The sequence below is a fragment of the Vigna angularis genome, chromosome 4, assembly GCF_016808095.1.
Source record: "Vigna angularis cultivar LongXiaoDou No.4 chromosome 4, ASM1680809v1, whole genome shotgun sequence".
In the NCBI taxonomy this organism is placed as follows: domain Eukaryota; kingdom Viridiplantae; phylum Streptophyta; class Magnoliopsida; order Fabales; family Fabaceae; genus Vigna; species Vigna angularis.
In genome coordinates this window covers 34,421,555-34,483,676 of record NC_068973.1, presented here as the reverse complement: position 1 = coordinate 34,483,676, position 62,122 = coordinate 34,421,555, and the positions used below count along the sequence as shown (strand labels likewise).

Genomic DNA, 62,122 nt, shown 5'->3' with positions numbered 1-62,122 from the left:
AAAACTAAAATATATTTTTTAACGTTAAATTTACTAAATGACTATATAATGAAATATCATAAAAAAATAGTAATATAGCAAAAGTAATTAATATTATAGAAATATCAAATGACAAAAAAATTAACAAACGTTTGTTAAGAGTAACTTTTCTAGTATCATCCTTTATTATATTATAATAATTAATAAATATTAGTTTAATTTTTACGTAATAAAATATAAATAATAAATAATTTATTAATAAAACAATTTTATAAGGCAACAAAATAAATATAAATAAAAAATTATTTTAAAATAAAATAAGTAGATAAAAAGATAAAATAAATTATACACACATATAAAACAAAAAAAATATAAATAAAAAATTAAAAAAAATAAATATAAAAGTAAAATAATATTCATTACAAAATAAATATAAATAAAAAATAAAAAATTAAATAAAATAAATAAATAAAAAATAGAATAATTTCCATACACATATAATAATAAAAGAAATATAAATAAAATAGAAAATAATAATATTAAATAATTAAAAAGTTAATTTGTAAGACACTTATGAATAAAATAAAATAAATATTAAAATAAATTTCAATTAAAAAGAACATGTATTGTTATATTATTCAGTTTAAAAACTAGTATAATTCACTTTAAAAATAGTACAATTCAGTTTAAAATTAGTATAGGTAGTAGTTCAGTTCTGTTTATATTGTAGTTTAGTACAATTTAGTATAATTCAGTTCAGTCCAGTTTGATAAAACAAAAAATAGTTCAGTTCAGTTTGTCTGAACTGTTTTACAGTTCAGTTTAGACAAATTAGTTTTTAGTTCAGTACAGATTTTAGTAATACACTGCAGTTCAGTTCTATTTGCCCACCCCTAATTCCTACCCAGTTTATGCCTTTTCATCAATCCTCAACCAAACAAACATGCAGTATTTCAACATCAACCAAATCATCAAACATAACATCATTACAGCAAGTAAACAATCATAAAACGAGAATCATAATTATATTACAAGCTTCCCTTACCTCGAAACCCCGAGAATACTAAGCTTTCACAGTATTGACTATACCCCAACTATGCTACGGCTTCCTACAAGATTCTGATCGGTGCAGAAGAACCAACCATGGAATCAAAGATAGAAAACAATTTCAGAGATGAGCTTGATGAGCGCATGCAAGACCAAATAGTACTTTGCATGTGACAGGAATGCATGGACCATAAAAGACGACGAGATTAGACTTACCACTTCAAAACTGCAACTTGATCGATCTAAATGAAAGTCCTTAACACCAGGAAAGCTCAGACGTTGCCTGAATGGTGATCGGAAGAAGAAAAGATGAGAATTCTTAGAGAGAAGATGGAGGAGAAAAGGTAGAAGCTTGTGTTTTAGAGAGATGCATATTTTGAGAATTGAAAAGATGGGTTGGGTTTTGAAAATTTTCTATAAAAATGTTAAATCCCTTTTTATTGAAACATCTGTCTTCCTTATTTTGAGACATCTGTCCACCCCTTTACACATGTTATTTTCGGGGTTTGACACGAAATATTACATTATTAATTTAATTATATTTAATTTTATTTAAATTAATACAAAATTTGAATTTTTTAATATTATTTAAATTTAATCAATAATTAATATAATCACACGCGTTTGATTTTTATTATTATGTGTATTTATTGTTAAGAAAAATAAGTAAGTATATAATTATTGAAGAAACATTAAAAATATTAAATTTATAAAGAAAAAAAAAGGTAAACAAAGTAATAATTAGGAACCCACATATCACCTCCCGAAGTTCTGCGTGGTCACAGGTCATCCACAGTTATTTTATTTAAAAAAGGTGAGAAATCAAATTTAAACACACCTAAATTTTGAACCAAGAACATGTATGAAGTGTGTAATACTTATGGGTATATATATATTTCAGCAGTTATTCATTATTTAAAATGATTATATAATTTTAATTTTACTTTAGCAATGTATTTTTACATTTGTTATTATATGTTTGGTTACCTGTTGTTTTGTATGTATAAGATAAAGTGTTTATTTATAAGAGCTTTCACCTTTCAATTACTTTTCTTATTTTTCGTGCTTGACTATGGATCAAGAATAAGTACATGATTAAAGATACTTTAATACTTAATTACTTTGATATTTTAACATTTTATCCTAACATTTTAGTAATTTTTATTGTATTGTAAAAGTTTTAAGAATCGTACTTTTAATTTATATTTATAGATATATTTATAAATTGTTTTCTATTTAATCATGATTTAATTTTGTTAAATTTAATTACTAACCTATTTAACTTGAAATTAATATTAAATAAATTTAATTGATATCAATCAATTTTATTTCAGTATAAATGATTGATTTGATATAATATGATCAATTTGTATCAATCAATACATACATATATAATACACATATTACTTATTCATTAATGTAGTAACTCTAATGATTTGATAAGACAAGTTAATTTTCATAACAAGAGTGATATATGTTGGTAACTCTATCTTAAAAAATTCTTTCACTTATCGTCTTTATATTTATGTTTTGGGTTAAAAATTTGATCATATAGTCACGTACTAACAATGAATCAAAATTATTAAATTTAAAAATGTGATAAATAAAATGTTGAAAAAAAGTTTCAAAACTGAAAGATATATTATGGAAGTAGGTTGCAATATAAGCTGATAATCCAAGTAGTTTTATAATAAAATTTAAGTAAATTTCGTACTTTAACTCAATGATTCACTTAGATGAATACAGGTTAGTTCATACTTTACATAAGTATTATTTTCTTAACGAAATTCGTGATCTTTATGTTATAGTTGTAAAAGAAAAAGAAAATCTTATTTATGAATGTTTACAATATAAGAAAGTGGCATTTTGACATTGTATTATGTCAAATGCAAGTTAAACATCAATTATGGTCTATGATAATGACATTGTAAAGATGTTTTTTTCAAATTTTTTCTTGTCCGAATTTTTAGACATCTTTTTCTTATTTGTTTAATTTTTCTAACATATGTGCGCGGACTTTTAAGTCGATATTTAGATCATGTGATCAGATAAAGTAACCTATAAATCTTATATACCTCATTCCGTTTTAATATACTTTTAATAAATATTAGACGGACCAAAACAGATTAGGTCAATACGCACCATTACCTAAATATATAGCTACACCACACAATAAAATTAATTTCTTTTAACAAAAGTGAAGAAGACAAGAAAGATCATGAATGCTTTATAAGTACATCGAGAGTTTTCTTTAATAAAGTAGTGTAATATTTTTTAAATGATTAAAATAAACGAAATTTTAAAAGTAAAAAAATGAGTAAAACATACAGTTTAAAAATTGTGCTGGTAGGCATAAGTTCTACAACATGATATTTAAATTATTTAGAATTCTCATTAATTTTTAAATCGTTTGTTTGTATTGAATTTCAATTTTCTTGTTTTGATAAGATAAATTAATTTACCTTAATGTAAAATTTTGTTTTAAAAATATTTAGCTCGACTTTTATACCAAATTGATTTGAATTGATCTATGGGTTTATTCTCTTGAGCTTCTACCTAAGTCAACTCGTCTAGACTTTTAGCTGTGGTCGACTTCGCTTATTTTTGTCTTGAGTCGAATTGGCTCGACCTTCAATGTTAAAGGTTGAGTTAAGTTGGTTCGAGTCAAAGGGTCGAGTCGATTTGATTAGGATGGAACATCAAGTCGAATCAACTAGGACAAAATGTGTAGTCAGTCAGCCTTAACTAAGCATTGAGACTAGTCAATCCTGACCAAAGGTTGATACTAATCAATCCTAGCTAGAGGTTGAGACTAGTCAACCCTAGTCAAAAAGAGTCAACCTTAATTGAAGGTCGAGACAAGTTGGTCTTGGTCGAATATCAAGATTAGTCGACCATCGAGATGAGTTGAACTGGGATGAAGGTTGAGAAAAGACAGCGTTGACTGAAGGTCAGGTTGAGTAGGCCTGATTTATAGGTTGAGCCTCAAACTAAGCAAAATTGACTCAAGTAGAAGGTCTATACAAGTCATCCCAATTGAAGTTTGAGATGAATGAACCCTGAATGAAGTTTGAGACGAGTCGATTCTGACTGAAGATTGAGACGAGTCGACTCGAGTTGAAGGTTGAGATGAGTGAACCCAAGTCGAAGGTCGAGGTGAGTCAATCTTAATCAAAGTTCAGAATGAGTTAGCACGGGTCGAAGGTCGAGTCGAGTATGTCAAAGCCAAAAGTCGAGACTAATTGGCCCATGTCGGAGATTGAGACAAGTTGGCCTTGGTCGAAAGTCAAGGTAAGTTGAGACAAGTCAACCTTTATTGAAGTTTAAGATAATTTGGCACAAGCCAAAGATCGATTCAAGTAAGTCAAAATTGAAGGTCGAGTGATAAGTGTTTAATATGACTTAATTTTGAGATGAATTTGCATTTATCTTCCTTTGATTTTGTTAAGTTTATTTTAAATTCATCCTTATTTAGTTTGATTTGCAGTTTCCAATACCAACATAAAGTCAAAGTGCAAAAATAAAGAAATTAGTTAAATTTCAATAAATTTTGGATGAAATTATGATTGGGCGGTTGAGCACATAGTTGTTGTTGAGCCATAGAAGCAAAATCTCTAGAAGAGGAAAACTCAAGCATTAAACCTGAGATTAAGCCACAAAGACTCATTTTCAAAGAAGTCATCTCAAGAGCTGAAACACAAAGCATAAGGGTAAGCCATAAAAGCAAACCTAACTAGAAAGGAAACCTTTGTCGTTGAAACCATAAATGCATTGTCGAGCATGGCTCTGGATAGTCTATAAAAATAGAGTTGTATCCATGTTTTGAGAGAACTTTTTGAGTGTTTTCTTAGAGACTTTTTAGAAGGCTTTTGTAAACACTTTTCTATGCACTTAGTGAATAATTTTGGAGAGCATAAGTGAACATGATTCTTCAAAGTATTGTATTTTTTGTATCCATTATAAGGAGATAAGTATCTCTTGTGTTGAAACAAAGATATAACCATTTGAACTCTCTTGTATTTGTACTGTTTTATTTATCAAAATATGCCTTTATTAAATGTTTGTGAATTAGTTTATGTTGGTTGTTGGATAAATTGATCACTCATCTTATTTCATTGGTTTGAGATTGAGTGGAAAATGGTTTCAAGTTGTGGTTCAACTGATTCTCTTCCTACTTTTAGATGCTAGGAATAAATCTAAAACTTTAGTTGGTCACAAAGTCTTGATCTTAATGTAAGTGATTACTGAGGAAATGGTTTCAAGTTGTGGTTCAACTAATTTTCTTCTTGCTTTTAGATGCTACGAATAGATCTAAAACTTTAGTTGGTCATAGAGTCTTGATCTTAATGTAAGTGATTATTGAGGAATCATACTAAAATTTGATGATCTTAGGCTCTAGGTGCTAAGAATGGATCAAGAGCTACATTTAAAGAGAACTCCCAAGTCATAAATAATTACATCTTTGTAATAATGATTGAATCAGTTCAAGAGATGGACAAAGTGGTGAAATTTAGCTTCAATACATCTTTGTCATATTGAAGTTATTTTTACTTAAAATTGTTTTAGTACATCTTTATTACCTTAAATCAACAAATTTTATACATCAAATCTATTTTCATACTTCTTTTACATTCCAAACACTGTTTCAAACAAGTTTGAACGTTTTGTATTATACCAAATTCTTGTGGATATGAAAATTGTTGTACTATAAACTACCCAATATATTTGCTAAAAAAATTGATTGCACTGAAGCATCAACATTAAGTTAAGTAGGTTTAGGCTGAAAATACAATCAAGTTACCTGAAACGAAGATCCAATTCAGTTGGCCCAAATCAAAGGATCGAGTTGAGTTGATCAAACAGAAGGTTGAGATGGATCCTTAAAAATAGATAAACGAGTCAATTTTAACCAAAGGTTGAGTATTAAGTCTGTATGTTCTCATAATTAAACCGAGTTGACTCGAAATTAGCTCGAACAAGATGTCAAGATAATTTAATCTTAGTTAAATGTTGATATGAGTATAAAGTTTTTGGACATGTATATTTTTTTCATCCTAATCAATAAAAAATTCCACAACTTTTAGAATTTTAACTTTTTTTAATAAATTTCAAATTATGTTGTTTTAGTTACGTGAAATACTTAAAATTTCTCAAATTCAATTTTTCTTTTATTTTCTCATTCAAATACTTTTACTTCAAAATTTTAAATTTTCTGAGTAAATAAATTACTTTCTTAAATTGTCTCATCCAAACATAATATTAGAAAAAAAAAGACTTTAGAAAAAACGCTTTTGTTGAATACTCATTCAAAGCTGTGTAATAAGGCAGCAAGCACTCTTTGAGGGGACAAAATATTGAAGGGTGAAATTGATTGGACAAAAATAAAGAGCAGAGGATCTAGACATAAAAGAGACAGCGAATAGTGATTGTTAGATTGAGTGTTTCTGACGAGAGGCATATAACCTTCACTGAAACAAAAATTCAAGCACAGTTTCTTCTTACAAATTTAGTTTTATTATTATGATAAATTTGAAATCGGATATGTAATGAAAAACTCACTTACAATGAGTTTTTCAAGGATTCTGATTGTTTTACAGCTATAAACTTCAAACAATTACTCTGGTGACATTTTTATTAATTTCATTTGTGTCAACTAAAATTTATTGAAAAGAAACTCTCATTGTCACACGGTTTAGCTCTCTTGTCGTTCATCTCCGCCACTCCAAGGACCACAAGCGCTTGCGGCGACGGCGTCAAAGGGAGCCACTAGCAAAACATGAGATTTTCTTTTCATAAGATTTTCTTTAAAACATAAATAATAAATGGAATTAAAATAAATAATAAAAAGGCACGTTATAGTATTTTTAGTGACATAAAATAATCATTATTCTTTTTCTCACACAAATTTCATCACCAAAAATCAATTAGGCCGACAATTGTGTTCGGTGTAGCAACATCAAACATTTGAGGGTAGAGTTTTTGGTTCTAATTCACCCGGATTCCTTTCTTGTTTTGCAATCCATTGGATAGTTCTTCGTGCAATTGGCAACCAAACACTTTCTCCGATCCTATTCTCCTTCCCCATTTCTGCAAACCTCGGAACATTGGTAATCTCAGACATGCACCTCTTCTCACCAGGATTCACTTCCGTAAACCACTTTTCTTCCTCCTTAAAACGCCAAGTTCCGTCAACCTTTCCGCTGTCTTCGGTGGATTCCAAAGAACTCGAACATAATCTCCTGCTGCTGACATCATTAAGCATCTCGCTGTTCAACGACAACAGGTCCGAAGAGTTAAGATCACTCCACCTGCTCCTCGTGAAAACGTCAGAGATAACTATTTTAAGGTTTGTCACACGAACATCTGTGTCCCACTTTGTGCCACCACCACCGCCACTGCCATCACCAATAAACAGTTCTTGTTTCGTGCAGTTCCCCGCGTCATTAAAGCCTCTTCTCGATGACCCTCTATGAGAAGGCTCTCTCTGAAGGAAGATTTCAAGGTTTAGATCCTCCGTGAGATTTGAAGGAACTCGGAGGAACCTTGAGCTTAGGGAGTAGTTGAGGTTCTTTATGTCCCCTGCTTCAACCCTTCGTCTACAGAGAGGGCATGTGGAGTGGCTTTCAAACCACTTGTCAATGCAATTCATGTGGAAAGCGTGCTTGCACTTCGGAAGCAGTCTTAAAGTCTCCGAGTCCTCGAATTTGGAGAGACAAACAGTGCATTCTAGGCCATCTTTGAACCCCTTCAGGGATGAAAACGTGAAGAAAGGGAGGGTTTTAACCACTTCTTTGTCAATACCAGAAACTCTTGAACTTGATCGAGATCGGCCCTGAAAGTTTTGGAGATTTGAGTTTCGGGTAAGATGTTGGCGACCGTTGACTCGACAGAACTTGACATATAAAAGTAAGATAGTTGTAATGGCAAACATGGTGGCGAGCACTGCTATCACGATCCCCTTGCTTGGATGAAGGGTTTGAGGGGGTTGTGGCAGGTTCTGTTCTTCCTCTTCTCTGTCTTGAGATTGAACATTGAAGGGGAGAGAAAGAATCATCGTGAAAATTATTAGCAAATGCTTCTTAAAGGGATTGAACTTGAGGTTGTTAGACATCTTCTGAAGTGGAGATGTTACCATTTTGGTTTTTTTGTTCCTAAATAAACATTTGTGAGATGAAATCAGAAATGGCTGCTTCAATTTTGTCTTATTTTACTATAACAGACCCTACCCTGCATGCTTTTTATTGTTTGTTGTTTTTTGCGGTGCTTGTCTTGGACAATTAATTAGAATATCTTCTGGATGATGAAGACAAAAGCATGCATCAGCTTGGAGCCCTCTCTGTGACTGAAAAAACGTGTTCATGATTGACATATTATTATACAATCGCTATATGCTATTTGCTTATATGCTTCATTTCTGTTAAGCATTACCTCAATTCATACTTGTTGAATCTCTATATTTATTTTTTATTATTGAAACTTTGTTTATCCGAGAAAATAAGCCATATGCAAACTCCACAAGTGCATATTAAAAGAGAGTTAGTTAGAGTGTTAAATTAAGGGATTTAAACTACCCCAATTTACAACAATTTTTTTTACACAAAATTTATGACAATTATTTAATCATTTACCCGAGCAATATCACAAGAAGTTTTAGAGCACCTTGTAATTGTAGGTTTTTTATTCAACAACTTTTTCCCCCAATTGAAATCTTTAATTCTTTAATGATTCCCTTTAAAGAAACACTATTTGAGATTCTTCATTTTGTCATCCAATTATCAATTCTTTTATTTTGTGGGTTATTCTCAATCATTATGATTTATTCTAAATCTAATCCTTTTTCTAATCGTCCAATTATTGGTAGAAATCCAATATTAATTCTTAGAGGCAGCTTTTAAAATTATTAAAGCTAGAGAAAAAGTAATTAATTTAAAAGAAATAAACTTTAATTATAACGAGAGTTTATATACAAGTGATGTTATGATTACTTTTCTCCTAACTAAAAATTTAGCTACACATGTTAAAAGAGATAAAAATTACTAGGGATAAGAAGATTGGAAGAGACCATGCAGACACATCGGTTGGAAACATGAGTGGCTCAAAATATTTGTATCTATAATGACTTGTGCTATGATTACATAAATAATTAATTACAATAACTTGTGTGATAATTATATAAATAAATTACCATAACTGTGTGATAATTATATAAATAAAATACTATTTCTAAATTATGAAGATCAAAACAACAAGATAACTAAATATGTATCAATTGCATGAATAATTAAAAATTGAACGAGTTAAATCATTGGAGTTTAACTAAACTCCCTAACATTCAATAATTATTTATTTTTATTCAATTAAAATTATGTTATTATACTGTTACGAAATTATTTAAATCTTAATCATCTAAATTAGTGTAACTAAGGAGTTTATATTAAAAAATTTAATGATGACCAATTCTTTTAATTGTCTTTTGTCGTATCTATAATTTAGAAGAATTTTTTAATTATAACATAACTAATAAAATCATATAATTAATCTAATTTTTATCTAGAACAACACAAATATATCAACCTTCAATCATAAAAAAAACAATAATATATTTATTAATTAAATAAAAAAATAATAGCGATAATTAATAAGGATGGAGACCAACGATCGTGTTTCCCATTACGAAAATTGTTTGCATTTGAGCAAAGAACTCTAATTTTTAATTTCTCCATATAGTGTTGGCACTATAATCAAAACTGTGGGTAGACCACATGACAGATACCATTCAGACTACCCATGGAAACTCATTTTATAAGCCTTGGATACTTTCTAAATTTTATTATTATACAAAATGGGTAAGAATTGACATGTAAGAAACATTATGAATTCTTTTTCTTTTAAGTTTGAATAAAATTTATATAATGTTGCTTATATATTTTTTTTTCTTAGATTATGTTATTTATCTCTTTTTTAGTCTGGATAGAATTGATATATATTTTGCTATTACATTTTTTGGAAAAAATTTAAATATAAGAAGTCTTGAATCTTATAATTATGAACATAACAAAACAGTCCCATTTGTAAAACACCTTTCAAAGATTTTAGAATTCTTAATGGTAGTGTTCTTGGGTTTGAAAAGTGACATAGCTAATTTGTTGAGTAGAATAACTTATATGAAGTCTCGTGTTGGTCAACCACTCATTGTATATATATAAAAAAAGGCAAAACAGGAAAAACTGCTAATTACGCTAGAGGAAAAAAAGAAAACAGTATAATCCTAATAATATTTTATTTTAAATAATGGTAGCCAAGTAGATAATAACACATAAATTAATCAAAAATTAGTGACTAGAGTTACTAATTATACCAAAATAAACACAACTCCACAGCTAAAATGAGATTGGCATGAAAGCTCCGTGAAATCCATATGGAACTCTGCAAGGTATTGTAATTTTGGCAACTGCCTCTCCTGAAAACTTCTTTGTGTCAACTATATGAACCTAGAGAAAATAAATAAATAAAATTAAGCAGCTAATTTGAGTTTAGTAGGATCATTGGATGAATTAATTAATTATCTTGCCACTATATATATAATTGACCTACTTGAGATATGCCAATATCTTCATTGTAAACAAAAGTGATCATCCAACCATCATCTTCTTCAACGCCACCTTCCTTAGGGACAAACGCAGATCCAGTGCAAAATACATCTTTTTCAAACCTATGATATTCCACCCTTATAAGCTCATCTTGTCGTGCCTCTCCCTGATCACACATTTGAATTTGAATAATTTTAAGAAAACAAACAGTATAATGAAAGATAATAATACTTCATTTGAAGCCATCTTTTACCACAGGGAATTCTGAACATGGTTCTTCAAAGTATAGCTTTGCTAAAGCTCCGTATTTGGGAATATCTAAACGGTCAAACATGAAACATATTATCAGTTATGAATAGGTTCATGGTAAGGGTTGTTGCAATGGTTAAATAGTTAAAGAAAAGTGAAGCTTTTTTGAATAATTATTACCTGCAGCAAAACTTGCAGTGGGATCAACCACTTGGGTGTATGCGTATCTGTTCTTAATTCCTGTAAAACTTGCATTGATCATTGGAAAATCCATATATTGTTCTGGTCCGGTTAGATATTTTTCCTTAACCTCTCCAGTTTTCATGTTTAATCTCCATTCATAACACCGAGAGAATAACTTAGATTCCTTCAAACCATCTTCAGGTCCTGGAATTATTGAATCTAGTGCTCTACAACCCCACAACACAACCTGCTATACAAGGTAGAAAAAGTCTCAGCATTGCAGCCAATTGCTAACTTCTTCGAGTATCTGAAGAAGTTCTTGGTAATAAGATTCAAATTTGTGGATAAGTTACGACCTCATGACCATCCTCAAAGGAATTGATGAGATGAAATGTGCAATTAGGTTCCACCTCAAACCACTTGATTGAGTTAGCATCACCATAGAGCGGCATTATCCCAATCCTCGCATATTTCTCCTTGTCGAATTTGATTAATCTACATGCAGTAACATGGAAATAATAAACCAACAAAGATTCTGTGTTGTCTTATCATCGTAGTCAATATATGAGCACTGGATACTCACTGGCCTCTTCTAAGTAGTCTGTTTGAATCAACTATCAGTGGAAAATCCAATATCGCTATATACCTGCTAACCAAAAACATGAATCAATGCATTAATGAATGTAATGAATGTTTGCAATGATTTCATTATTTGTTTGTAATGAATGTTATATACCTGCTTGTGATACCTATGTCATGGCATAAACTGCTTCTCTCTAGTTTTATATCTGCTTTGTGAACCAGCTCGTTTCCTTCAGCTGAAAATGGTTACTGATTGTATGTTATAGATATTACACTGGTATTATTAGGTTTTATTAAGAATTTAAAGATTACATACCCGATACTATTCCAATTTCAAGATAAGGTTTAGTTGCATCTACACCAAAAATAACTAGTTCTCCAGTACCCAGAACTTTCTGCATTGAACCAGGTTAACTTTTATCAAGCAGATAGAAATTTTCAACAGTTATTATGTAAACTAACTTTATGTATAGTTTACTCATACAAGCTGTGACCATATATTCTTAACACATAGAAGAAACCTTGGGGTGACTTGCAAAGGGACGATTCCATGCGCCATTGAGATCCCAGTATTTTAAAGTATTTAGTGTGAAGATGTCAAACTCTTGTGGGATGTGATTCTCCGAAACCGAGTAAAACTTGTTTGAATGCTCAATCACATTGGTGTTACTGTAATCTTTATTCAGTTTTCCGAATCTCAGCTGTGAAATCCACAAGGAGAAAATTCAAAACTCTTGTGAAATGACCTTCTTTCTGCTAATTAATTAACCATGAACTCTCACACCAGAACTTCAAGTATGTTATTATAGAAACTTCTAAAAACATATTTGAAAAATAAAGTAAATAATATTACATGCATGCATACCAAGTATAATCTAAGATTTAAACTGTTTTTGGTACATATGAATTACTAAAAAAATGTTTTTGATATCTTTGAAGCAAAGGTCACATTTTTGAAATATGGTAGAAAATGCTAACCCAGTTTAGAAGCATGGAACACATAACGGCCAATGAATCTCCTTTTACTGCAGGGAGAAACAAAGGGTTGGTACTTTGTTTCTCAAGGTTGTATGTTACAGTTTGAACGTATCTGTTGTTGTAGAATATGGTGTAGCAGCCGTCATTTTTCCTTTTGAAATACAAAGCATGAAGCATTCCTTCTCCTTCCACCCAAACACTCTTTGTCCTCCCCAACAGAGACTTGGATGATTTCAACCCTCCAAACAGTGGGTTTGGTCCTGCAAACCATGTGTTCTTATATATATACCGAGATATATACAAAGATGAACATAAATAAATAATCAAGTTTATATTTACTTTTCATCACATCTTTTGACTTTTATTTTCTTTCTTTTTTCTATTTCTCTTCGTTCTTTTCATTTCACACCCTATGACCAGATGTGCGATTGCAATAAAAAATAACTTTTAAATGAATAATATTAAAAGTACACTCTTTTTTTAGTGTACTTTTTAAATAAAAAAATGTAAATGTTATATTTTATTTAATGAAGTTTATTATTACTTACAATTTTAATTATCTTCAAAAACCTTGTGTTAACTAACATGATTCTTGTTATAGACTCTAATGTCAAATGGAATATATAAGAACACTCAAATAGTCATGGGGTACATAATTAAATTAGGAATGGAAAACAACTGTGTATAATATAGATGAATCATGTTTAAGTCGATGAGAAATTATATACTTGATGAGTACATGAAGATATTAAGTAGCACTATACCATGCAACACTATAACTGTAATGAACTGAAATATGAAGCTGCATACCAGTTAGCAGGCTAAGGGTAAAATACAAATGAATGAAGTACATATCTTGTGTTTTCCTTTTTCTTTTTTCTTTTTTCTTCTTTCTCTTTTTTATTTGGCAGTAGCAGATCAAAGGGAAAGGACAAGAGGAAATGAACAGAACATGAGGAAACAATTATCAGAAACTAGGATCAAGCACTTAGACCATTTGGGTAGAAGAAAACATGATGTCCAATACAATACAGAACTACAAAATGATTAAACAAATTGAAGCAAATTCAAATGATGCGGGTGTTCTCTTAGAAAATGCTTCTTGAATTATTATTTTGAAAAACTATGCACCATTATATTATAAATACGAAAGATTGATTTAACTACCATAACATAGATTTCAAAAAGAAAAGTATTAAACTTTATTATGAACTCTTCTATTATACATATATATATATATATATATATAATATTTGAAAGTTTGGTGGACCGAGTGACATGGATCCACTAAATAAGTACAAAGCTTTCAAATTAATTAATTTTTTTTCCTGTGTAAAAGCAATTTCTGATTGGATAGGTAGACACTTGTGCTCATGATTTACGAGAAATTGCATGCAAACATTATAATATTATTTAGGGAACAATGCTAGAATCAACCGTACAATGATTACAGTTTCATAATAGAAAATGATGATTCGATGATAATAATAATAATAATCTATCTCGAAATACTTCACATGCAAAGAAACTTTATTGTGACATATAAACTTTCTCTGATTTCATTACTTTACCGATCTTTGAAAGAGAAAAGTTAGTTTGACACTTAAGTTAAAAACACTCTCTTTAATAATATAATAATATATAAAATATAAATTTAAATTAAAAAAATATAAATATAATTAGGGATATGTGTTTTGTGTCAAACTATTACCACTCTTTTTGAAAAGAGATAAAAGAAGTAGGGATGACATAAAACCCGCGGGCCAGTCTCTCATGTTGGCTAAAAAAAAGGAAAATCGAAAGTGTATTTAATTTGAGAGCTTGAACCAATCCAATTAGTCAAGTTTGTCTGGTTTTATTAAAAAAAATTAAACCTGAGTGGTAATATTTTATATTAACTCAACCTGATTTTATTAATATATTTCAAGTAAGGTATGACATAGTTCGATCAATATAATTCTATGTAAAACAATTGAACGATAATTATTTTTAATCCAAAATTAGTTTGAAAATTCAATATCAGCACATTTTCATGTACAAGATTTTCAATGAAAAAAAAGAAGTGAATCAGCACTTAATCTAGCAAGACAAGTTGCAAAATTTAACTGATTTTCAATTGAGAAATCAATCGACTCAACTTATTTTTGACAAACCAATAATAAATGAAGGTTAAACACATCGAGTTAACCCAATTTGTCATTTTTGAAAAGAATGTGATGTAATTTGAATGAAACAATCAAACCTAGGACGATATATATTTTTTCCGTTTATAACAATAAAAAGATTTTAATACTGTAAAATCTAAAATTTCCTTCCCATTAATCATTCATAATTAATTATATTACATAATATTAGTAGATATAAGTGTTACTTACCGTTGTATCAATTTTGTTAAAAGGAAAAGTCATACATTTTATTTAAAGAACAAAATTGTAACAGTATTAAAGTCTTTATAATAAACTATAGCGAAATTTGTGTATGTTTTAAAATTTTAACATCGTTAATTTTATAAGAAACTGTGTTTAACAAGAAAAAAAAAAGGATAATTACTATTAAATTATTGAAAGCTGGAAGAATGATAAAAATTTGTGTACTCATAGAAGTATCTCTTAAAGAAAAATTTATAAAAATTTAATACAAGTTAATTAAAAAGATATGACGTAATATAGGTCTCATTTAAAGTAAAATAAAAAGACTAATGTGTTACTTATGAGAACAAGCATTTAAGAAAACATAATATTAAATAATAATTTTTCCTATTAGTATTATTATTTTCAAATTAAAAAAAAAAAAGATATAAATGTATTCATATGATTTATAAGAAATAATTTGGTTTTTAAATAATATAAATCCGATCTCAGAAAGATTCTTTATTTATAATCTATATAAGATCTTCAACCTACTTTTTTTAGAAGAGAATAGTAAAATTCGAGGAAGTTCTAATAATAGATAATGTAGATTTAAATTTGGGTTATGAAAAAAATATAACTATAATACTACATTAAAATAGTGTAATTTAAGACTTAGTTGAACTTTAAAAGATTAGCTTAATAAAGAAAAGTTTGTTTTTATATACTATATTATAAATTAATTTTATTTCTGTTTACCTTTAAGATCTCAACGATTTTCTAATTTGCTATATATTGGACACTCACAAGCAAAAAGTGTCATAAAAACAGTGAAAGAATTGTATGTTCACTTCCCCGTGATCCTAGCACGTGCATAGAGATAGAGTTAAAGAATTCATATAGTTCCGAAGTTACGAACCATTTCTAATGTAGACACCTTCCGGAAAATGATCTGGTATGTGGCCTTCAATGTCACTGATATCCATGGCTTCCCCTAATTCTTCCACTGGAGCAAAGTTTGTCTGCAAATAATTAATAAATTGATTTTAAGACAGTTTAAATATATTTTTTTTCTGAAACTAAGAATAAAATCTTAATGGAACACAGTTTTTAAAACAAACATCTTAGAAAATATATTTGTATTAAGAAGATTAAAACACTTTGATCACCTGAGATGGAAGCACAAGCTGGTCGACAAACTCAAAGGCTGAATCCACGACAGCGTTAAGAAATTTGGTTTTAATGTCTGTGATGGCTTGGGAAACATGATTTTGAAGCGAAATATGAGGTAGGGCTCTTAAGACGAGCTTCACATAAATCGAAGATGAACGTTTAATATGGAAATGACTTTAGGTTTTGAGAATTAAGAGGCAGAAATAATTACCTTAGTGTTTGAGGAAAGTCCCGAAGTAATGAGATGGTGTGGGAAGGTAAAGGGTCTCTTCTGAATGGAGCAATAAGGAGGGAGAGTGGCGAAGGAAGCTGCCATATGCGTTTCCATTAATTACCAACTGTGTTTGGATACAACACTTCCTCTCTACCACCTCAATGTATAAATATACTAAAACCTAAGTCAATATTCTCCATTAACTAAAGACAAATATAATTTTACCATCCATCTATATGTTCCAATTAAGTATATTAACTTTTAAAAGTGATTTCTAGCTTCCTCCAAGTCTATATATGTTTTTGAGTTAAAACATGATCATAAAATAATTATAATATCAAACAAAAAATAAGCTAATAATTTTATTAAATTATACAATAAAATATATAAGTAGTGTAAAAAATTACTTATCACAAGTCATATCAAATATTTACATAAAATAACAATATTAAAATTGTTATTTTGTAAAAAATGAGAATAATGGACAATATAAAGAAGATAGCTCGTAAATTTATTGTCTTTAAGGTTTTTTTTTTATTAAATGTGGTCTTAATTACTTTACTCATGTCTCATTGTTGGTCCAATAAATCTCTTTTTAAAAAATTTATCTATATTATCAAAATCCACGATTTATCTTGATAACCAATTTAGATAAATATAATATCTATTTATTGAAAGACGAAAATTCAAACAAATATGTTCCATTATGATAAATTATACAAATAAGAATCAATATTAAAATATTTCTGGTTATAAATGTTTTTATTCAAATAAATTTACCAAGGAATTCATATTTAAGAGGGAATTGTTAAAAATTTAAGTACAAATTTAAGTTTCATTTAGTAAAGAATGAAAATGTTAAAAAATTATAAGAAACAAAATACATAAATTCATTCTTTTAAAAGTTTTAGATTATCATAATAAATCATTATTAAATATTATATTTTTTCATTAGTATATATTGTACATTACAAGATATCTTCAAAATAAATGTCATTACAGGTATTTTAATTCTAAGGTTTAGTATTATAAGAAATCCATTGAATCATGGTGGTATGAACTTAAATTTTAAGATCCCAGGTCTCGAAAGTAAGAAAAACTAAGTTAGGATTTTTAAGATAATGTTTTTAGCGTAGCAATATTTTGAAGTGTAAACGAAGTATTATATAAATATACGTGTTTCCGTTGAATTGGTTCGAGGGTCGATCGTTCTTTCTTACTTTGCTCTCTTTTAATCTTCAATTCTCTCCGAGAATGCAATCCACTTTGATGAGTTGTTGACCTGCACAAAACACTCCGACGCTCAAGTCAGATATGTTTCATAAAGAGGTCTATATTTTATTAGGATAGAAAAGAATGTCTTTACTTGAGCCTTAACCTTATATTTATAGGGCTTATGACAATCAAGCTCATTAATTCATATTTGATATGGTAATAAGTCCAACAATACTTGTTAATATACCTGTTAATTGTCCATTAATACCATATTTTTGTGTAATATGGTCATTAAACATATTAATTGGTCATTAATGATATTTACCTTTCCTGATTAGTTTGTCTGCCGGTCGGTTATCAGATATAGTACAATACGAAACTCTACCATTCAAAGGTATATAGTACAATACGAAACTCTACCATTCAATTAAAACTAGTAATATAATATGAGGAACGGATATCGGGGTGTCAGTGGAGGTTCATTTACACTATTAGGTTGTATTTTTTGTACCTTTCCAAATGCATATGGAGCTTTCACTGGGATCGGAATATTCCTGTTCAAGTTGCATTTTTCAATTTTGATGAGTGAACACCCAAACCGGTGTCAACTACGAGTCTACAACTTTATCAAAACTCCATTTCCCGTTTCTGTCAATATCTGTTATAAAACGTAAAAGAATTATGAATTCTCAATGGTTAAATTTAGACCATTCTCTTGAATCCAGAGTGAATATAGTTAATGAATATTTTGAATCTTTTATTTTATTTTAAATTAAGTTTAATTAAATTTTAATGATAAATTTGATATTTTTAATTAATTTTTTATTAATCTGTTAAATATTAAAAAAATTACTTTTTTAATTAAGTAATAAAATATATCATAATTAAGGTAAAATATTAAATAGCTTTTGTTGTTTTAATTAAGTTTCTAGTTAATATAAATTAATGTAAAGAGATAAATAACTTTTGAATATTTGACAACACGGTCCTTTATATTACATTAATCATAAAATATTACAATCTCATATTTATTAACATTCATATAAATTAAGTAATAAGATAATAATTATGTTATCAATTAATTAAAAGTTAAACTACATAATCAATTAAAAATATATGAATTTAAGTAATTAATAAAGTGCAAAAAATTGTAATAAAAATAATTGAAAATATATAAATTTTAAGAAATTAATAAACTAGAAAAAAAATAATAAAAAATAAAATTAAAATAATTAAATTTATTGAAGTCTTAAAATTTAAATACAACTTTAAATTAATATTACTTGAAAAATAAGTATTTAACCTTCTACTTTATTTTAGATTAATAGATAAAATTAATAGCATGATGTTGACACGAGTGCACGTTATTTATAATAAAAATATTAAATCTAAATTGAGATAAACAAAGCCTAATATATATAAGTATTTAGTGTATGAATTTTCGAAAACTCACATATAATAAAATTTAATTTTTGAATTTATTTCCTTTTCCTCTTTATTTAACCCAATTTCTCTTTCTTCAAAACTTCTCCAAACAAGTCATTACATATGATATAACGGCCTTAGTTACAACATGCAGAAGTTAAATGTGTGTAAAGATAATAACATAGGAAAAAAAATCTTATCATAGTTAATAACTAACTTTTGTTGGGTATGATAGATATATTTTTACCTTTCGAAATGAACGACAATTATATGAAAAAGAAGTACTTATCAAGATGTCACCGAGGGACAGAGACTTGTCTGGTTATAAAATGATGAATTTTTTATATACTAATATACTTAATTTCGGGCTTTAGTTATCTTCAATCATGAAAAAAAAACAATATTGATTATATATATATATATATATAAATTAATGTCATTAACTGATTTTCTCGTAACGATTAAGAATCTTCTCAAAAATGTTTTATTTAGAAGTTTCTTCTATTCAACATTTTTAAAGATATCGTCAACTGTTGATCATACTAGAGTTCATATTTAATTGAAAAGATTTGAATCTAATAAGTCATAAATTGACCTATATAAAAGAATTTATACCAATTTTAATAAATTTTTTTAAATAATTAAGTTTATGGGTATTTTTTTTATATTTTTTGTTTTCTACTCAATCCAAACTTATTATTGGGCAGAGTAAAATGATTCATTGATGAGGAAAAATGCATGTGGTTCTTTCTCTCTTTCTCATGTGACAATGATGCATGTGCCTTTGGCTTATATATTTATCATATGTGTTTGTTCTCTCTATCTAGTTAATAGTGTGATGCTTCCCATGTGGGAAGGGAACTCTTGGAGTTTGTTGGCTTCTTTAGATATGAGCTGTGTTTTGTTTTATGTTATTTTACATCCAAAAAGACATGTCTTTTATTGCATTAGTTCGAAAGTATAATTCATTGTTTCTGATATGGAATCAAATTACAAAGTTAAAAACCAAGTTATTGAATGTAAATTATTGGGTTGTATATAGATTAGGTTAAAGTTTATTTGGTTCTTGTATAATAGTAATTAACAAAACTTCTTTGGCTTATAATGGTGATATATCCTAATAATATTAAGTTATATTAAAATTATATGCTATTCTCCAAGCATCATGTTGAAGAAGACAACTGCTAAAATTTTAAAACTCATTCAACTTATCTAAATTTAGAATTATTATACTACTTTATAGGACAATGTAAAGTAATTATTCTACAACAAGTAGTGGTTGTTCCAAAACAAAATTGCTTTTTTGTCATGGTGCTCTTGATTTTAGTTAGTTGATGATATTATTAAAGTATATCATGACAAAAATATCTTTACCCTTACAGATTTTCGTAGATAAAAGCTGTGACAGATAATTGGTATTCACAAATAATGAATAATGAGTATTTTAATGTTTATTTATAAACAGATTAAGTGTGGGTATCACATTGTTCCTACCTAGGAGTATTCAAATTAAAATAAAAATTTAATTTAAATTTTATTAAATTAAAATTAAAATTAATTTATATTTTATTAAGTTAAATTTAACTAAAATTAAATTTTAATTTATATTAAATTTTATATATTTTTTATAATTTAATTTTATAAATTTATAAAATATATTTTTTTAAATATTTGCATATATTTATTACTATTGATAAATAATAGATGAATTTTTTTAAAATCGAATATTGGATATTTAATACTGTTCAAAGGTAACAGATGAATTTTTTTTCTGAGCAGTAAATAGATACTATGTGTACCCTATTCTATCCTTTATTATTTGAAAATATGTTTTTGTCAGAAAGAAAAAAAAATGTTTGTCTTTTTCATATTATCTTTTGGCTTGTATTTCTTCTTTCAGTCCTACTTTTTCGACAACTTGAAGTTGGAGTGCCCGCTACATCTATAAAGAGGAAAAACAAACAAGCCATTGTTTGGCTCTGAAGTTGTTTTCCATCAACGTCAACGTAGTTGAGTTAACATACAATACAATGTCACCTTCTATATTTTACTACTCTTTCGTACAATCATATATTCCACTTGTTTTTGCCCTCAGTAAAGAATCTTGCTATAGATGCTAAAATAGCAATTAAATAAATAAATGTTAATAACACTTGGTTATCAAAGTGATATTATATTTTTTAAAATTAATTAAATGCGCTAAGTCCCTCTTATAATTAATATGGCATAATGCATTCATATTTTGATTTTTTTTTATGTAGTTGATTACTAGAATGAAATAGCTTTGATAAAAAAATTATTGAAACATTTTGTTTAAACATGTATATAAATTTATATGGCATGGGTTGAAATATAATAATTACCCTCGATTTAAATATAATTGAACGGTTAATTTAATATTCAGATATCTGTAATTCCAGAAAAAAAAAAGTTACACATAATGTTCTTTTATGTTTATAAGTTATTCTATTTTATGTTTTATTAAACAGTTAATATATAATTTTAAAATTCACCAACTTGACTTCACATGTGTAATTACATATGCAAGTATGTAGCCGCTATAAGAATATAGATTCATTTGGGAAGAATAGTAATTACATATATCATAACCATTACTCTCTAATAGTATTTAAACTTTTGATGTATATTCTGTCCTTAATTTTGGGTTGGGCAGTATTATATAATATTGCAGATTGAAAGCATATTTCCAAAAAGGCATTACATAAATAAGGTAGAATATATTTAGCCTATATAAATCAATAAGATCATGATACTGCAGCAAGATACAACTACTTTAAAAATCCCAGTAACATATATAAACTTTGGTAAATTTTAGTTTATTTTAGCGAATAATCTGACATTATGATTTTGAGAGTACATTAACCGGCACTCATTAATTACTTTTTGGATAATTTAAGTTATTTTGAAATTGGATGCTGTAAGTATAGCAAAGTGATTATTTGGAAGGTTCAAGAATCTGAGTCATTCAGATCCAAAAGAATCACTGATGCTTTAAAAAACATATCACAAATGAATCTGTGCAAAAGCATATCAGTGTTTAAAGGATAACTATACTGTAGCAATATATGTCGTTAAGGCATATCAACCTTAAATATCACTAAACTTAATGCTTTCAAATATCGGTTGGTGAAAGGCTTATAAAGTGGATGTAGCCTAGAAAGATTGTGATGGAAAAGAAAGATTGAAAGCTTCATAAAATTCGTTTTTTTTTTCAGGTTAAGAAACATCAACAGAAGGTAGTCATTCACCAAGAACATGATAAGGTTGTCACGGTCTACAAATGCTTCTTCGAAAAAGCAAAATTCATATTTTGACACCCTCTGTATTATAAACAATCATTCGATAATTTGATTTTAACAATTAATATGCACACATCATTTCTGCACAATAACCTGTATGTACCCAGCCATACAAGTTTTTTAAGGCGTTTGTTGGTGATAAACACTGTTGTGCTCCTGTGCCTGAAAAGAAATTTGCATGAAAGCTCCATGAAACCCATATGGTACTCTGCGAGGCATTGTAATTTTAGTAACCACTTCACCAGAAAACTTCTTTGCGTCGATTATATGAACCTGAAAGAAAAGTGGATAACAGGAGATTAGTGTATGTGTAATACTGAGCAAGATATCCATCATAGGCAAGTGAGTAATATCAACCCACTTCAGATATGTTAGTATCTTCATTGTGAACAAAAGCTATGATCCAACCGTCATCTTCTTCAAGACCCCCTTCTATGGGGACAAAGGCAGCCCCACTGCAAAATGTCTTCTTCTCAAACATATGGTACTCCACTCTTACAGCCTCTTCTGCTTTCTCTTTGTCTCCCTGATTCACAAAGTCCAAGCTATGAAATTGCTATCAGTAAAACTTACTGTGCAAGCATTCTCTTACCTTGCATGATTCTTCAAAGTAGAGCTTTGCTAAACCTCCATATTTTGGCGCTCCTAAATAACCCAATGACATAGTCATGTTGTAGAACGTTTATGTAAAAAATATGGAAGGTATTTAAAATTCTCGAGGGGAAAAAAAGAAAAGAAAATCTTCAGCAATGTTACCTTGATTAGAGCTTGCAATTGGATCGACTAATTGGGTATATGCATATCTATTCCTCATTCCTATGAAGTTTCCATTGATCACAGGAAAATCCATATAAACTACTTTGCCTCCACAGATATCTTTCTCCTTAACTTCTCCTGAGTGCATATTCAATCGCCACTCGTGACAGCGTGATAACCCCTCGTATTCCTTCAAACTTAGGTTAGGTCCAGGAATTAGCGAATCCAGAGATGAGCAACCCCTCACTACAACCTGTTCATTTATATTTTCAAAATTTTTTCATGCCCCTTTTGATAATTTGTTTTAGTCCATGTTTTGTTACACATTACGTTATTAGAAATCTTATATAGTACTATAACGTTATTGCTACTACGCAACTTGCCTCGTGTCCCTCCTCATAAGAGTTGATAATGTGGAAAGTGCAATTAGGTTCCACCTCAAACCATTTGATTGAGTTGGCATCACCATAGCGTGGCAGTATCCCAATCCTTGCGTATTCCTCCTTATTATACTTTATTAATCTACACGCAGATAAGAGATATGAGTTAAGGATTTTGTTTTTGTATAACTTTGTTGTAGATAAATTGAAGGTATGATCTCTCATACAAAGGATATGCACTCACTGGCCTCCTCTAAGAAGTCTGTTTAGATCAACGGTTAGAGGAAAATCCATGATCACAATGTACCTGATGAAAAACACAAACCCACAAAAATTCATATTTTATGATGCAGATTTTACATAAAAATTAGGTCCGAGTCAGCAAAATAGTCAGCAATACCTCTTTGTAACACCAATTTCATGACAAAGAGTGCACCTATTTAGTTGGAGGTCAACTTTTTGAACCAATTTCTCTCCATCAGCTGAGAAAGGAGAAGAAAAGAAACATGTACTTAAATCTCAGATACTATACTACTTACTCACTACTGCAAGCAAGTAATTAATACACTTTGTTTCTTTACTTTTACAGTTCAAAGCATACCAGAAATAATTCCAGCAACGGCAAAAGGTTTGGTTGGTGAAACCCCTAACGTTACTAGCTCACCCGTACCTGGAGCCTTCTGTGATAGAACATCAAAGAATTTGAGAGCGAGAATACAATTTAAAGTGCTAAAACTATACTGATTTGGTGATATGCATACAAAGAAAAACCTTTGGATGACTGGTAAAAGGACGATCCCAGGCTTCATTGACATTCCAATTTCTTACAGTTTTTAGTGTGAAGATATCAATCTCTTGTGGAATGTGATTTTCGGCAACCGAGTAAAACTTCCCAGAATGCTCAAACACATTGGTGTTGCTGATATACTTGTTTACTTTGCCAAATCGCAACTGTTAAATCCATACATGGAATGCCAATTCATAAATGGGTCCAAAATTTCATCAAATTATTGCTTGACTCTTCACAAATGAGTTTGATAATTAGCCATATAAATGCATGAATCTTGAGAAGATACTATAATTGGTTGATTCATCATACCCAGTTTAGCAGATAAGCAGACAAAATGGCGAGTGAATCGCCTTCAATGGCCGGTAGAAACGATGGTTTGCTGAGTTGCTTTTCTATCTTGTATGTATCGGTTTCAACGTGCTTGTTGTTGTAAAGAACCTTCCAGCTCCCTTGACTTGACCTTTTAAAGTAAATTGCGTGGAGCATCCCCTCTCCTTCCACCCAAATGTGACTTGACCTCCCAAAGATAGAATTTGTTGATTTTAATCCTCCAAAAACTGGATTTGGTCCTGCACTATGCACCCATTAACATAAGTTAAAATAATTAGGTTGAATGTATGATTTAGTTTTTACCTCTGTAGCAAATCTCATATAAGTTAAGAATGTAATGGGAACAGATCGATAATATTTATACGTGTAGATATCTTTTAAGGGGGTTTTACGTATAAAAGTTAAACTGTAATTCAGCAACAGAAGAAGTAAATTATAAGTTTAATGAATAAATTGCAAGCAGACTTATCCTAGATTAACAACTAATTAATCTAATCAAACAGCGACTTCCTACCTTACAGTGCACTATAATATGCCTTGACATTTTGAATATGTTGTACTGCAGCCTGCAACTTTAGCTTATGTCGTTTTCACTGTTTTCTCCGCAATATTATATTAAAAGTAGAATGCTAAGGACCGAAAGGAATGTAAAATTCGCATTTTTGTTAATGGAGTTTATAGAAGTTATTTACCTTATTAATAAAACTCGAAAGATGTTGAGTTAATAATAAAAAGTTGAAAGGAATCCCCACCATTTCTAATGTAAACACCCTCTGGAAAATCATCAGGAATTGATCCTTGGATGCTGGTAACAAGTATGGCTTCACCCAACTCCTCCACCGGAGCAAAGTTACTCTGCACAGTTAATGGAACAACGTTGATTAGAGGCTTAAAAGAACCTATATATGTATTACATGAATGCAGCAAGTCTGATTCTAGCAGAAACACTTCCTTATCGTGTATAGGTACCTGAGATGGAAGCAGTGGCTGATCAACAAATTCAAAGAATGAATCTACAAAAGCTTCAAGCAATTTAGCTGCAGCGTCTGTCATAGTCTTTTGAACATCAATTAGTAAAGGGAGTCCAGGCAGAATTTTCTTGAGTGGCTGCTCAATAAAATCACACATTCACTACTGTTAAAGTGGGAAAAGCAAACTAAAAGAAATATATCTGTCATTACCTTGAAGGCAGGGAAGGGTGGAAGGTTGAAGTGATGAGATTTTTGTGAGACATGGGAGGGTCTTCTCTGAATGAAGCAATTCGATATGAATGGTTTATAAGAAGTGGCCATGTATGTAGGTGTGGGTTAAAGTGGCTTGGTGCTTCTATGTTCAGAATTTGGGTTAACCAAAATGGCTTCAGATCAGCGGCATATATATCGTGTACATATAAATATGGTGTATTGAAATTGGAATGTAGCGGGAATTTATATTTCTCTACCTAACGTGGTTTATTTTAGTAATAATAATGGTAGTTATTATATTTGATGACTATATATATGTGTGTAACGAGTTGTATTTTAAGTGATGTGATCAAATGAATAAGTTGGACTACTAAAGCATATGTAATTTAGCAATGAGCCCAGGGCCTGCCTTCCCAGCTACTGAGGGAAGTGGCAAAGGATCCACTGGATTCATCACTTTATTCATATTAGATAGAGAGAGAATCCCACCCGGCCTAGCATCACAGTATGAACAGCTCTGTCCGAAGGGCAAGAGTCTCTTTTTTGCTCTGAATTGGCTCTTTGCCGGTGAGGTGAAGAACATGAATTCGGTAGAGCTATGAGTTATCTAGTCCAATTCATTATGGGATGGTTACTTATTGAGTTAATCAAACTTAAATGAGTCTAAAAATTCAAACACTACTTGATAGGTTAAATGAGTTTATTTCCTTAATTATAATTTTTTTAATCCCCAAAATATTATAATTTTTTCTAATTAAATTTTAAATAATTCAATCCAAATATAATTCACAATGATGTTAAACTCCAAATATAATATAAAATCTCAAAAATACAATACAATTTAAATACATTTAGAGACAGAAAAGAGTATTTAGGATTTTCCTTTTTTTAATATAATTTAATATTTATAATTTATAGATAGGTTGGTGAGTCAATCCAACTCATCACAGATTCAATACGAGAGAACCGAGTTCAACTAGGATGATCAGGGTTCTTAATGGGTCGGGTTCATTTTTGGGTTGTGCTGAAATTTATAAATTTTTTTAACTCAATCTCGACCAAACTCATGATGAGTCGCATTCGCAAATTTTAACCTATTTTGATAACTCTATCCATATGATAGTATTGTTGGTTCCCTTTGATACAATAGAAATTCTCCAAGACTCAATAAATTAGTAATAAATTTTGGAATGATATCTAAATAAAAACATGTTCAATGATACTTTTTTTTCTTCATGTAAAATGTAAGAGTACTTTTCCTACACCCCACCACTTTCTTCTTGCACCTCCAACTCTTTTTTATATTTACTAACATATTCCTCTCACAGTTTGCCCTAGGTAAAGGTTACTTGACCAAATATATTTTTTTTTTTACTTTTCTGCGTGCATTCAAATTTGCATTTAAATTTGAAACCCTGCACTCCATTCCTTTATTCCTTTTCCTCTCCTTGTGTGCTCTCTTTACCTTTCGTCTCTTCTGTTGTGACGTTGTTCTTGCCTCTCTCCTAGTTCGTGGTTGTGAAATCCCATATTACTTTTAACATCCAACTCTCTCCATTAGAATAAGGTTTGCTCCTCAACTTAAAGAGACATTCACACTTTTTTGTGTCGGATACAGTGAGCTCAACATCATGTTTGTACTTTTTGTACTTCTCACTCCTTTAATAATCACAACAAATCTAAAATTAAATGCAATTTTTCAAACCCATTTAATTAACTCATCAGGTGAAAAAATATTTTATCAATTGCAAAATTATTTATATAATCATCCTCAAATGAAAGAAAAAACTTCGGACACAAAGCTCAATTTTATTTGAGTCCATCAACTTACATCTTAAAATATTACACCTAAAAATAATAATTACCTACATGATAAACATGTTGGTTACTCCATAACTCACTAAATACTAATAATAATAATAAAATGCTACAATATTATAAAAATTAAATAAAAACAAAAAAACAAAATCAAAATAGAAAAAAAAATTTAATCGAACTTGTTTTCGAAATTCATTAGTTCATTAACTTGTTTTCGTTAAGGAATAGTTGACTTTTAAAATCCATTAAGCAATTTACGGTTTTCGAAATCCGCCAACTTTTAAAAATTGATGACATCTTAAACAGTTTTCGAAAATTATTGGAAAATTTTATTAGAAGTTTTACCTAAACCTCACACCTCATGCACAATGTCATATCTCACGCACAAACAACACTGCAACAGGGACCACCACGAGAATCACATCACGAAGGAGGAGCAAGACTATCGCCAAATTAATAACCGGGATCACAAATGCGAAGAAGAAGAATAAGAAGGCAAAGTGAAGGAAGAAGAAGAAGAATAATGAATGTTTGATATGAGGTCATTTAATTTTGTTGATGAAGATTGGTGAAAATTTATTGTGTAACATTTAATTAGCACTATCTTTTTTTTTTTATTTAATTCCAAAGACATAAAAGCCTTTTTGGAGGTGCAGGAAGAAAGTGGTGAGATAGAGGAAGAAGCACTTTAAAATAAAACATAATATTATATTAATAAATAATTGTCAAAATAAAATGTTATCAATTAAGTTGGTAGAAAATGGGATTTAAAAAAACAAAAACAAATAGAACTTGAACGATATTTTGGCTGTCATAAAAGAAGGAATTGTGATAATGTTCAAGTTTGAATGACTGCGACACCTCGGATAACGGTACCACACAGTAGTAATTGCTAATTGTCGTTTGTTTTGAAAGTGAAGTTAATGTTTTTACTTTTTACAGTTACGGATGAAGAAAGATAGAGAAGAAACAGAGGAACTATAAAATATGGCTGCTGCCGAAACGTCGAAGTTGGTGGCGTTAGGCATCTTAAAGGGATCACGGTCCATCAAGTTCAAGTCCGTCCCTGTTTTGCTTCGTGGCTTCTACTTCCAACATCAATGACCAGAGTTCAGAAAAGAATCTTCCAGCGTCCTCTTTAGATGCCGGGTACAGTCTTTAACATTATTTTACTTGCGTTCTTTTAGGTTCAACGTGGAATATGGAAGATTTATAACATGTACTTTTAATTTCTTACATCCCAATTACAAATAAAATATTTGATAATATGGAAGCAGGGACCTTGTTGTGTGTGTGTGGTTGATTTGAAATTTCCTGAAAAAGGGGAGAGGAATTAAAATAATCTGGGGATCGAATTTTACAACTGGGCCTTCTTCAAATCTACAAGTTAACTCAAACGTGAAGTAATTCCCAGGAATCTTTTCATCTCACGTCGTCTGTGTGACTGTACTAGAGCAACCTGAGGAGGAGTTGAGTGCTGTTTGTTCTGTTGTTAAAGTTATCTTGCTGTATTCTCAGTTCTCATTTTCTTTCATTTCTGTCTCAGTTATTTGATTTTCTTTATCATTTTATGCTTTCTGCAAAACGAATGAGAAGCAATTCATCTAATTTGGAACTCGACGTTTGCCATTTAGGTTCATTTTATCTCCAAAAATCTTTGTACCATTTTTGCTATTGCCAATTTTTTGGGACATCCTGCATTTAAATTGGGTGCATTTAAGAAGTTAAATAGTGTATTTAATTGCGCATGTACACTAACAACCATTTAGGTTCATTTTATCTCCAAAAATCTTTTCGTAAACTGGGTTTGAAGTTTGTAACAGTGAACCCTTCAAAATGTGATGGGAATTCCCTGTATCTGTTTTACACACTTGAAGGTTTATCAACAATGGTGGTTTACACTACAATAACTTAATTTTCTTATAGGGGAGAAAGGAAGCGACCTAGAGTACAGAAACTATTTAGTTTTTTGTGTAAATCTGTAAGCAGAGTAGACCTTTTCTAATTAACCCACTCTTAGCTTTTTACAAGATGATACAACCATCCAAAGAAACAAACTATTTCATGCAACCTTTTATTAATTTTGAAAATCCCTCATGAATAACCCAAAATTGTACCATTTTCCTTCTGCAGAGTTGCTATGGCGATTGGACAGCGACAGTTGTTCAGTAATTTTAGCAGAATGGGTCAAGAGTTATTTTCAATATTTCAGCTGGAAAGAAAGAGATTGTTAGGGTTTATCAGCGTTACAATTGCAATAATATTAGCATTCCAGTATTTAGAACTTCCATATGGTGCTGTTCAACCCACTGTATTCTCTGGCAACAAGATTCCAACGTCTGATAGCACCGGATTCCAAGCTGCAGACCTACCATCCAACTCTGAAACGTTTAAAAATATGACTTATTTGAATCAAGAAAATTCTACCGGTGAAAATGCCCTTGAGATTGTTGATATAACCAAGAGTTCTGAGGTAAAAGACACTGATTCAAGCACTGGTTTAATCTCGGAACCAGCGAGTGAATCAAACAGATCTTTAGAATTTGGTGTAACTGATGAAAGTTCCACTGAAGAAAGTATTGAGATATCAAATAATGGTTATGCAACAGGTCAGACAGGGAATCTAGGACTGAGTATTCACAACAATACTGTTTCTCATTCCCCTTCTCATTTGGCTCCTCCAAGTCCAACAAAAGTGAGCCAAAATATTACGCCTCCAATGTTGTCAAATGATTATGATGAAACTGAATTCACGGAGGATGAGAGGTTCAAGCCACCACAAGATGATGTTAAAATAGTAGAAAATAATTCTTCTGTCAGCAGTATGCCCAAGGAGACTAAACGTTCTCAAATACCTGTAGAAGCAACAACAATCTCTAAAATGAATGAGTTATTGCTTCAGAACCGTGCCTCATATCGTTCTATGGTAAATGATTTAATGCCTTGTTTTTCTCATTTTATGACTTATTCAGTTATTAATCATATTCTTGAGTTCTGTTCTAACATTGCCGACTGGTTTCTAGAGGCCAAGGTGGTCTGCGGCTGTTGATCAAGAGCTACTGCAGACCAGATCAGAGATTGAAAATGCACCAATTGTAAACGACGACATAAATCTTTATGCTCCCCTTTTTCGAAATGTTTCCAGGTTCAAGAGGTATCATTTGATCATTGTGGTTCTATATTTTGTTTCGGAACATGTTTCAGAAGCATCTCCGGGAAGAAAATTTCTTATGGATAACTTTGTGATGATAGTATGATGGACGGTGAGGGAGAGTTGTTATTTATCATTCTGTCAAGTCATAAAAGATAAATTCATCATACAAGATTTAGAATAATTCGTTGAAATTGCTCGATTTCTAGATGTTGAAACTTCTGCTGGGTATTCTGAGAAACGTAACTGTTCCAAAAAACATGTCAGATATGTGCAATTGTATGTTTGTGCAGAAAGAAACAATGATATATGAAGCAAGATTCTTATAGAGATACACTCAGTTTTGCTTAACACTGGTATTAATTATATCTTCATTGTATAATTGCCAGGAGCTATGAATTAATGGAGAGAACACTCAAAGTATATGTGTATAGAGAAGGAGCTAAGCCCATAATGCATTCACCGTATCTTCTGGGAATTTATGCTTCCGAGGGATGGTTCATGAAGCAGATGGAAGCTAGTAAACAATTTGTGACTACAGACCCAAAGAAGGCCCACTTATTTTACTTACCATTCAGTTCTCGGATGCTAGAAGAAACATTATACGTACAGAATTCACATAGTTCTAGGAACCTGGTTCAATATCTGAAAAATTATGTAGACATGATTGCGGGGAAACATAATTTCTGGAACAGAACAGGAGGTGGTGATCATTTCCTAGTTGCTTGCCATGACTGGGTATATGTGCTTTTCCAACTTCAATGAATGTGTCTTTTCTTCTTTATCGGTTTCTTATTTGACAATCATTGATACTACTACCACTTTCATGGCATTCATTGTTAAATATTGTATCACCATGCATTGCAGGCCCCTACAGAAACAAAGAGAAACATGGCTAGGTGCTTGAGGGCTCTATGCAATGCCGATGTGAAAGAAGGTTTTGTCTTGGGGAAGGACGTGTCTCTTCCTGAAACTTATGTCCGAAGTGCTCAGAGGCCCACTAGAAACCTTGGTGGAAACCGTGTTTCAAAGAGGAAAACTCTGGCGTTTTTTGCAGGGGGGATGCATGGTTATCTTAGACCAATATTGCTTCAGCACTGGGAAAATAAGGACCCTGACATGAAAATCTTTGGGATACTGCCAAAGTCTAAGGGCAATAGGAACTACATCCAGTACATGAAGAACAGCAAGTACTGCATTTGTGCAAAGGGCTATGAAGTCAATAGTCCAAGAGTTGTGGAGGCCATTTTCTTTGAATGTGTGCCAGTAATTATATCAGATAACTTTGTGCCTCCATTTTTTGAGATGTTGAATTGGGAATCCTTTGCTGTTTTTGTGTTGGAGAAGGATATTCCAAATCTGAAGAGTATACTCCTTTCCATCCCACAAAAGAGGTATCTTCAAATGCAGATGATGGTGAAAAAGGTGCAGCAGCATTTCCTATGGCACAAAAGCCCTGTCAAGTATGATATATTCCACATGATTCTCCATTCCATTTGGTACAACAGAGTCTTCACAGCAAAAGCTAGATAGATCATCTTGAACACTTGGTCAAAGTAGATTGAAACAAGTTTTTCTTTAGGCAGCAGAACATTCTTTGGAGGACACATACAGAATAAGATCTACGTTGGCAATTAATCATGTTTTTTATTTTTTTTATGTAATTAAACTTGTATATATTAGTACCACGTTTTCTTGAATTATTCATACGTATGTTTGGTAGTCTATGATAGCTTAAATTCAGATTTTATTTTTAGCTTAATTATCTTCTTAGTGTTATTATTTATTTATTTTGTCCAACTCATTTAATCTATTAATAAAATATCCAATCAAGTTTTAAAATTTTAAGAATGTAAGGGTGTTTTAACTCTCAATTAAGTTCCTCCTTTTTATAAAAATAAATCAATGTGATCTTTCATATACTGTGTTTGATTCACATGGTGGGACAAACAAGTACTGGTTTTTGTTGTATTTATCTTCTGTTAGTTATGCTGTTTTGTGTCCTGTTTGATAATGTAAGTATGCAAGCACGTGTGCTCAAAATAATAAGGCCAAATATACTATCACAAAACACCCTTTTTGTTCAACAATACCTATTTTACATTGTAAAAAAGGCTTAGTGAATGCTTTTCATACATTTTTATAATTGTCCTCGCAATTAATTAATTAATTAATTAATTAATTATATATATATATATATATATATATAATTTTTATGCTATATTATAAAGTGAATTATGTTTCCTTCTCTAAGATATGCAGGAATCATATAGTCCTTCTCTACTATATTTGTTAAAATGTATCATTTATTTCGTTAATTTAATATTAGACTTTTAAAAGAGTGATAAATAAACTTAACACCTCTAAAATAAATTACAGTTCCATTTCTTGATAATTGTATTATTATAGTTAATAATATTTTTATTATATATAATTTCATTAAAAAGGTTATATGTTTAATTCATATATTAGCATTTCATTTGTTAAAAGAAATAAATATATTATATTTGATGAGCATTATAAGATAAATATATATTTTTTTAATATTTATAAAAATATTATAATAATATCAATTAATTTAAATATTAAGGCACAAACCCACTAAACTCAGTCGAGTGGAATAACATTTTTAAAATACTAGTTACATATTTTGTTTTATTTAAAAATGATTGTTTTAATATTTTATTATTTTAGTTCAAAGTTAAGATAATTTCACGTCAGAAAGTTCGAGTCAGATTTGTTTTAATATATATTAGTCATATGGTTGTTGTATAAACAACACTTATGTCTGTTTGACTATGTTATACTAAGTATTAAAAAACTGATTTTATATTTTATTTGTTAGTAAATATTAGTTTTAACAATAAAATTAATTTTTTGAGTTTATATGGAATATGTTTATTTTATCTGTTATCATAAATATGTTTTAGATCGATTTTGAGAAGCCTAATACTCTATATTCTACTTCACCCAAATCTCGATAAAAGAGTTTTATCTTTAGTGTTTGGTTGTGATATGATAATATACTATATAGTTTTAAATCATCGTTATCAATAAATAAAATATTTTACAGGATTATTACGATATACAATTTTTCAATGTTATTTATGCATAAAGGTTGTGTTTCTCTTAGTTCGAAAATTAAGTGTTTTTTTTTTTCATTTTTCTGTCAGTATTCAATCTTCAAGTCTTGAATAGTTTTTGTGTCTTCTTTAAAATTCGTAACCAAGTGTCTTCCTTAATTATGATGATGATAGACAATCCTCTAACCTTGAATAGATTCAAGCGTAAAGGTTGAGCTAGATGTTCTAAAAACTTTCTTGAATTGTCATGTCATTTCAAAGGATATATATATATATATATATATATATATATATATATATATATATATATATGTGTGTGTGTGTGTATATATATATATATATATATATATATAAGAAAAAAAATCTAAATATTGAACTAGTTAATGATAAAAAATGTTTTAATGAAACAAGATTTTTTGAATAAAACAAAAATTAAGGATAAAGATAATAATAAAGTAGGTAAGTTTTCTTTTTGTTTTTATATTATCTAATAAATGAATGACTTTATTTGATTGAACATTTGAAATTAAGAATAAAACATTTTTATGTGAAAAACAAAAACAGAAAGTAAGAAAGTAAAAATATTAAGAAAGAGTATAAATAATCTTTAAAACTATTTGATTTACGAAAATTGACAGATTACTTAAACATAATCACACAAAAAAAATGTGTAATCAAGATCAAAAAATGTGTAATCAAGATTGTGATAAAAGAAAAACTATCTTTGAATATATGAGTGAATTATTTGAATATAAACCAAACCAAACAATTAAAAGAGATGAAAAACAATTTACTAAATGAGACTTTGAGTTTTAAATTTTTAAATTGTGAAATGAATTATGAAAAACCTGCCGAAAATATTGACATAAAGAATTGCATGTTTTGTATAAGTATTACTACTTCTAAAGAGAGGTGTAATACTTGTTAATTTAATGTTATGTTTTGATTAGAGATATAAATTTTTGTGAAGTCATCATAAATTCTACTAAACTCACAAATTACATCGAAGTTTAAGTGGTGAAAATTGAAGAAAATTTTTATGAAAAAACCCATTTTTTTAGTAAGTCCATAAGTGAGCTTACCTTATCATGATGGATCAAAACCTGTGAATTGATTTATCTTTTATGATCAGATAGAAGATACACGAGTTTTAGTATCCGAATTAATGTAAAGATCTGAAATTGAGTCTATGTGTGTAGTTAAAACTATTTTAATACATATAATTTGTATGAGATGAATTTATATATATTTTGAATGTTTATAAATTATATAATTGTATGGTATGATTTTGATTTAAGAATATTTATAATTATCATTGACTTATCTTTTATCTCTTATAGTTCTCTTTTATTCTAATTGATATTATAGTGTGAGGAGATGATGGAGTGAGATTAAATTAATTAAAATGTTTTTTTTATAAATAAAAAATATGTATTACAAACTATCAAAATGTAACCCCCTTAAATTTTATTTAACCAAAATAATTATAATAATTATAATGTAAAAAACATCCTTATGAGGAGAAGCATATAATAATAATAAACAAGGTAAAACTATCATAAAGAGAAGGTAAAGGAAAAATATATAATCTGTATTAAAAGTTTGGAAAATGAAAGTTACCTGTTATACCAGAGTTAAAATTTGGACGTAAGTGTCGGACTTATTCGCATCTTGGTACCTTAATTTACTCCGATCTTCCATTTCTCTGTTCCCTCCTTCCTTATAGATCTTTTTCCCTGTTTTTTTAACTTACTACAGAGATAGTAACAGACACAGATCCCATCACCAACCTATGACCTTTGTTACTCCGTTAGTCCAATCATCCTGTTACACCTTTCTCCTCTCTTTCTCTAACCTAATGAATCACCCAGTCTCTTCTCAGAAAAAGACTTTCTCTTTCACCTTCCCATTGAAAACCCTCGCAAAAGTTATTGACTTTCCTCGGTCAATCTCTATGGGTCTGCTTCATTTCTTCTTCTGATCTCTCTACAATGATGAATTAGCCAGTCTTGCTTCCTTTTCTGAGTTTTCTTTTCATGGATCGGGGGTTTAGATTTCTGTGTAAGGCTGAAACTACGAGATTAGTTTCATTTGTAGGAATGGCAGTGGCTATAGTTTTAATGTTTCAGTATTCTGAACTTCCAAGTGGTAAATTCTTATCTTCTGTTACTACCAAGATTGCTAGTTTTAGAATGGATACATCTTTGGTTGATTCTAAAGTGGAGGGTAACAACATGCACCTAAATGGTTCAAATTCAAACTCTAAAGATGCAGTGGAAGAGAATGCAGTTAGTCGTGCGGACTCCCTCTTTCACAATGGCAGAGATTCAATTACTGCCCCTGCACCAGAGAAAGCTAAAGGACTTACGGATAGTGTTGTTAATTTCTCAACCAGAAATGATGTTTCTCCAATTGGTAGTGCTCCGGAAAAGCAACTTAGTTTGACATCACAAGGGGCTGCATCACCACAACCTATGGTGCCATTGCCCAACAGAACATCCTTAGACTCGGAAACGGATTCAAGAAGTCCTGTGGTATCTGTCACTTCAACTGCAACTTCGGTGAAATCGAATGCAACTGGTTCGGTTTCCAAGGATGGAAAGTCAGGTTCTTTGCAAGGTAGTGGTAACATGACAGTCAATAATGGTAAGCCTGTGAGTGCAAAGAATTCCAAAAGGAGACCATCTAAAGTTGTTTCAATATCTGAGATGAACTTGTTATTGCAGATTAATCATGCTTATTCCCAGCAAGAGGTATGTTTAGGATGGTTGGCCATGTATGCAAGTGTAGATTGAATTATATAGTTAGATGAGTTTTTCTAATTTATTCAGTTGTTGTTTGTAGAAACCAGAAAGGTATTCAGGGGTTGATCTAGAAATATTCCGTGCAAAATCAGAGATTTTAAATGCACCCATCGATGTGAATGATTCAAGACTTTACCCACCATTGTACAGGGATGTCTCCATGTTCAGAAGGTATGATAAATAAATATCATTTCAGTGCACGGATTCTACTATTGAGCCAAACCACTGCAATATGATTGAATGGCCCAAATTCTAGTTGAATTATGTTATTGTCCTGATCTGACTTATCAAATAATTATTTCTGAAGAATGTACTGAATCTAATCTTAGTGAAAGACTGGCATTTAAAATCTATGAAGCGCATACAGGGCTCTCCAATGGCGTATCTTCGTGTCCTACAACACTTTTTAAACACTCCAATGAAGTGTTGAATTTAAAAAAAAAAAAATCTTTTTTGCTATGAATCTCCTCCAAATTATTGTTAATGAGGGTAGACACAGTGTTTGTGTCCGTGCTTCATAGTTGAATCTGGTTTAAGCGCACCTTCTCCTGTAGATTTTTCACCTGCATATACCTGAGTTTGATAATTGAACATTTAAAGATTTCACTTGCTAATTTGGTTTCAATGAAACGAGTCATTCGTTACCAAAGCTAGCTTTTTCCGTGTCATATACAACAAAATTAAATTAGCAGAATATATGACATACACAGAGAAATGTAACTAGGCTACATCAAGTTATAATGTGGAAAGAGCATGAAGATCAAAACTTAAGAGAGAAAGATTCGGTTTACATATTGTTTTATTAATTTCTATGCGTTCCTCTGCCTCGTGTAAGTTGAGTACCACGCTGTGCATGTCTTCATACAAGAACTTCAACCAACAATATCTGCATTCTGCAGGAGTTATGAACTAATGGAAAAGAAGCTCAAAGTTTTCATCTACCCGGATGGAGACAGACCAATCTTTCACGAGCCCTTACTAGATGGAATATACGCATCCGAAGGCTGGTTCATGAAATTAATGGAAGCAAACAAACAGTTTGTCACCGGGGACCCTGAGAAAGCTCACTTGTTTTACATTCCTTTCAGTTCTAGATTGTTGCAGCAAACTCTGTATGTACGTAACTCACACAGACGTTCCAACTTAATTGAGTACATGAAAAATTTTGTGAACATGATTGCTGGAAAATATCCTTTCTGGAATAGAACTTCTGGAGCAGATCACTTTGTCGTTGCTTGCCACGATTGGGTACGATTCTGTGTTTATGCAAATTATGATCAATGCATTTTCTGCTTTTTGCTTCCCCTCTCATCTGAACAACAATTTTCTTCATGCAATTTACAGTAATGAATTTGTTGTGTGCCTGTGTTCCCTTCTCCCTCTTAAATTGCAATCTGTAACATAGTCTCACTCATGTTGAGGAAAATTCTCCCCCAACTATAAGATTGTGACAAATAGCATATGTTACAGTTCATATTATTAGTTGTGAACTAGTATTTCCCACATTGGCATGCCTACACCATTATGATTAAATGATTTAACTTGTGTTGAAGCAGTATGAGGAGTAATTGAGTGGAAGAGTATTTAACAAGCACCATTTGTCAGGCTCCTGCAGAAACAAGAGGGCGCATGCTTAGTTGCATCAGAGCCCTCTGCAATGCTGACATTGAAGTAGGATTCAAGATAGGCAAGGATGTTTCTCTTCCAGAAACATACATAAGGTCAAGTGAGAATCCTGCAAAAAACATTGGGGGCAACCCTCCTTCTCAAAAGCCTATATTGGCTTTTTTTGCAGGAGGTTTGCACGGTTATGTTCGGCCTATACTGTTGGAGCACTGGGAGAACAAAGAACCAGACATGATTATATCTCGAACCTTGCCACATGTGAGGGGCAACAAAAACTACATAGAGTTCATGAAGAGTAGCAAATTCTGCATTTGTGCAAGAGGACACGAGGTTAATAGCCCGCGTGTGGTAGAGGCTATATTCCACGAGTGCATTCCAGTTATCATATCTGACAATTTTATTCCTCCTTTCTTTGAGATTTTGGACTGGGAATCTTTTGCTTTGTTTGTCACCGAGGAAGACATCCCGAATTTGAGGAACATTCTGCTATCGATTTCTGAAGAGAGATACTTAGAGATGCATAAGAGGGTGAAAAGGGTGCAAGAGCATTTTATCTGGCATGCTGAACCTGTAAAGTATGATTTATTTCATATGCTTCTTCATTCAATTTGGTACAATAGACTCTTTCAAATAAACCAGACATGATGATCATGCATCAATTTATTGTAGGATTGATAACTTATGTTTGGTAAAAGGCATGAGTTATACAAATGAAGCAAGAAGAAAATGATTTGAGAAAAAGTCCATTTTTTTTCTAGAGGGTCATATACAGAACAACACATGATAGAGTTTGTCCAGAACAATGTTAGTGTTTGAAGAGAAATGATGAAGATCTTTGTATTCTATACTTGGCCAAAGCATAAAATTGTTTATTATTGACATCAGAAGAGAAAACTCACTTACTATTGATGAACTGCTTGTAAATGGTGCCTCGTTACTTTGAATTTGATGTCATTGTTACGCAAATTTTTACCAAAATATGTTGTATACAAAAGTAGTGTCATGAGTTTTAATTTAATGAATGCAATTTTTTCACTTATTAGAAAGTACTTTCTGCATCATAATATATCAATTAATATGTTTATTGATTATATATATATATATATAGATTATATATATATATATATATATGATATATATTTGAAGTTTCAATTTCAAAAGTTAATGTAACTAAATAAAATGATTTGGTAATCATCCTGTAATTTTTAGAATTGATTAAAGAAATGCTGAATCATTGACTAGATATTAAACAATGTAAAAATCTATTAGATAAAAATTAATTAAAGAAAAACACTTATTTGGTTTGACACAAAAATTAGGAAAAGGCGTTAAAAGAATTAATATATTAGAAAGAGTAAATACAGGAAAAAAAATTCTATTTTCAATAATTTAGCACTAAAATTCATCATATGTTGATAAATTTTCAGAATGAAAGTTTGCTAAATTTATTAAAGCTTTGACTGGCATGACCTTCATCTTGATTGAAAAACTTGGTGAAAATATTAAAATAAAAATATATCAGATCTTCATTTTTACTTATAGAAAAAAAAATCTCATTTATATTTAATGTAACAGATTAGCTCTCTTGATCAAAATGCTGATTATAAATTTCTTTCCTTTAGTTTTCTTGGACATTGTTTTCCTTTTCATATAATAATATAAATAGTTGAAATAACACAATAAAATGACGGAGTTTAATATTAACAAATAATAATATACGTTTTTAAATTAAATAATTTTAATGAACTAACCTTTGTATTATTTATTCTTTTGATTAATTTCAATTAAATATCCTTATTTTCACTTTATTTTTTAATAGTTTTTCGGTTAAATAACTTTTATTTTCAATCTACCAAACAACCTTATTTTCAAACTTTTATTTTTATTTATTTAGATAAAATAAAATACAATAAATTATTAAAGATGAGAGATAAAAGATATGAAAAGAAATAAAATAAAGAGAAAAATATAGATACAAGAGATAAATAGGAAAAAGAAAAGATAAGGAGATAAAGATAAACTTTGAAGAGTAAGTATACAACAAAGATTCTGATAGATAGTGATATATAAATAAAACGTATAGATCAACTAATCAATTATGGTTGTTTATCTTAGTAAAATTTAATTATATCATAAATTAGATTATCATAATAAATCAGCCAACATTATAAATCAAGATTTTAAATAAATCTAATTATAACTATCTTATTTATACGGTTAATTAGTTAATTGTTCTTTTTAATATCATAGGTTTAAAATATTTTTTAATATGAATCAAATATCAATTGATTAAACAAAATGTGATCAAATTGATATATTACAAAAATTAGACGAATAAAAAGAAAGTATTTAAGGATTTAGTTATATTGAACTGTAATATAGATGAAAATCAAGTACTCACTATATTGTTTAACATAAAGTAATTTTTCATAAATGAAAACTCTGATTTTCTTTTTATTTTCTCCATGCTTAAATGATTGTAATAAATCAACCATTCAATAATCATTGTTAAAAGTACAATTATCAAGTATCTACCAACACAACTGAATTAATATATATATATATATATATATATATATATATATATATATATATATATATATATATAGAGAGAGAGAGAGAGAGAGAGAGAGAGAGAGAGGGGGGGGGGGGGGGGGGGGGGGTAATGGATAATCTTATGCAAGATTCTCGATTGAAATAATATCTAATATTTCTTATCTCTTTTAGCATTTATTCATTATCAGATTTTCATAAAAAATATTCTCAATATCTTGGCCTTTTAAAAGATAGATTTTCTCAACTATTTAAAGGGATACTTTACATTCACATTCACATTCACACTCTTTACCTACACATCTTCATAACTTCCGGTTAAAGTTCTCACTGCAACTTTTCCACCAGAAGAGAAACTAGTTACTTACATTTATTTTCTGGTAAGTAAAATTTTATTGTTAACTAAATAAGGAATCAACTTTTTAAATATGTAAATGTTTACGAGCAAATTCTGTGAAATTGAATTATTTTTAAAGTTTATTTTTTAATAGGCTTAATGTTTATTTTCTTAAAAAAAATTTAGTTTGAAAAAAAGTGTTAACTTGATCCTTAATTAATAAATATCATGTAAACGTTATTTTTTTCGTTAAATAGAATCAAACGAAGTTGACACAATAATAAAAGATGACATTGACACAATATTTACCAATTCAGAATTAAGTTGACACTTTTTTCAAATCAGAAATTTTTTGAAAAAAATAAACAAATCTAAAGACAAAATAATTATTAAGTCTTTTAATATAATACATAATCATACATTATGAATTATTTTAAAAAATTTCTTGTTTAGTTACTTCGTAATCCTTTATAAAAATATTTATTATATATTAAACATATTATTTCATCTACAAGTTATGTACAGTGTCTATTAATGTTTAGTATCAGTTTAAAGTTTTAATGTTTAGATTAGTTTATGCTTAAAGTTTATTTATTGACGTATACCAACCCAACGTAAACAAATATTTTTGTTTAACAATTTAAAATTTACATGATTATCTCAATAATTCTTCCAATAAATTACATTTTTAGTTTCTAAAATTTTAGGGAAACTCAAAATCTCAGGAAAATTATACCAGTCTCTCAAATTTAACATTTATATATATGTTTTTTTCAATTTTAGAAGACCAAAACACCTTAAATTGTCAAGATTAAAATCAAAGTTACCTTAAATTTGAAGAATTAAAAATATTATTATCTGTTTATGAAAGAAAGGGACATGGATGGAGGCGTATGTGTATTTAAGCTGTTACACGTGTTCTGACATCCATACGTTAAAATGAGTGAAAAAAACAATGTTTGAAAAAGTTAATAAAGAGTGGTCCCCACCTTGAAGTTCTCTCTGTTCGCTGAAAATCTTCACGGTCTTTCAAGATCCAACGCTGTTCTGAATCCACCTCTGTTTACTCTGTTTCTACTTCTTATCAAATCTCATTCGCACTCTTATGATCTGTTTTTACTTTTGAAGGTAACCCTCTTTTTTCTCTTTGTGTTGTGAATCTTCACAAAGCAGAGCTAATATATCACTGAGAAAGCCAAAGGCAAAGGTAATGATGGAATGAATAAGAACAAATCTGAGATGAACAGGCAATGAATTTTGTGAATTGGATCTAATCTATGGACTATTGTAGGTAATTGGCAAAGGTGTGTTATGGCTACAGAGATCAAAAGCACTATGATGAGGGTCAAATCAAGTACCCCAGATGTTTCTTCCAAGCCAAAGATTGATTCTTTAGCTCTCAAGAAGAAGGTCATCAGCTCAATCAAACACCCTCCTGTTTCTAAGACGAAATCTCTCACCACTGTCACAAAATCTGAGGTATCATCATTCTCAACAAAAATTAAAAACTATAAACACCCCAAAATTTTCAATTGTTGAATTGAATTTGCGTGGTTTGAAGTTAGGACTTTGAATTTATGGGTTCTGAATTCGGCGGCTGATCTTCGTTGACTGTTTGAAATTGCATTGACTGTTAATTTTAGATGTTGCTCTGCTTATTGCTTAGGGTTTAGAATTCATGGATGTTCCAATAAATACACAACATGATCTAGGAGAACTTGGATTTGATCTGTGTTGCATATGAATTTACTTATTTTTTTCCTTAAAAACGTGGTACCATAAAGCATTTATTGTTCTCATAGTTAATTTCAATTAAGAAGGGTTGTATTCTAACAAGTATTTTTTGTCCTGCATAAACTTGAAGGTTAAATCAAAACCGATAACACCATCATCGAAAACAATAACAACATCATCGAAAACAGTGACAACATCATCAGCATCATCGAAAAAAATAACAAAGACAAGTACTTCCAAAGTAAGAGAAAAGAAAGTCTACAGTCTGCCTGGCCAGAAACATGATCCTCCAGAACAGGTATTGAATCTACCTTTTTTTGGTTCGTAGAATTCACAAACCAAAGTCTACATATGAAATCGGCTCACACTCATTCTTGTGTTTTTTTTTTTCATGATTTATGTTGACAGAAAGAACCCCTGAGAATCTTTTATGAATCATTGTCAAAACAGATACCAACAAGTGAAATGGCGGAATTTTGGTGAGTTTTCTTTCAAACATAGAATTATTAGCCACCCATTTTCACTCGTGTTATTAGATGTGAGCTTTTTTTTTGTCAAGATATGTGCCTAGGCCAACTTATACCCAGGATAACCATTTGCTAGGTTGACCTCTGCAAATGTTCTGTTTTAGTAAATCAAATTAATGTTTCATCCATTGCATCAAATTTCCTTAATTGTTTGCAAAAATCCTGTACTGTCTACTGATAAGTGACTTTGGTTAAGAACATGCTACATTCTCCATTTGTATCACTAACATTATCTTTATCTAAACAACATTCTAAAGATTTGGAACTGAACATTTTAATTGTTTTCCCAACAACACCATGATGAAGTATGCTAGCCCATTTTCCTCTACTTTGTTTCTCTTCATTTCATAAAGAGTGGCATTTGTTGTAGAAAAACAACCAGAAGTATCAGTTCATCTGACAAACTCGTTTCCTCAAACGTGTATCTTGATCGGTATACAACTTCATTAGATACTTATTCGACGAGCTTTCTTTCAGAGAAGATAGCTTATTCATAAGTTTAAATGCTGAAATAAACTCCCTTCTTTAAGTTCGAGTACGATCTTCCAAATTCTTAATTATAGCTTAAGCTTCTGGGCTTTTCAGTTCATGATATCAGTTCATTCTTCTAATAAAATGTAAAATTTTGGCACACGTAACTTCTACATTATCCAGTGTCCTGGACCACCCTTCAAGCATATAGGACTCTTGCATAATGGAATTTGTTTGAGATGCATTATAGAATTATTCATAAATCTTTACCTCATAACTTAAGCTTTTAGGATTGATGGTTCATGACAGCAGTAAAACTCTTTGTTGGCCGATTCCAATTTGCCATATTGACAATGAAATACCCCTAAGAATTAGGAGTGTTACTTACTTATATGATTGAACTCGTCAGAGATTGTAAAAAAGTTACATTTTTCTTCTTCTTGTGACTTGTCCGTTATTATATATTTTGTTTATTCTTTTTTAGGAAAAAATACTTTATTTTGTTTGTTTGACCTAGTCTTATGAGTTTTTGCTTATTTCTGTAACTGGCATTCTCTTGTCATGTCTGTAAAGTCTGCAGACTGGTTCATCATCATTCTGTTTCTGTCATAATACATTCTCTAAATGAACTAGCAACTTGATTCTCAGATGGATATGTGGTGACTAGAAAGGTAGTCAGCATACAGAATAATTGACAAATAAAAAATTACTAGGAGCATGAAAGATCAGCAACCTTTGTTAGGAAGCTATCCTTACTTGGAGAAGCATTGTTTTAGCAAATAATATCCTTAAGAATATATGAACAAAAATCAAATGTATAATTTGTTAATATATTCATTCTTCTGAGAGCCAAATTTGGATTGAAATAATGACCTCATAAATTCAATGTTTCTTTCATTATATTAGCATATTATTGTGTATAGTAATGGTTCAATCAGTATGAATACTTCAGCATTACAGAGAATTTTTAAGCAGTAGAATCATTATACAAATCTTGAACGATGGTGTTTTGTGTTGTATAAGGAATCTTATAGCTTGATTTTCTGAATTTCTGGTGGATTAAATCTTGCTCAAGAATGACAAATATTAAGGTATATATCCCTCAATTTGCAGGTTAATGGAACACGGGTTGCTGTCTCCTGAAAAAGCCAAGAAAGCATTTGAGAGAAAACAGAGGAAGCAAAAGGAGCTCCGAACAGGAACTCCTGTGAAGATATCGAAGCCACCAACCAAGACTGCAACGTCACAAAAACAACAACAGATATCAAAGAACGGAGACATAAAAGCCAAGAAAAGAATTGTGAATGAGAGTGATGATGATGACGACGATTTCATTTTAAGTCATAAAAGAAGAAAATGGTAAGAGGAAGGGAAGACTCATAATGTTTATTCAAAAAAATAAAAATAAAGGAAGAACTTTTGTACCTTGTAAGACAACCTAAAAATTCTCAGATAAAAACATTCTTCATGTTTTTAACATACTCATACAATAATGTACATGCAATTTACATGTCTCTCAGAATCTGCGTTATGACAACGGAAATTGCTTCTCTATGTTACCTCTGTGCCTTGAGATTTCACCAACATCTACTTCCCGTTTTGACTACTTTCTCTTCTTTCTTCTTGTTTTGGTTTCATCCAATCGATATTATAATTCTTCATACGAATTAGTTACAACATGTTAACCAGAGAACATGCGTTTACATAAATAAACATCCTTTATACATAAACATAGACATCAATTGAAACTAACTATCTATTCCTAAAAGAGCAGAATTAGAATTAATGAATTATCTTTTCGTGTGAGGAAACAAGTGCAGTGTTTTAACTTCCCATAAAACACATCAAATTTAGTTAATATAACTCTTCTTGAATACATATGAAGTATTAACAATTTCTTTTCCACACGTAAGCTACGCTTCCTCCACAATATTTCAGTAAAAAAATTATCATTTGATAAACCCCATTATCATACTCACAGTTTTACATATGCAAGTGAATATCCACAGGTTTAAGACACACTCTTCTTATTTTTCTTCATTTACCCTTCACAGATCCTTTCCCATTAGCTTAAGTTTGCCGTCAATATAACTTCAAAATCAAATTTAAAATGAATACAAAATTTTAAACAAGAACTAAACAAAATATATAGAATGCAGACAATGGATATGATTTAAAGTGAAATTTTAGATTAAATCGTGATAGTGTTTAAAAATAATTTCATTCCACAGACGAGGATTCAAATTTATAAAAGAAGTAAATCTGAATTATTTTTTCAATATTACCTAATATACAATTTGAGAAGGAATCAAATTTGTAATGAGAATAATTTGGAGAGTTTTTCTTATCTTAACAATTTTTTCTCTTTTAATGCAATACTCATACATGAATTACCTTTGAAATCGTCGATTGAAAGAAAATAAAATACTACAGTGAAAAAAAAAATATATATATATATCTATATATATATATTCTTTTAAAGAGAGAAAAATTAAAGTTGACTCTTTCACTTGCTAAAATAAACTTCTATATAAGTTAATAATAAAAAGTTAGAGAAATTATATATAAAAACAAACTTTTACATATTAATTCATATATAAATTAATTTTAACTTATGGATAAATTAGTCTTAAATTTTTTTCTCGTAAAAAGACTTGTGCAAATATATCCTCAATTATTTTCTTGTACTTTACAAATAATGCTTAAAAATCACAGACAAAAATTAGGCATTTCCCCCCTAACCTTGCCTCACCATAAAGATGGAGGTCTCATGATTTTGTCATATGGTTAAGCAAAAGTTAAATCATTGTACTTAGTTAAGATGACATCTAATCCCTAAAAGTTGTTAGGTTAGGTCTTCAATCCATCCTCAACCTCATGGATTTATACCTTAGCCTGAAACCTTACTGTTTGAGTTCACTTGGTCAGAGATTTGAATAAACATCAATAAAGAACATTTTGGCGTTTAGTGACTTCATTCTCTGTACTCATATTTAACTCTAAATTTTTTAATTGAATTTATGGAACAGATCTCATAATTTGGATTCTTTCAAACAGTGATGGACTCACTATAAGTTAAACTGGAAGTTGAGGGAGAAAAACGTGTATGTATTACTACATTCAGAAAATAAAAAACACCTATATAATTTAAGTTAGCTCAGCATGTCTAAACCTTCTACACTGTAGTCACTTCTTACTTCATATCTGTGAGATAACAATCACGTAGATAATTGTTATTTTAGTTGTTATTAATTATCAATTATGATATACAAATTAAGATTATAGAATGATAAATACGTTAAGTTTAAACTCAAAACGACAAGCCATGTATCATTGAGTAGACATCTTTCCATGCCTCGATCAGTATATTTTGTTTGCACTTGTTTTGGTTCTGTTACCTTGTTTTACATATAATTTCAGTTAAATTTATAATTCCTGCAGTTTAGATAGGATTCCGATTTTGGTCAGCAGTCTTTATAATATTACAAGGGTTCAGTAGGTTTAGAATAAAAAACAAATATCACCATCATCAAACTTGGCTTTGAACTGTTATACATACTAGTCTGTTAATTAACCTTGGTTCGACCATGTTCACAGTAAAGGCAAGTCATGATCAAGTTCCTGGTGTTAAGCAGCACCCTAAGACTCACTCTCAGAAACTCTCCATCTTGGCCACGTGGTGATCGTGGCTTGAGTGATGGAGATTGAGTAAGAAATTATAGACTAATCAGAATCCTGAATCTTCTCAAAAACTTTGCCAATTATCACTCTTAAGTCAGATCACAGATTGAATACCTAGGTTTTGAATAAAATGTGTCCTCTGTTAATCAACCACATTAGTATAGTGAACTCAAAAGTCAAAACAATAATGTGTACACTATTCGTTTCAAAAACATAAAAATTATGAGTTCACTGTTGCTGTTCACCTCTCAACACAACCACAGGAATCCTGGAACAGAAGCCAAATGCATTCACCAACTCAAAGATCTTATCTGGGGTGACCTTTGTCGACCTTAGGCCATGCCTTAACGTGGCCCAGATGTCTGATTTAAGGTGCTGTGATAGTTTTTCTTATTTGATGAGAAAGAAAAAAAAAAGTCATGTGTGGCAGCGGTTTGGTTCCAAGAGCTCTTGTTTGTACTTGTGCACTGTCCAGGAAAAAGTTTTATGCGTTACCACCAAAAGAACTATGTAACAAATAAATAAATAAATAAAAAATCATGTCATGGGTCCAAGTCCAAACAAGTTAACAGGTACACCACAAAAGGTAACAGCTCATTTTGGAGGTACAATATCATCGTCTGGTACTGGAAAATTGGAAAAATATGGAAACCCACGTATAAAACAATAACACCATGGACGGATTATTTTCGTCGTTAGCAAAGCATAAAATGTAGAGAGGCCCTAGCAGTGGCAGAAGCTATAAAGGTAAGTTATTTATCAGCTTGGGCGTAGATAGATAGATAGAGTGACTTTGAGGGTTATTTCACTTTACCAATAATACAATTGTGGTGCTGTAAATTGCAAGGATTTGTTACGTGTCTAATCCGAGTGATAGGAAAATGGGCCTTTAACATGTTTGACAAAGCGATGTCACTTTGAAGTGTGGGGTTGGTCCATTTATTAGAGTTAAATCACTGTTGACGAACTGCACGTGGCAAGATGGAAACACCTATAACGCACCACCACTGCACAGGGACGCACACGGAACAAAACAGTCCATAGGACAATATCAGTACAATGAAATTTAGTTTTCTTTCTTATTATCTTTTCAAACCATAGCCTAGGTACCACTGCTTAGTATTTTCACTACTTTTTCTAATGAATGAGAAAAAAAAGTACCACAAGATTACCCTCTCTGGTGTCTGAAATGTGAGTGATGATGAGATGGAGACAATTACAGACCATGAATTGGACAACGTCACCCAAAGAATACTGGCAGGGCCCATCAATTTAAGAGGGACTAATCGCAGAGTAATAATAAACCGAAAAGAAGTAGGAATAATAAGGGGAAGAAATAATTGCATCTTCTTCTACGAGGAGAGGCAAATAAATATATTGTAAATGAAGGGGAAGAAATATTGAAAGAAGGGTCCAAAAACCTAAATCATTGCTGGCCCTGACTATATAGTTTTAAAAGCACTCACATGCAATGGTTGGAACCCCATATCTGTGGTGATATTCATGGGAGTTATACAGATACCCAATTACATCTACAAATACACCATTCCCTCTAATCAGCTAATGATTAAACTGTTAATCGCCAACCAAACTTGAATTAATGAATTGTAAACGGAACAACTGATTCATCGGCTTCAAGTTGAGAGTTGGAGGTACATCAAGAATGGAGGAAGTTGTCCGTACAATGAAAATTGTTGTTTTGACATCTCCCTTGGCCGGGACACCATATGCTTTCTGCACTGTTTTTGGCTTTAGAAATGATATGGAGAGAGAAATATAAATATTGAATGCGTGACAAAATATAAAAATACGGTATGAACTGACATTGAACAAGTTGTTCAAATAATAAAAAAAAACTGGTCGTATCGGATACCTACGTCTACATGCAAAGACAAAGCAACAAAATTTAACCCATCCCAAAAGAAGAGTGAAAATCAGCAGGGATACTCATCATAGAAATACCCCAACTAGATTGAGAAAATAAAAAGTACACAAGTGGTGGTGGAGCCTTGGCAGCTCTCGTGTCAACCTTATTAAATTTGACTAACCAAACCTGTTGCACCCAGCAGTACTTTTTACAGTGGAAAATACAAAATAGCAAATTATTGGCGATAGCGAGTTTAGGGAAAAGATGATAAAGAACAACAGAAGAGCCTTGATATGCATTGCATTGATGAAACTTTCTAAGAAAAAGATAAGGGTAGATGAACAGCGAGAGTGAAAAAAAAAAGAAGAAAAAACAGAAGGGTGGTTAAAAAAGGTAAGCATGAGTAAATACAAAGACAATAGATATATAAAAGGAAGGAGCAAAGTTAACAGGAGGTTGCGTGGCAATGGCGAGTGAAGAAGGTATTAGCATTAACTATGCGATTGCAGGGTGAGTGTCGCGTTTTTCTCTCATGTGGGTCCATTCTTTTCTCCTCTATGAACCTTTATAAGTGTTATATGAGTCACTGAGAAGAAGTGACAAAGAAAACAAAAGAGGAAAAAGTCGTAGCTAATGAATTTCACTTGCATGCCAAATGAAAATAGTCTCCTCTTCCACCTCCTTCTCCTCCAAAAATAAGCAACTAAACTCCATCATCTCCGTAGAAAGAACCACATCCACATAGTGATAATTTAGTTCTCTTTAACAATAAAGAATGAGAGTTTCAGCCGAGAAGACGATGTCGTTGGAGACCGAGGCGGGGCGAGAGAGCAAGAAGATAAAGCGCATTCGCGACTCGAGCAAGCATCCAGTGTACCGTGGCGTGCGGATGCGGAACTGGGGGAAGTGGGTGTCGGAAATCCGCGAGCCGCGGAAGAAGTCGCGGATATGGCTAGGCACATTCCCGACGCCGGAGATGGCGGCGAGAGCGCACGACGTGGCCGCCCTCAGCATCAAGGGCTCCGCCGCCATTCTGAACTTCCCCCACCTGGCGAACTCCCTCCCACGCCCGGCCTCCCTGGCTGCGCGCGACGTCCAGGCAGCGGCGGCGAAGGCGGCCCACATGGAGCCATCCTCCCTCTCGTCCTTGGTGTCGGCAATGGACCTGTCCTCTGCCTCAGACGAGTTGACTCAGATAGTTGAACTCCCGTCCCTGGAAAGCACCGATGATGGGTGCGTGGAGTTGGAAAAGGAGTTCGTTTTCGTGGACTCGGTGGACACGTGGATGTATCAGCCACCACCCTTTGATTTTGACGCGGAACGAGACATTGCCTTGGAGGGTCTGGTGTGGAATTACTAGGTTCTTCTTCTCTGTCTCCTGGTGTTGTAAAAATATTCAAAATCATCTCTTTTCTATGTTTTGGTTGGTTGGTGTGTGTTGTCTTAGCGGTGAGAGCAGCACTTGTGGTTTTTCTTTCAGGGGCTGTTATTCTTCATCGTCTGTGTGTCTTTCCTTAACTCCTCTCATTTTAATTGTAAATGGCTAGAACAAATAAAGTAAGAGGACAACATTAATTTGTGTTTCTATCCGGCGTCTGGTTTGGTTTACTCTTGTTAAGATTGCGCAATCCATTGAATTGTTAGTGATATACGATATGCGATGCGAGTGTTTCGGTGGAATGAGGCGTACGGAAATAGATAGAAAGGGGAAATGGGAATATTGACCACGAAGACGACGACGATGATTATGTTATTTGGCCACACGTTTTACTTTGTGTATCTTTCTTTGCTTGTTTCGATGATCTTGGTTTGGGTGGTGGTTGGCAGAGATTTTTGCCTTTAATACTAAAGGATGTGAGTGTGCAGCTTGGTTTGGTTTTGCTATGCCAAATTAGAGAGGGTGGTGGGTGTGACCCATAAAGATTTGTGATTACCTTTGGGTAGATGGAAGAGTGTGATTGGCGCAAGAGATGGATGTGACAGTGACAAATTCATTTTCATGTTCATTAAAAAGGACACCCACTCTTTGTAATCTACACACTAACTATTTCCTTCTGAACTAGAAGGGGTTTTTTGCTAACTCATTTATATAATTTTTGAGCATTCAATGGGATAGAAGATAGTAACAAAATCAAATGAAATAGGTTAAGAGAAGATTCCCCGGGAATTGCGTAACTGAAACAGAAAATGGTACAAAAATAAGATAGTTTTGTTGAAAGGGTGTTGTCGAATGCAATGTGTAGTGAGCTATCAAGAAGATTCAGAAATCTATTATGTTTAGACTTAACATGCCTTTGAGACCACAGACAGCACGTCCAAAATGTCTATGGTTTGAAAGGAAAGATTTTGCTGTTAAAAGGTTTCGACGACTGTAATGATTAACCATTTCTCTTAACCAAATAGAAAGTCAGAACACCAACGTCACTTCTTTTTTCACCACCAAATTATATATAGTTCGCTGCTTTCAGAAAAATCTTTATACATATGGTTTTTTATTTTTTAAATAAATTATGCATGACTTTTCTTTCACCATCATAATTAGAACTGCTACATTCTTCAGTCCGTCCCTCTAAATATGTACTCATAATTATGCACATTAAATTAAAGTTCGTTTGCATGTTCGAGGATTGCAACTTTTTAGAATTCAAATACGAGAAAAAGAAAAAAAAAACAATTGTGTTTTAAAGTTTTGTATGCAAGGATATGTGATTCGATTTGGTTTTTTTAAATGGGAGATTAATTTAAGAAACACAATAAATGAGATAATAATTAAATTTTAAATTTTAAATTCAAAATCTTAATATAATGAGTTTGTGAGTTATATTTATTGTATGTTATTTAATTTTTTTAATTTTCATGGAACCTATTATAGTTATGACATATCGCCTTAGAATGCAGACAAAACTTGTAACTCATTGAAAGAAATCTTCTTAAACATACTTTCGGTATACATAAATTATAAACCATAAATCTTGATTATCAATTAAATGGTTATCACTCATATCTATCAAACTCACTTAAATTCAAGTTTTCACAACATAATTATCACAATGGTGGCCGAGTTTTATAAAAATATTATAATCATATACTTCAATCCCTATGATACTATGAATCAAATCATATAATAAAAGTAACTACATAATATTTAAAACATATTCATTAAATTACTAAAATCAATTAGCACCATATATAACATATTCATCTAATTAATTGAGCAAGTACATATAATTAGCACCATATATTACTAATAATATTCATTATGTGCTTTGCAAATAATTAAAATTTTATTAAATAATTTTGAAATAAAGTATTTTGTTTTTATTTGTAGATAAGTGAAAATCTCAAAAGATCAAAGAAGATTTTCAAGATTATATAATTTAATTGTAATTCGTTAAAGTATATTTTCTATGTTGCTGAGACATAACATCAATAAAACTTGAAATTAACCAAATAATGGATTGACATCACTCTCAATCCAACCACATAAAGGATTGAAATCACTCTCAACCCAAAACTTTAAGACAATGGATTAATGTATATGATGTTTCACTTTCTCATTTTTATTCAATTTGGGACTTAGACTCACACTTGAATTCTCAATATCAATGACTAAAGATGTATCTTTTTGGAGATAAGAAACTAATCCTAAAAGAGAGACACCAAAGACACGTTATGAAGACTACATACACTCGTCATCTTTATTACATTTATCATCTTTCCCATTTATAGTGCTCAGAGTACCTAGGATTAACTAAATCTCTTATTTATTCAAATTTGATATAATATGTCATCATTCTTTGTGGATTATGTTGTGTCATATATTTTTTTTCCCAATACTCTTGTGTTATGTTCTCGTTCTTAATTGTATGATTATTGATGACTTATTTGATGGTATTTAATTATTGGAAAATAATTTAGAACCTTAATTATGATAGAACAATTAATAGATTTTGCTTATAGTGTTGTATCAATTAATTAGTTTAAACATCTTAATTCATTGCAAACTTTTAATGAAAACATTTAAAGAATTAGAGTTTTTATTAGTAATGTTTAGACTTGGTTTTAAGGAAATTGTGTTTGTTAGCATGCAGTATAAATGTTAAAATAAGAATTGGAAGGATATTTGTTTAGTATTTTCAGGTTGAATGAGACATGAAATTCAACCACAGTGAAATATTTACCCCACCGTTAATTTCATAAATTTTAGTTTTTTAGAATATATATAATTATTTTATTAAAATTTATTATTTCAAAGTGTTTAATCTAAAAAAAACCTGAGTCTATTAAAAAAATGATATTTATTATTTGTACCATTTGATATACTTGACAATATCTTAATAATAATAAAGTATTGTTGATTACTTAATGAGTTTAATTTTATAGTTTTTTAAGTGAAATACTATTATATTTTTTGTTAGCACAAAAAGTATAATTAAATATAAAATTTGAGAATTGGTAAAATTAATTGAGTGATTGAGCATGACTAAATCAATTAATTTAGTAAACAAGTAATTTTTTAAATATAATTTAATAAAAATATGATTTATTACTAAAACAATATACTTGAAGAACAAACAGATAAGGTGGATGGTTCCTATTGGATAGAAAAAATAAAATATTAAAATATTTTAAAATTATATACCCCCTTTTATATATATATATCTTGTTAAGTTAAAATTAAATTCGGGGTTCTATGGGTCAAACGTTGACACAACAGGATCATTCTCTCAAATTTCACAAAACTTAAAAACGAACTTGCGTGCGTGAATTTCTTAAGAAGGGAAAAAAAAGAGAGCACACATCCACTCTTTTTTAATCACATTTCTACTCTCTCTCTTTTCCTGTAGTTTTACTATTTTTCAGTTTTTAATTTCAACAACTCAAAACCCATTTTTACCACTCATAAAATAAAACTGCACTTACAAATAATAGAAAATTCTAAGCCGTTGCAAATGTTGAAGTTCATTACTTACTAATTGTGCTAATTCAGATGGTACAATAATAAACATGGCAAGTTCAAACAGAAAATATGTATCTTTTTATTAACTAGTTTATAGGTTTTTTAAAGAGGAAAAAAAATTCTGTAACGTAAAATTAGTTTATATATACACATTAATTTATAAAAGTTCTCTTGTATCAAATCTTAAAATGATATGCTTTTAATTTATATAAATTAGTTGAAATTTACATAAAAAATTGTGATATTTATTTCCTTCTAATCTTCTTATAAGTGTTAAAGGAAACACTTTAAAAATAAATCCAACATTATTATCATTTTGTTTAGTAAAGTAAAAAATAAATAAATTGAATGGAAATACAATTAAAGAATAAAAATAAGTAAAAAAATACAATAAAACTTAAAGAATAATTAGATAAAGATATATGAACATAATAACTGAAAGTAAGAAAGTAGATGGCACAACTTTAAAACAAAACATCTCTAATCCTTTTTCATTAAATAACTACGTTAATTTCATTTTCTCTCATCGTTGATTTTTTCTTCGAAAATTAAACACACTATAAGCAGTCTATTGTCAAAAGTTGAGTCTTAAACGTAAGAAAGAATAACTTTATTAGCCATACTGATTATAATAAAATTATATATAAGACTAAAACCTAAAACTGTAAGAATTACAAATGAAACATTTGAATATGGGGGAAATAAGAATTAAACTAATTTTACGGGTAAACTTAAATAGTATAGCTAAAATATTTTAAAATGATAAATTGAGTAAATGCAAATTTAATTGCCTCTTAATAAGAAAATGCATTTCATATTAATTTTGTCTGTGATTCTTATGAAAGGAGAAATAAAAAATAGAGTTTTAGTGCATAATAATTAGGAGAAAAAGATAAAAAGAATATTATAAATATTTGTGTTAATATGAGGAGTAGGGTAAGAGTGGTAGATGCAGTATGTGGACTTCAGATATGCATCGTCGTTATCGGACACTATTAATTAATATTTTTGGTTAAAAGATAACAAGCCAAGGCAGTGCTTTAGTTTTTGAGTGACAATGAATATGGTGGGAACCATCATCTCTACAAATGGAAACAAAAATCACAGCTCATTGTGATAAAGATCGATCATTTTTAGGAAAAATTATTTACCATCTATCCATTTGACTAGTTTTTTTCTTGTTTTCTCAACTACATTCTTTTTATTTATCACATATATAAAATTATTCACAAACTTTCATAAATTTTCTTTTCAAAAACTCTTTATTTTCACCTTTTCATCCTTTAAATCCATCTATTCATCGTCTTTCAATTCATCTTTATATCTTATAGGTAAGATATAAATTTATGTATACGTTGAGTAAACGTCAAACGTAAATTTACATTTGAATTATAAGAGTTATACGTAAAACCCTTATTTATGTCTGTCCTTTACAGTCTAGCATAATTTGTTTAAAAAAAACTTTCACTTTTCCTTTCTATCAGTACCGATAATGTTGCTTTATTAAGGCTTACATTGATGATAAAAAATAATGTTTTTTGTCATTCTCATGCTTGGTTCATTGAAAAATATATTTTTCTCTAATTATTTTTTGTATTAAGATTAATTTTCTATTCTTCTATGCATTAATGTTAACCCAAATAGAATCTTTATATTAAAGATAATTGATATTGTAAAAAAAAGTGTAAATTCTAAACTTTTAAAATGTAAATTCTAAATTAGGAAGACACTTTTTGCTTGTCTATTAAACACTCTAACAACATCATCATACTTTGCAATAAAAATAACAAAATCCCTTGATCGACTAATGGATGCTCAAGCATGGTATGCAAGGCTATAAATAGGAGGCTTAATAATATATATATATATATATATATATATATATATATATATATATATATATATATATATATATATATATATATATTATCTTATATATATTATCTTATATATATTATCTTATATATATTATCTTTTATCTCCTTCCATTTGTAAAAGTAGTATTTAGGATTGTTCGTGACTACCAAGGAAATCAGAGCAATCAACAGACAACTTGAGAAGTAACTTTGTTATTATACAATAATAATTTTATCTGTATATATGTTACCACGTGTTAGAGTTTTGGAATTGAATGGTTTTACTTTTCTCGGTTATAAATGAGTATAAGATGTTCTTATCTTTTGTTTGATATTGGTGATTTAATATATTCTTGATGAATGTATAATTAATTGTTGATATACTATAGAGAGAAATTTGGGAAGTGATCTATAATTTGTTTTGTATATAATAATTTCAATATTTTAAGTTCTTAAAAATAAATCTCATCATATTCATTGTTAAGTTCTTAAAGCTTGAATTGTGAAATAGTCTATAGAATATTTTTTTAGTATCTTAAGAAAATTTGTGAAAAGTTGTTAAAATTACTTAATATGTTAATATTAATTATATAGGAAAAATATTTTTTTAGTTCATTATATAAATCTTGATATACTAATTTCTTAAAATATAATTATAAATATGGAAATTTTTGCTAATTAATATATAAGTAGTATTTAGTAATATTCATTGACAAATTATAAAGTAATATTAAAATTAACTTGCAAAAATGTTTAATATGTGTTTTAAATAAAATCATGAATAATTAAGATTAAAATATTTATAATTTCATTTATTTATATTGTTTAATTTATTTAAGTTATTACATCATTGCTTCATATATTTTTTTACAATAAAAAAAATATATCAAACCTTAACTAGAAATATTAAATTCGAAAAAATTCGTCAATAGTTCTATTTTGAATATGATATAGTTTTATTTACTCTGTTTGAAAACTACAACAAAATCTTAATATAGTTATAAATAAAAGTACTATTAATATCAAAATATCCTAACTAAATTTTTGTCCTTATAGTAATAAGCATGACTATCTCTAGTTTGATCTATTGTTTACTAGTATTCTTTTATCGATCAGCATCACATTTTATCAAATAGAATATAAAACATACCCATGAATTGGAATACAAACAAAAAAAACTTTACTCATTGACAAACTTAATATAAATATAGATAATATAATTATAAATCTGGTAGGAGAAATTAATGATAAACAGTTATATAAAAAAGTATTTAATGAAAAAAAGAATATGATGATATGAAGAATGCAGTAAGATGAGTATAAGAAGTTGTGTGTGGTGCATATGTTACATTTTATGCAGTTTGGTGTTTGTTTATTTAATCCAGGTGGTTAGTTATTAATATTAATTGTCAGGTATGCCAACCATCATTGTTTTCCACCTTTATTATATTAAACATTATGAACAACACCATACTTATTTCTTTTCTTTCTTTAATCAAAAGCCTAAAAAATTTATTGACCAAATTGCTATCAATGAATCAATAATAATATATGTTTATACTATAAAGGGCAATAATTTCAGTCGCCCTACCTATGCTATCATGTGCTTTCCCTTCTTTCTTTAACTACCTATTTAAATTAATTCTCAGCTATACGTACCAATAATAATAAACATTATGAACAAATCATGTACATTTCTTTTATTGTCTTCATTGCCCAGAGAAATTAATAAGGAATCATAACACTATCATCCATAATCAATCAATCGATCAATTGCTACACCATTATTGTCTTTTCATCCACCACCCGTTTACACTCTTCCGTATATACGCTTTACGTACGTTATACGTAACGTACACTGTCCTTCGTAATCATACCCCATATACAGACTGGGTTCTGTTTGTTTCTGTGTCTTTCATCGGCCATTTAAAGGATTTTTAGGGTTTAGTTGTTCACATCAAAGCTTTTAAATTATAGTTAAGGAAAGAAAACATCCTTTAGATTATTTTATTTTTTTCTCAAAACTATGAGATTTAAAAAAAATAAATTAAATAAAATACAAACCATGTGACTCAAAGTGTAAATAGTTTTATAACGTTAAATACTAATAATTTTATTACTTATGATAAAAATTTATCATGTTTTTTGTTAATCTATATATAGTGCAACCTTTTACAATAATCATATAAAAGATTACACACATAAATACTTATTTGTGTAGCTGGCTTGTCCTGTTTTATCTGTCTGCCTGTTAACAGATGTTTATATATTATAAGATTTTAATGTTTTGTACTTTGTCTAGTTAAAAATATTATTCAACTTTGTACGGGATAAGGTTTCAGAAAAAAGAAGCCACAATTCTATAATTTTTTAATTGTTCAATTTAAATTATTTCAAAATAATATACCTTCTTTATACATTTGTTTTTTTAATTGTTTTATTAATAGGGTGGAATCACAATTATTAGAAATTGCAACAAAAATCAAAATAAAAGTAGAACAAATAGTGTATAATTAAAAAAAAAAAGAGTCTCAAAGGGTATAGATGAATTTTAACTTACTATTAACATAATTAAAATCACAACTTATATTTATGACCTTGAAATTAAAATTAATTATTGTAATTATATAAAGGGTGGAAGTTATGTCTAAATTTTATTATGACATAATTTAAGCATGACACTTTGTGAATCTTGTATTTTAATTTGGAATATAGAAGGTTTTCTTTTTCTTTTTTGGCCAACAAATCTTGCAGTTTAATTTGGAACATATATATATATATATATATATATATATATATATATATATATATATATATATATATATATATATATATATATATATATATATATATATATATATATATATATAAGTTATTACATCTTGGTAATCCTGAAGCTTTTCTCTAAAAAATACTATTATCGATATATTTTAAAACATACCGGATTAATTATGACGTGAGACCTAATTTTTAATTTGCAACATTTGAATTGGGACATTAATATTCCTAAATTTCTTTAACAAATCATTATTATCATATTTGAAAAGTATACAGGTAAGATGTATTATAAATCACATGCTTTAACTAGGAGACTTTTAAATTGTGATAGATAGGTGATGTCAACTTTAGTTAAAACCCACCAACACACAAATAAGTTTTTAAAATAGAATTGCGTATTTCTTTTCTTTAGTTTCTCAGTCTACTATATACAATACATAAAAGTGAGAATCAGCTTGGCAAATTGATTTTAACAATTTTCGTAATTCAAATATATTTCACGTTCCTATAAATTTATTTAAATAGAATCTTGCATAAATTAAAAGTATTCGTTAAAAACAATTCTTGTACAAAAAATAAGAATGAATTATTCACAATAATCAATAATAAAAACAAAATTAAAAAAAAGGTTTTAGTTAAAGTATAAATAACATGTTATTAAACTTTTTTTTGTATAATCCTTAAAGAAAAATTAGGCACAAGATCTTAAATATGGGATAACATAAAAGAATTAACAAAAAGTAAACCAAGAACTTATACTATAAACACATTAACGGAGATGATCTTATATTGAAACTTAATTGAAACTTGAGACTCGAAGGAGTGGTTAGCTGTAACCCTAGTGGATACATACTTCATCTTTGATGATTGGTTTCAAGTTTTGGTTACTCTCTTAGATTTTTCTTTTCTTCTAACATAACACATGCATAAAACCCTTTTCCTCTCTTCTTTTTCTTCTTCAAAACACCATATTTTAAGCTTGCCATGAAGAATTAATTTGTTTGTAAAAAGATTTAACAGAGAGAAAATATTATTGACAAATTTTTGTGTGAGAAATTTTTACATTTTACCCATCCCGTGGTAGAAAAAATTTCTGGCAAAGTTATACCTGTGACAAGTAGTATCAGTCTTTCAGAGTTGGTTCGCTGAGCTTCCAACCGCGGTGCAGAGAGGTCAAAATATATCACAATCAGTGTCTGCCACATATTTGTCATTCAATTTTATCATTGAATATATAAAGGTCTTGTATACGGTCCCCCAACATTAATAAATTTATTGAAGGGTACCCTACCCCCTTTCATATATACTATTATTTAAACATATATGTTGATTTTCCCTATGCATGTTGTTCTTCGTTTACGTTCACCGGTCAACATTTTTCACTTGTTGTCTCGACAAACTTGCACAAGCACACACTAAACCATGTCAGAAACAATACTATATATTATATAAGGGCTTAAGAAAGAAGAGGCAGAAGCTCAATAATTGAAAGCGAAATCGCTTTGTGAGATGAGCCATTCCATTTTTGTTTGCTTTGTGGACATCACTGTTCGTTCAACAGGAATGGTTGTTCCTCCTATTCACGTTGACATATCTGCTACATGCATGACCGACCAACGACAAACAAAACATGAATAATGATGTTATACGTAACGTAGTCTATGATCATTGAACGTATGTTCCAGAGTGCAACACTTGTGTTCTTCTTCTTCTGCCTTCCATCTAATTGCACGCTGTCTACCAATATCCTCAAATAGACACCCATTCCCCCCATCACATACGCAAAATTACAAAATTCAGTTTTTGAATGTTATTATAATTAACAAACTAAACCTGGTTGTCCCAGTGATTAAGAAAGTTTGCTTTTAGAAGATGCATAAAGCATTTGATTATTTCATTTTCCTGTTCTCCTTCCTTGTCTTCTTTTCTGTCCCCCACTTCATAACTTGGATAACCAGGTTCACGTCACTTCCTAATTTAAACTTGTACGGTCTGAATAACTATTTTCCATTAATACAGATCCTGAATATTCAGCACAACAATCCCCCTTTCAGCAATGCAGCAGAAAAAGGAGATATCAAAATGGATTTAAATCTGCAGAATCTCAATTAATTTGAAATGACAGAAACAAAAAAATAAACTTCATGATGATCATGCTAAGAGCACTTGGTAGTGGTTTTGAAAAAAATATTGAAAGAAATCATTACAATGATCCAGCTTTTAGATTGCGACAGGATGAGGGATCCTATTGTTTAAGAACTGGTGGATCTTTGTCCTTATTATAAATATCAATTACTGTGAACACGATGACGTATTCACTGCATTATACCTGCGTAATTTTTATAACCACGACTTTAACCCTTTAATTAATCAGAGATAATCTTGTAGGTTCATCCTTATTTTATCTGTGACATATGTTAATTAAGTCATTGGTGAAGATATTTCTTCAATTTTATTTTCTTCTTAGTTTATTGTTTTATTGTACTCTTTATACAAATTGAAATATTAAAACTTCATAAATATTTTTAATCTATTTCATTTGTTTATGATAGTAAACTTAATTATAATAATATTTCTGATAATAATAAAAACTTATTAATTAATTAATATATCAAAAATAAAATCATACCCATAAGTAAAATTCTAATCAAACTAATGCTATGTTTATTGATGCAAATTTAGTTAATTCTAAAAATAATTCTGTCTGCAACATGATTTTTACAAAATGAAATTTTCTTTCCAAAATTTATATTTTTTAAAATTAATTATTTTGATAAGGAGACCTATATATATATATATATATATATATATATATATATATATATATATATATATATATATATATATATATCTAATATATCACGCAATACGGTCCAATAAGAATTTATTACTAAAATTTTACCAATTTTATTATATTATTTAAATAACCATTAAATTTTTTTAATGATATGTCTTTAATAATTATATTTTCTATTTAAAAATGACTTAAAATTAGGAAAGACATATTAAAAATTATACTTGTTCTTTTACCTATTCTCTTACTTATTTTACTTACTTGAGCATTAAAAACTATTTTTCTGATAGATATTTCTCACTTTTCAACCTTTAGCAGTATATATTAAGATTCTTCAAT

The 62,122-nt window shown here is 29.9% G+C and overlaps 7 protein-coding genes across 13 annotated transcripts; 4 read left to right on the top strand and 3 right to left on the bottom strand.

Moving 5' to 3' along the window:
- Window positions 1-6,982: 6,982 nt before the first annotated feature.
- Window positions 6,983-8,161, bottom strand: LOC108321826 (putative RING-H2 finger protein ATL12). Its single transcript, XM_017553695.2, has one exon. The coding sequence runs from the start codon at window positions 8,159-8,161 to the stop codon at window positions 6,983-6,985; it is 1,179 nt and encodes a 392-aa protein (XP_017409184.2).
- A 2,170-nt stretch (window positions 8,162-10,331) lies between these two features.
- LOC108321790 (carotenoid 9,10(9',10')-cleavage dioxygenase 1) lies at window positions 10,332-16,450 on the bottom strand. Its single transcript, XM_052876823.1, has 13 exons — window positions 16,341-16,450; window positions 16,126-16,263; window positions 15,876-15,978; window positions 12,609-12,868; window positions 12,152-12,331; window positions 11,947-12,025; window positions 11,785-11,866; window positions 11,632-11,694; window positions 11,405-11,543; window positions 11,046-11,295; window positions 10,870-10,934; window positions 10,621-10,782; window positions 10,332-10,517 (listed from the first exon to the last, which is right to left on the bottom strand). Exons 1-13 carry the CDS (start codon window positions 16,443-16,445, stop codon window positions 10,407-10,409), a joined length of 1,737 nt encoding a protein of 578 aa, XP_052732783.1. The 5' UTR covers window positions 16,446-16,450; the 3' UTR covers window positions 10,332-10,406.
- Window positions 16,451-22,348: 5,898 nt separating this feature from the next.
- Window positions 22,349-25,860, bottom strand: LOC108321789 (carotenoid 9,10(9',10')-cleavage dioxygenase 1). The gene is made up of 13 exons (XM_017553647.2): window positions 25,741-25,860; window positions 25,529-25,666; window positions 25,312-25,414; window positions 24,539-24,798; window positions 24,211-24,390; window positions 24,041-24,119; window positions 23,840-23,921; window positions 23,684-23,746; window positions 23,443-23,581; window positions 23,060-23,312; window positions 22,896-22,948; window positions 22,665-22,829; window positions 22,349-22,576 (listed from the first exon to the last, which is right to left on the bottom strand). Exons 1-13 carry the CDS (start codon window positions 25,849-25,851, stop codon window positions 22,424-22,426), a joined length of 1,779 nt encoding a protein of 592 aa, XP_017409136.1. The 5' UTR covers window positions 25,852-25,860; the 3' UTR covers window positions 22,349-22,423.
- Window positions 25,861-28,522: 2,662 nt separating this feature from the next.
- On the top strand, window positions 28,523-32,471 carry LOC108321854 (probable glycosyltransferase At5g03795). Of its 2 annotated transcripts, XM_017553738.2 has the most exons (6): window positions 28,523-28,710; window positions 28,839-29,030; window positions 29,695-30,487; window positions 30,585-30,715; window positions 31,102-31,450; window positions 31,580-32,471. In XM_017553738.2, the coding sequence occupies exons 3-6, from the start codon at window positions 29,702-29,704 to the stop codon at window positions 32,243-32,245; spliced, it is 1,932 nt and encodes a 643-aa protein (XP_017409227.2). In that variant the 5' UTR covers window positions 28,523-28,710; window positions 28,839-29,030; window positions 29,695-29,701; the 3' UTR covers window positions 32,246-32,471. The 2 variants fall into 2 exon arrangements, with proteins under 2 accessions (XP_017409227.2, XP_017409226.2); XM_017553737.2 differs by lacking the exon at window positions 28,839-29,030 and having other exon boundaries at window positions 28,524-28,710.
- A 3,013-nt stretch (window positions 32,472-35,484) lies between these two features.
- On the top strand, window positions 35,485-39,203 carry LOC108321786 (probable glycosyltransferase At5g03795). 2 transcript variants are annotated; one of them, XM_052877145.1, is made up of 5 exons: window positions 35,485-36,548; window positions 36,640-36,770; window positions 37,499-37,847; window positions 38,205-38,800; window positions 38,895-39,203. In XM_052877145.1, the coding sequence occupies exons 1-5, from the start codon at window positions 35,832-35,834 to the stop codon at window positions 38,953-38,955; spliced, it is 1,854 nt and encodes a 617-aa protein (XP_052733105.1). In that variant the 5' UTR covers window positions 35,485-35,831; the 3' UTR covers window positions 38,956-39,203. The 2 variants fall into 2 exon arrangements, with proteins under 2 accessions (XP_052733105.1, XP_017409131.1); XM_017553642.2 differs by having other exon boundaries at window positions 38,205-39,203.
- Window positions 39,204-42,046: 2,843 nt separating this feature from the next.
- On the top strand, window positions 42,047-45,427 carry LOC108321787 (uncharacterized). Of its 5 annotated transcripts, none has more exons than XM_052876866.1 (6): window positions 42,068-42,159; window positions 42,244-42,322; window positions 42,407-42,525; window positions 42,980-43,147; window positions 43,258-43,328; window positions 44,961-45,427. In XM_052876866.1, exons 3-6 carry the CDS (start codon window positions 42,427-42,429, stop codon window positions 45,208-45,210), a joined length of 588 nt encoding a protein of 195 aa, XP_052732826.1. In that variant the 5' UTR covers window positions 42,068-42,159; window positions 42,244-42,322; window positions 42,407-42,426; the 3' UTR covers window positions 45,211-45,427. The 5 variants fall into 5 exon arrangements, with proteins under 5 accessions (XP_052732827.1, XP_052732825.1, XP_017409134.1 ...); XM_017553644.2 differs by having other exon boundaries at window positions 42,073-42,159; window positions 42,407-42,594; XM_052876867.1 differs by lacking the exon at window positions 42,244-42,322 and having other exon boundaries at window positions 42,047-42,243.
- Window positions 45,428-49,781: 4,354 nt separating this feature from the next.
- Window positions 49,782-50,980, top strand: LOC108321818 (dehydration-responsive element-binding protein 3). The gene has a single exon (XM_017553685.2). The coding sequence runs from the start codon at window positions 50,171-50,173 to the stop codon at window positions 50,753-50,755; it is 585 nt and encodes a 194-aa protein (XP_017409174.1). The 5' UTR covers window positions 49,782-50,170; the 3' UTR covers window positions 50,756-50,980.
- The last annotated feature ends 11,142 nt before the right edge of the window (window positions 50,981-62,122 follow it).

Bases quoted from the DNA above. Each gene is read 5' to 3' on its own strand.
- LOC108321786 (XM_017553642.2), top strand. From the start codon at position 35,832: ATGGATCGGGGGTTTAGATTTCTGTGTAAGGCTGAAACTACGAGATTA. The intron at 36,771-37,498 runs GTATGATAAATA...TGCATTCTGCAG, and splicing joins GATGTCTCCATGTTCAGAAG to GAGTTATGAACTAATGGAAA. The intron at 37,848-38,204 runs GTACGATTCTGT...ACCATTTGTCAG, and splicing joins TCGTTGCTTGCCACGATTGG to GCTCCTGCAGAAACAAGAGG.
- LOC108321787 (XM_017553645.2), top strand. From the start codon at position 42,427: ATGGCTACAGAGATCAAAAGCACTATGATGAGGGTCAAATCAAGTACC. The intron at 43,148-43,257 runs GTATTGAATCTA...TTATGTTGACAG, and splicing joins AACATGATCCTCCAGAACAG to AAAGAACCCCTGAGAATCTT. The intron at 43,329-44,960 runs GTGAGTTTTCTT...CTCAATTTGCAG, and splicing joins AGTGAAATGGCGGAATTTTG to GTTAATGGAACACGGGTTGC.
- LOC108321826 (XM_017553695.2), bottom strand. From the start codon at position 8,161: ATGGTAACATCTCCACTTCAGAAGATGTCTAACAACCTCAAGTTCAAT.
- LOC108321854 (XM_017553738.2), top strand. From the start codon at position 29,702: ATGGCGATTGGACAGCGACAGTTGTTCAGTAATTTTAGCAGAATGGGT. The intron at 30,716-31,101 runs GTATCATTTGAT...TATAATTGCCAG, and splicing joins AATGTTTCCAGGTTCAAGAG to GAGCTATGAATTAATGGAGA. The intron at 31,451-31,579 runs GTATATGTGCTT...CATGCATTGCAG, and splicing joins TAGTTGCTTGCCATGACTGG to GCCCCTACAGAAACAAAGAG.
- LOC108321790 (XM_052876823.1), bottom strand. From the start codon at position 16,445: ATGGCAGCTTCCTTCGCCACTCTCCCTCCTTATTGCTCCATTCAGAAG. The intron at 10,935-11,045 runs GTAATAATTATT...TTGACCGTTTAG, and splicing joins CACTGCAAGTTTTGCTGCAG to ATATTCCCAAATACGGAGCT. The intron at 10,783-10,869 runs GTAAAAGATGGC...ATGTGTGATCAG, and splicing joins CATGTTCAGAATTCCCTGTG to GGAGAGGCACGACAAGATGA.
- LOC108321818 (XM_017553685.2), top strand. From the start codon at position 50,171: ATGAGAGTTTCAGCCGAGAAGACGATGTCGTTGGAGACCGAGGCGGGG.
- LOC108321789 (XM_017553647.2), bottom strand. From the start codon at position 25,851: ATGGCCACTTCTTATAAACCATTCATATCGAATTGCTTCATTCAGAGA. The intron at 25,667-25,740 runs GTAATGACAGAT...TTTATTGAGCAG, and splicing joins CACCCTTCCCTGCCTTCAAG to CCACTCAAGAAAATTCTGCC. The intron at 23,313-23,442 runs GCAAGTTGCGTA...ATAAATGAACAG, and splicing joins CTTATGAGGAGGGACACGAG to GTTGTAGTGAGGGGTTGCTC.